This window comes from Amblyomma mixtum, chromosome 2, assembly GCF_055824585.1.
Source record: "Amblyomma mixtum isolate Tamu chromosome 2, ASM5582458v1, whole genome shotgun sequence".
NCBI lineage: Eukaryota > Metazoa > Arthropoda > Arachnida > Ixodida > Ixodidae > Amblyomma > Amblyomma mixtum.
Genome location: NC_143013.1, coordinates 45,688,159 through 45,760,003, shown reverse-complemented (window position 1 = coordinate 45,760,003; position 71,845 = coordinate 45,688,159). Strand labels below are relative to the sequence as shown.

Here is a 71,845-nt window from a genome sequence, read left to right as displayed (position 1 = left end):
ATGAAACGATAATAATCAGCCAAGCATATGATTCCTATACCTGCAGCCATTACCTTCTCTGAGGCGTCAGAGCTTGCGAGGCTTTAACTATAACCGTTATACCTAACCATGCAAACCAAGGTGCCAAATTGGCGCGATGGAGGCACATGCGCTCACAAAATGCACAGCTTCATAAAAAATCTATCTCGGTTTTTATTGTCCTCGCCACAGCCACCTCCTCACAAAACGTGCCGTGTCACGAAAAAAGTAATAATACCCCCCCCCCCCTCCCCCTCTTCTTGTTCTTTGACATCTTAATCGAAAAAAAACACGCCGGATCGATCTTCGGACATAGTTCGCATTTCATGGGAATACGTGTCACAACGTCACGGACATGGGCGCAAAATGATACTCTCATTGGCGTCCAATCGCGCGTCACACCACACCGCATTGGCGCTTCCTCTCCTTGCGCACGGCAGCCTGTTTCTGCATCGTGCGCATATAAAGAAAAGCAGAGCGGGGAAGAAAATGGCGGCCCGTGACGTGCGCGCTTTGTGCGACCGAGGCGCGAGACCGGCAGCCGTCGCTGCGTCCGCTTTCCGGAAATTGGCTGCCACACGTGACGCCGCACGCACCTGCAGCGGCCCCGACAATGGCAGGGGACGGAGATTGCAAGACGCCGCCGCCGCCGCGGTCGCCTCGCGCGATGGAAGGAGGCGGCGATTTCGCTGAAGCATTCTTATCTCGTCGTTTCGCGCATCAGAACGGTGTTCTCTTTATATTGTCACGTAGTGGTGACTGCAGTCCGGTGAACAGGAAAACAGCGAGAATCGCTTCCAAACGAATCTCTTTATTTGGGCTGACTTAATCACTCGGCGGCGGCGTAGCAACAAGCGCGCTCGGCGGTCGTCGAACAGAATGCCCGCCACTGTCGGCCGTGCTGTTTTTAAAGCTGATAGCGAACTTTCTAGAGAAAGGTTGGAAAGTTACTAGGACACTCTCGAACAACGTAGAGTCCGCTCCGCTTGGATGCGATCAATCGAGATAAATCTAGGCGCGTCTTGCATCACAAACAAAGCGATAAAGCTGCGTGCCGGCAGCTTTGAAGAATGAACAAACAAACACTCGCCCGCGGGAATATTTGATTCCTTGCCATCTTCAGGCCTGCCTTCTCTTCCTTAATTTATTCTCGCTTGTTTTCAATTATAACAATCGCCGACTGAAAGTTGCATCTTGCTCCACCTCTAGCGACAACTTTCGAATTAGTGGCTTTGTCTGGTATTTTCCCAATCAGTGCCAACAAAATGTTATGTAATTAACCACCGCTGTGTTGTATGTCCGTATATAGCGTTAAATGAGCCATTGAGCACACAAGGGAAGCGAAACGAGGAGCAGCTATGGCGTGCAGTCGCGACGAAAAAGGATTTCCACTGTGACGTGCCACCCAGTGATGCCACGGCTGCTGATTTATCAGTAGATCTACTGATTTTTTAAATTTTCTGCTGATTCAGTGATAAAGCGTTTGAATCTACTAATTTTCTTGCTTTTCTACTAAAACGAAAGCAAAAGCAGCTACTTTCTCCAGTTGGTTATATTAACTCTGACTTTTTCAGTACAGAACTTGTATTAATGTGATGCCACCTAGAGAGCGAAAAAAAAATGCGGTTGGCTTCGTGGTTAACATCATTCTTTCCTTCCTCCATGGTTAACATACATTCTTGCGTTTCCAGACTCTCAAACGTGGCGCTACCTCTGTCTTTGAGCAAAGTGGGGAAAAGGTGAGGCGGTGAATTTGTGAAAGTGGGTGCACTACCGTACCACACAACTATGAAGCCACAAGTCCACAACAATGAAACCAAAACTATCGAACCAGAACTAATGGCGCAGTACATACCGAGTGTGGCAGGTCACGCATTAAGTTCAGCGTGCGCGCTCATTAAGTAATATCTGTATGTCTTGAGTTCTCGATATGTTAGTGCTAATAATTTAGTGATTCACCCGTCGAGGTTATATTTATGTCCACTGCAGCACGGAGGCCTCTCCCAGCGATCTCCCAATCACCCCTGTCTGGAAGATACTATACTCTAAAGATTTCAGGTACTAACTACCATCTGACGCCTTTGAATATGCCATCAGAGGGCTTGACTGTTTTTCACTTCGTGCTTGACAATGGCTATCTGGATCCCCGGGTTTTTCGAAAGTATCGCCAAGAATCTCGTGGCCAATTTTTGTACTATTTCTTACAAGCTACAATACAGCAGAGTACTAATATAAGCGCTGAATTCGTGGGCTCATAAACTGAGTACAAAAATTGAAATTAAAAATCTACTGATTTCTACTGATTTTTCGCGAAAAAATCTACTACTATTTTTTTTATGTGTCGTGGCAACACTGCCACCAGAGCGGCAGATAGCAACGCTCGGCGCTGCGGTTACGAACTCGCCGGTAATAAAAGTGTCAGGCGTGTTCGCGAAGTACGGCGCTGCGCCAGCTGCACGGTGCGATTTTCGTAGCTCCGGTGATGTCATTAATTGCTGATGTTTTTTTTCGTCCCGACTGTGCATATGTAGGAAACCACCAGTCACTGAGACCACGGAGCATATATAGGTGTTTTTTTGTAATTTATCTTTTAAAAACAACTGATTAGAAAGCAACATAAAAATCGACCACCTTTAGCCGGTGGGAGCCGAACCCCCGATCTCCGAACTTCACGTCCGGTGCTCTACCAACTGAGCCTCAACGACGGCTGTACAAATACCAGCGCCAACTTCGTCCATATAGGGGCGGACGTCCACTAGAGTTGTCCATATTTGGTTCATGTGATGTGCAGTTCTAGCACAGGACCAGGTAAATGTGTTTTCTGGTATACAATCCCGATAAAAATGCGAACAGCGCGGCGCCTACATGCCCAGCTTTTGGAACTTGGTTTCACCGCACTTGTATCAGAATGACAAAAGAACTACGCTAGAATCGATATCAGCCCTCTATCTTCTTTTTGTCACCATTCAGGTGCTAGAGTGATGACAGGAAGCTCCAAAAGAGGAGCATGCAGGCGCTGTGCTGTTACAATTTCTTTCAATCGTCCGTGTAGTTAATCGACATTTTCTCCAGAAAAAAATGATTGGCTGCACAGATCCACGCCTTTGTATTACATACGTCGCACAGTCTCGCAGGTACGCAGGCCTACGACGTGTCTTGTGGGCTCGGCGTTTTCTGCAGGCGACGACGTTTGGTTAAATTTCGAGAAACGCTACAGTTTATCCGTTCCGAAACATGGGCTAGGCAGTCTGAAGGTCCGCTACTTTCGACGGCGTCTTCCAGGTGGCAACTACATCCCTATTCCGCACCTCGCTAGAAAAGTATACAGGGCAGATGCTAAACCAATCATCAGAGTGAAGGCCTGATATACCCGATGTATTCAGTCGTCCAGAAGAAACGCACCGCGTGTTAGCGGGTAATCACATTTCCGACCTCCTGGGTGGCTCGCTGGAACGCGACATGGACGAGTGCATGCTTGACGGGACAGCTGCGAAATATCCCTCTTGTGCCTGTCAATGGCCTCGCGCAGTTTTTTCGGAAGCTGACTAAAAGAGGCGCTAACGATGTACTCGGGACACCTTCGGCACATGCTAGAGAGTGTTCTTCTTCGATTTTTTTTTTAGTGTGTGTGTGTGTGTGGGGGGGGGGGGGGGGGGGTATTTCTTTACGCACGGACGCATACTGACACTTTTCAGTGTTGTGATACGAGTACGAATGGTTGGAGACCTGCAATGCCGAGAACCAGCATTTATGTGTGAACCATTTAACCGCGCGTCCTGTTCTATGGCTGAGTGGCCTGACTACTGGCGCTATCGTCAATTTACGAGAGCTTGATAATCATTACCGCATGAATGCCTGCGGCAACGCGCTTGCTATAGAAGACCACATGCGATGAGGTGACAGTACCGCAAGCTTCTTCTTTAGACCTGTCACACGTGTTCACAAGAAATGTAATTAGTTCGTTGCTCTTTTTCTTTCCTCGTGAAGCGCTGGCGTCAAGTAGTCGGTGTATCGCGAATTTCCGCGTCCACCGCCAGCATATCGCGCTGAGCGGATGAGTTCACACGCACGCTGCATTAGCTCACCGCAGTGGTACGCAGGCACCGCACACGTGATTATTCGACGACGAGGGAGGGTGCGGGGCAGGATCACTCGGCCCCTGACCGAACGAGCACGTCCCTTTTTGTCGTAGCCCATTGCATCCGCTTTCCTCGGAATACACAATTCGCCATCGGTGTGGCCGACAGTGCTTTTCGGTTTCTTTCAATGCGTTAGCATTATAACGGAAACAGCGACCGCAGTCACGCGTGGCTCTTGGTATAAACGAACCTTTGTATGCCAACTCGAACATGAGGAACTTGAGTGTGTTAACCTAGGGTATTGTCATCTGGTGTGGGGTACAACAACATGGTCAAATGCATATAGTTTACAGAAAATACAGAAAAACGTCATTCGTATCATTGCAAATTCCCCGTTTACTCCTCACACTCAACCTCTTTTCGCATCATTTAAATTAACTCCATTTAATGACCCATATGATTTATTGCTAAGTAAACGATATGAAAGAAAACGGAAAAATCATGACGCATTCTTTGATGGCACAGCTAACATACGGCCCAAAGCTAATTACTACCCAACACTTAACAACGACGTCTGGTATGTGCCATCCTTTCGTACTAATTGCGGTCGTCAAATGCTGCGACATATAATTCCAACTCTTCTTAATCTGCCGCCGCGGTGGCTCAGTGGCTATGGTGCTCGGCTGCTGACCCAAAAGACGTGGGTTCGATCCCGGCCGCGGCGGCTAGAATTTCTTTGGAGGAGAAATTCTAGAGGCCCGTGTACTGTGCGATGTCAGTGCACGTTAAAGAACCCCAGGTGGTCGAAATTTCCGGAGCCCTCCACTACGGCGTCTCTCATAGCCTTAGTCGCTTTGGGACGTTAAACCCCACAAAACCAAACCAATCTTCCTAATCTTCTTAATGAGCCCTGATGACCTAACGATACGGTTGTTTTTTCTTACTGCAAGTTTTCTCCTCTTTCTCTCTTTTTCTTTTCTGATTGTTATTCTTCGTTTTGCATTTTTCAGAGTTTTTGAGCGTTTCGCGTTAATCTTGCCGACTTCACTTATTTATTATTATTGCAAGAGGATGTTCATTAATTTTTATTGAATATGATGTTCACCTATGGACTGTAGTCTTTTATTGTTCTGTCCGTGTTCTGTTGCTGCCCGTTTTTATGTACGGGAGCATGCGCCCCTATGTCAAGCCAGTTGTAGGCTTTTTGGGTGCCCCCCTAACATCCCTGGTGTTGAAATAAAGGTATTTGTATTTGTACTACGAGGCTAAGCATGCCACCTTGGACATAACAAACTTTCGTGCGCTATCCATGGCTACAACGAACTTTAGTGAGCTGACTTCGGATACAAAGAACTTTGTGTGTGGACCTCGGATACAACGAACCCAAGTGCATCATCTCGGATATGTGTGTCAACCACGGATATGCAAACGCATTCAGATGATCCGCCGAGGATCGCCTAAGAGTTCTATATGATTTTCCGATAGTGGACAGCGAATTCAGTAGTTGCACGTGCCGGCAGCCTCTACATCGGACCGTTTACATCAACTGCACTCTCACTTTGATGCGACAGCGCAACACAATGCGAGAGTCCAGGGCGACACAGCCGGCAAGCAAAGAAGAGTCGCATATAGGAACTTGAGGATAATCCCAGAAAAGCTGACCCTCCGCTTGAGGGAGGCAGGGGCGGCGGCGATATGACAACGCATCCAAAAAGAGAGCGAGTAGTCTATATAATGTCTCGAGATGGGGCGCAGAATCGGGGAGGCTATCTGGGACACCACCAGCCTCATCCGCGTCTCGTAGACACCGTCGCACGGCGGTTCTCCCAGTCACGACGGCCGTTCGCTCCACAGGCAAGCTTCGGCTCTATGCCTCCCATAGCTTCACTTCTCTTGTCTCCTCGTTTCTGCTGCTCTCTCTCTCTCTGCACTTGAAGTCAACAGCGTTGCTTGCGACGCTTAGGTTGACAGCCGCATCCTCTCTTGACCTCCCGTTTGGACACCGCCGACTGCGAACGGGGCTTCTTGTCGGAAGCGCAGAGGGCATGCGGTGACATGTACGGTGGCCAATGGAGCACTGCACGTGGCCGTCATGCACGGGATACAGCAACTACAATCCCACCAGACACAATCGCAGGCCAAATGTTATTTGCATGTGGCCAGCTAAGCCCTCCTCCCGCACCCCTGCTTTTACTGCGCTGCATCTTTTTGTCTTCTCGTCCCATCCGGGCATGGTCCCCGTAATTGACCCACGAAAGAGGCCGTGCAGGTTTTTCTTTGGGCGCACGGAGCGGCACGTGTTTGGCGACCCCATGAGGCTCCATTTTGTACCTAAGCCGTCATTCAACTGGTCATTTTAGTTTGGTTTTTAGGATCAGTTCACTGTTGTCCCTTAGCGTTCGTTGAAGCCGGCCAGCCACGCCTGTAAGAGGCTGAGTCAAGGTGGAGGGAAGAAAAGCCTTTTCGACTTCCAAAGCGACCAGCTGCAATCAGGTTCTCGTCAACGTGGACACAGACTCCGGCCGCGGTTGTGTCCGCTGCTCTCGATTAGGCAATGACGTGGACCATTACTTTCTGCCTCAGCATCGGTAAAACAGCATTATTTCCGCAACTTTTCTCCCATGAGACGCCCGCAACAACAACACTGGCGCTCTTGGGTCCGACCGATCGAACGGTGCCCTCATCGCAGGAGGCCAAACATTGCGTGCGCTCTTCTTTGGAGTGCCGTGCATGCGCCGGGGCGCCGTTTGTTGACACGCGCTCGGGACGAGCATTGTTACGCACGTGCCGCCGCCTTCAGATGGACACATGTCAGGCCCAAGAGGTTCTTTCCATTCAGGTCAACAGCAGCTCTAGGCTCCAAGCTACCGCACGTGGAGGCACAAGAATAGCCACGTGGAAAAGAAATGTAGACGTGGCAGGCGTCGGCCTCCGCGCACAGAATTCCTCCACGACGAAAACGTAGTCCGTTCTTGAAACTTTTCTTCTATACTAAATAAGAAGCTTATCACAAGAAAAAATGATAAGTTCTTGAGTTTTGTTACCTGGCTTGTTTGATATAGTCCAACATTAAAAAGATGACTTCGTTTACTGTTCTGATAGACCAGCGGAGTAATACAAAACGCCGCGGACCGCGGCCCAGTGTTAGCAACTGCTGTTTTTTTTTTTAGTTGTATCCCACTATAGCTGCATGGGCTGTTTATGAATGTACTCTGCCACATCGCACTGCACAACGCCGCGTGCACCCGCGGACACAATTCGTGACGTCCTTGCCTTGATCTCCCGTTCTTGATGCGCATTGTCAAGGAGGAAACTGGCGGCTTAATTTCCACGTCTGCTCGGTGGCCTAACTGGAGATGCACACTGTCTTTGATTTCAGTATTAACGTTTATCTTTTCATCATCATCATCAGCCTGACTACGACCACTGCAGGGAAAATGCTTCTCCCATGTCTTTCCAATTAACCCTGTCTTTTGCCAGTTGTGGCCACCCTATCCCCGCAGACTTATTAATCTCATCCGCCCACCTAACTTTCTGCCGCCCCCTGCTACGCTTGCCTTTCTCTTTGAATCCACTTGGAATCTTTTAGACCGCTGATTCTGCGCCTCGCATTTCGGAAAAAATAATACGTCGCATAGCGAGGAATGCTGCCTTATGTGCAACTTGAGCGCATCAACAAGGTATCGCTAGGCGCTGTTCGTGCCGAACGGTACTACATGCTGTAACTTGCTTACCCTGTTGTCTATGCTGTGCTGATGCTCTTTTAAACGTATTTGCAAAGTTAAAGCTAATAATGTCTGTTTATGTCAGCACCAGAAATATGACATGCTGTTCTGGCTCCGCTATCCCTTCTGATGCGGCCATAGGACGACCAGAGCTTTACCGGCTAATTACCAAACCCGAAAGGTGCAACACAAGAGTTCTTCACGAACTCGCTCCCGAGGAGCAGCTCTTTGTGGAGTGGCCGATCCCAGCATGCGCCAGTGTGTCCGGGCGCAAGTACATGGGAGCAGCATGTGGAAACAACACGAAATGCACTCGGGCCGCGTGAACTTCCGCACTCTGGGCGTGGACTGGGCCAACGCGTCATTTGATCTCATGTATGCGGGACTTCGTTTTAAGCGGGCAGGACTTATTACTGAGCAATGTTCCGGAAGCATTCCGGAAGCACACAAAATGAGTAAGTGTAAACTCGACTTACAACGCAAAAATCGCCGACGCACACAAGCACGGATGCACATTCGCAACGGCGAGCCAGCCACTCGAGAGTGCGCACAACTCACAGCCGGCTTCCCCTCCATCGGCTCGCTGCTACTTCTCAGAAGAGGAGAAGGTAGGTGCGGTAGAAGAGGGCTATCATGCCTCACTGCATGCAGGCACGACCATCTGGAGGGGAGAGAGCACGCCCAAAGAGGGTGGCGTCCCGGAGGTGGTCGCCGTCTGCTAAGAGGCCGGTCGCCAGAGTGGCGCCGACCTTCGAGGCCTGCGGCGGCGGTGTTCCTCCCTGCGTTGCCGGAGGTTGATGACGCTCTACCAGCTCCTTCCGTGTCACAGCGCGGCCGATGCAGCACCCGAGGTAAACGAGCGGCAAAACATAGCCCTCGAGGGTATGACACGCATTGCAACCAATTCGGCATTAAAGCTTTTTAATTGCACGTGCAACCCCACCCCGAGACAAACACACACACTCACGAGCTGAATGAACCGTTCGCTCGTAGGGTGGCAGCCAGCCCGGTGCCGTGGCCTCGCGGCGGCGAGGCTTGCGCGCGTGCGAGCAAACGCGTGTGGTTGCGTGCGCGGCACAGGCAGCCGTTTTCTTCGCGCGTCCTGGCGCCATTCGATTCGGCTTCGAGCCTTTCCCAGCCGGTGTCCGTCGACAATCACCCATTGTTGTCGGGGGCGAATTTAAAGCGGGCGACGGCCGCGTGACCCCAAAACAGGCTGCGCCCTTTTTCGCCTGCCAGCCCAATCAATCACCTCGCATTTGGGCCCTTAATAATCTGCTTGTCATTCCCAGCGCGTGCGGCGTATTTGAGTTTGAGGGCACAGTGCCCTCTCGCGGGGCTGTCGGCTGCAGGGGTGCTCCGCGGCTGGCTGTCTGGAGGCCAGAGGCCCCCAGATGAATAATGCGTGCTTGGCAGGAAAGAAAAACAAAAGAGCAAGCAATGATTGCTCAGGTTATGCCCGGCGGACGAGCGGCACCTCGAAGTTCTTATCCGCCCATTAAGCACATCGGGACCGGAAACCAGCTCCACTCTCGAAGATCTGTTTTATTTCTTTTGTTTAAATTTGTTATTGTTATCAGGGTCAGTGTTACGCGTAGCACTAACGGTCGATAAACACATATCTCCGGAGTAACTTCAGGCCCGGCCACGTAAAGTGGGAGCTTCCGCTCAGCTGAAAACTCGACTTCGTCCCGTCGTCGTTGTGTTTCGAAACTCTGGGTTGGTCGAAAAGTTTTCACGTCACACGTGGAGCGACAGAATTGTCAAATGATTAAAACATTGCATAAATTGTGATTACGAGGTTGCAACATGGCTAAAACATCATTAAGACATGTAAGTATATAAAGCAAATCAACTTGCCTTCGAAGAGAGTCGGAGCAGTTAGCGGGGAATCGAACCCCTGACCCTCGGACTGCGAGTCAGACAAGCTACAGCTACCGCTAGACCACGCAGACATCTTCGTATACGTCTCAATTAAAGCAGGGTTTTTACTTACGTCGTGCGGCGTTTCACATAATGTGGTACTTCCACCTGTATGCAGAGCAGTGTGTGTGATTAGAGAGGCACTAATTAAGAAAGTAGTAATTAAGCGAGAAGCAAAGTGCATGTCGGTGAGGGGTAAGTGCACGCGAACGACTATATATGCTTGTGTCGCGTGACACTTGTGTGTCATGTTATCTGGCAGCATTAGAAGAGCACGTGATCGGGTAATATGCAAATGAGATCAAGAGGAGGCACCGACGAGACCCATTATCACTATCGCGACATATTCTTAAAGGCGGAGCTTAAGTGCTCCAAATTTTTGCCAACATCGCCTAGAGCGCGCCGCGAGCGACTTTGCGCTGCGCTCTGCGCATCAAACGGCACTTCGGGACAGTCCTGTATGCGCGCACAAGCGCTTATCCCAGCTGCAGCCTCGTTTCGAGCCATCGATTTTCAAATGGCGGTTTCCGACTGCGCGCGCGACGTCTTGAAGCTGCAAGGAGCAATTCCACCACACGGTCATTGCCGTACCACGGAGTGGTCCAAGAACAGCGCGATCGAAAATGACGGAAGGGGTAGTAATCACGGCGCATTACGAAGGCCGCATTGTCGTGGGTCTTTGCGTCACGGGGCCCGGTTCAGACCGGCGCCAGTCGGTGGAATGAGATGTCAGGGGAGCAAGTGGACCGCGAGCTCTGTCGAAATGGCCGCCGATGCGAGCGCTTCGACCTACTGCCACGCTGGGAGCAACAAGAAAGCCGCCAGCACGGTTTGGTCAGGCTAGATAGAAAAAAAAAAGGAGACAAAAAGGAAAACTGCCCACATCCTGTCGCGAGCTGACGTGGTCGCCGTTCTGGAGCGGAGGGCGCGAGGAGAGGCGCAAAAACGAACAAGAACGGGGCACACACTGCAAAAGCAAAGAAAAGCGGCCAACGCCACTGGGTGGCAGTTTCCCCCTTTGGCTTGTTACCGCGAGCGCAGCTAAGAAGCGGAGTTTGTGTTTACACCGGGTTTACGGAACCGGTCTAGTAAAGCCTGCATCTCGGCGAACCATTTGTCTCCTCTTTTTTCCCCAAGGTACGCGTGAGAGGCGCGTTTTCTCTCTCTCTCTTTTATAGCGTGAACTGCGCTTTATCTCTTGTTTGTTCCCTTCCTTTCGGAATTCTGTCAACAGCCCCGGCGCTTTCGGTCGCCTTTCGACGCTGTTTCGTTACTCACAAGTTCGCCAACTCCAGGGCTGTCGTGCGAAATATATGGAGTATTCAACTAGCTGCGGGGCTCGTCGGTGCATTTCTTGGGATTGAGTTAGGGCTAGACGACAAACCCGAGAAAGATTCGCGTCAGCCTTTTCGTACGAACACCAATCCTGCTTTTTAGAAGCCCTCTGCTGTAGTAAAGGTCATGTGCGCATAACTTTGCATCGCCTGCTTGACGCATTTGCGACACTATATATTCTCGTGATGTTTTCGAAAGTAAGCGGGTTGGTAGAGGCGCCTTGGCCTTGCTCCTTTCTTGCGTTTTCCTTGTGTGAAGCAAACGTAATCCTACGCAATATACCATGCACACTCACTTGCTCCAATGCACAGATCATAATAGCTATACATGCATATCGATTTCCAAGCCGTACATAATGCGCAGCAACCATAATGTTTGGTGTATTCATAAACTCGACTTCTGAGCATTCAGAGCTTGCCTGCACGCACTCTGTACTAAACTATCCGCCTCTAGTTTGGTCTTCGTTATTTCGCTGTGCATCTCAACACCCTGCTACACTTTCAATAGGGGCGACCTGGGCGGCATCGCTCAAAGTAGCTATGGTCGCATTGCAGGGAAGCAGAGGCATGACAATTTAGTAACAATTTAACTCGAGTGTGGGGGCCTGATGCGTCGCCTTCCCCTCTTGGGGAAGGCCTCTGTTAAACACCACGACATGTCGCCTCAACTGAAGAACCTTGCAAGAATTCGGCAGCGCTTGCTTCGTGGGTCGGGAACAGCAGAATCGACTTTGCCCGTCCAGTTCAATACCCCTGTTACATGGACGTTTTCAACGGCAGTTCAGTTGACTGTCAGTTGAACTGAACGGCAGTTAGCAGTGTTACACGGCAGCGCTAACTGTCGTTCATATCTCAGCGGCAGTTGAGTTCGACTGAGATCGTGGGCCCAATTTGAACGGCCAACTGGCAAGCTGGCGTCCAATGGATAAAAAAATTTCCCATTGTGGATTGTCTTGGCTCAGTGTACTGCGGCATGCGCAAAGCAGCAAACTAAGAAAACACTCCAAATAAAACTGGTGACGCATTAAACGCACGCATAAAAATAACACAAAACTACATGGAGATTTACTTAGTTATTATTAAGTATTCTGTCCCGTAATCACGTGACCGCGTGGCCGAAACCAAAGCCTGCTGCTGAACAAAAAGAAGCAGCAGCTCATCCAGTTTTTTTTTTTCCTCCATGAGCTCGTCGCGGCGATCACGATCGCGCTGGTATGCCAACCGACTCAAAGAGATAGCGCGAGCGTCGAGCAGTCGAAGTGAGAAAACACAAAAAACGACGACGACCAGCGAACCGACCCACATCGGATAGTCTTGGCTACGAACCGATATCGCCACGCAAATTCTTACCCAAAAGCAAGAAAAAAATACACAAAATTTGTCGCTATAGGAAAGAATGTGTACACGACGATCATTTACTACAAAAAAAAAAAGTATACGCTGTTTTTCTTTATTTTCACTTCGCTCTAGATGCGACGTCACGTGGTTAGTGTGCTAACTGAACTGAACGCGAAGTGCTCGTGTAACAGCAAGCGAATGCAGTTGAGTTCATCGACAGTAGAAATACTCAACTGAGGGTTAACTGAACTGCCATTGAATTTGAGGATTTCGAACGTGGTGGGAGAGCAACCACCCTGCTACTGCTGCTGCTCCCAGTGACACCTCAGCTCCGGGGATGTTGCGCGCCCCTTGGGACGATTACCTGTTTTGAAGCTTTACCTTGTATGTTTTGACCTAGTCAAATGATGTCTCGTACCGGCCTACGGGCAGTCAACCAATTCTACTCAACGACGCCAGCTGATTAGCATCTTCGCCCCGGCGAGCGCTCACAACTCCGCCCAGAACTTTGAGTGTGCTCAGGTTGCGCGGCAAAGTACTGACGAGGGAGCAATTGGCGAAAAAAAAAGGAGCCGATGTGAATGCGCTGGTTGCCTCTCCTACTAAAAAGTTTCGCAAAGTTCGCCTCCGGTTCACCGCGGCTCCCGCAGCATGACTTTGACGAAAACTGGAGCCATTTCATGCTTAATAACGCTTACCTACTTGCGCGAAAAACACGCCATCTCCTCTTTGATTCTCCTCGGCGTTTCGGGATAAGCAATAAACTACCTTACAGATGCCCCAGTTGGTTTCCTCTTGCCAGTGCACAGCCTCGAGAAACATAAGCGTAGGTGTTGGAGACTGATGTGAGAGTAAAATTTATAGTCAGCCTCATTAGCACACACTGAAGTAATGTGACATGTCGTTTACCTGTTATGCATTTCACTGACTGTGCTTCTCTCTGGCGAAGTGTCATAGTTTTTGTTTTCAAATCACTATGAGATCTGAACAAACTGATGAACGGGGATTAATTTTGCTTGTGCTTCAACCTGTCAGTTTCGTAGCGTCATGCTAAGTGGCCACCTTCGATTCCGGGCTCAATTTTACTTTCTGGTTCGGGGGTGACTTGATCGGGTTGCAAAGTGAAAGCAGCCATTTTCTGTGACCGTCATCGCGCGTCTCACTGCCAGCCTTATTCGAAGACACGAAGCACCACCACAGGGCGTGCGCCTCTACAGTTTCTGGGGTCCCTGCCGAAGCGAACCAGCGGTGACATGGCCACCTCTCCTGACTTCCCCTATTGAGACGTATGAGCCCTACGGGTCTCTGAACCTACGTCTGTCGGATTGCTGGCGTGTACCTGCTTCGAGCCCACATGGTTGGCTTTGCTGAAGAAGCCGGACGGCAACAGCGAACTCAGAGCCCGCACTGATGGCCGCCAGCGCCTGTTCATGCGGGCCCCGTGGAGCAGTATGAAATTCCACTCGAGGGTTGTCGTTTTAATCCCAGCCCACGTTGGGCGCCAAATATAGCGCCGTCTTCTGGCCGGGACCGAAGCCTATGAATAGCAGACTTCGCGAGCACCAGAAGGACTTCGGGGGCTCTCTGCACCGACGTATGCGTACGCTGGGATGCAGGCAGCGTTCTTCTTGTCCAAATGTGAACAAAGCACAGAACTTGTCTCTTATGTAAGATACTTTTTCTCTTGACTGTTTGTGCAGACAAGAGTGCTGAAATATTTTTAATAGGAGCAGCAAGTTTAGTTACGCTTTTCAACGCACAGCGGAAAACGACGCAAGGATAGACGCAACAGTATGTTTCTGACCGAGTAGCTGTCGCTTTCCTGAAACACCTGCGACCGAAGACTGCTCCGGGCGAACTTTGTTCGCTTGTCCCATGTATTGTTTTTTTTGTTTATTGTAGACGTAAGCAATGGTTCTAATTAAGCGCGCAATAGCTGCAGGCGCAGTGATCCTTGAATCAGCGAAACTGTCGCAGTCTCGCCCATTCCCTGCCATTTTCCCAGATGTTCCTGCAATCTTTGTGGATCCAAAACTCGCTCCAACACTCTCCGTCGTGTCTGAATACATCCACTCAAAGCATGCGCAGTTGCGTGAGGCGTGATTTCGAAATCTACTTGCAGTTCGCAAGACAACACAGTTACTCCGGTAACGAGTACACCAGTTATCGTCTCGAAAGGCTGTCGGACATCGCGGTGAACGCGCCTTGCATGAGCTGATGGGATAGGGATGCCCCCCCCCCCCCCCCCCCTTTTCTTTTTCTTGCTCACTCTAAAGGCGTACACGTGAATTTCACAGGAAAAGACAGCAGTGAAATAATCGATAACAAAATAAACGCAGATTAATATATTACAGCAAACAGAACGAAATAAAAAAAACACTGCTTATTAAACTAGGCTGCGGCTTAGTTAACATTCGGCGAGAGCCATCACATGCCCTTCGATTTTCCCAGCTTCCTTTCACTTAATTCACTGAATGATTGATTTTCTCCTCTTTCTTCTTCCTCGCTCTCTCTCTTGACTTTGTTCCTCTCTTATTTTCTCTATCTGTTTGGTTTCGTTCTTCGCTTGGCTTGCACTGGCTTGCGGATTTCTATAGCTACAACGGGTTTCAGTTACACGAAGACTGAGTCGGAATACGATTGTACAAAGATGCTTCGCGTTATACGTGCATGCATAAATGTTCTATGCGTCGCTTCCAATTCCTTTCTTTTTGTTTGTATCTATGCGCGAACACGCACAAAAATGGTCACCGGTATCGACCGCTACGAAAAAGTATTTGCGTACTTGTAAATAAGCATTAGTGCCAAAGAATTTCAATCGGCGTTACGCTACTTCCATGCTAGAGGCACTGACCCTTTCCTCAAACTTCTATAGTGTATGATCGGGACAGAATCAACCGTGATCAGCGCCAGGGAACAGAACGCAGTCTTCAGCCGTTTGCATCTACCTCTAGCAACTAGACAGGTGATTATATGTGCGTGAGAGGCCGTGCAAAGGGTATCGCCCAGTTATACGTGACGTCAGGTTCAATACGGATGACGCACAGCGCTGTTCATGCTTGAATCTGGCCCGACAGTACACTCCTATAAATTTGTGTACATTTAGTAGCTTTAAACGAAAACTCGGGAGCGATGCAGGCTTCTAAATCGACACCCTTCCTTCATTTCCCTTCACGAAGTAGGGAGAAATTCTGGTCGAGTACCTAAACTCCGTTTAATATATAGCAGCCAACGCTGCCAAAGCTAGCGCGCCTGTTCGCGCAGGCTAAGTCCGCACTCAAAAAGTAGTTCGCCCTACAACCAGAGCGAACACAAGCATATTTCGTCGCGACAAATCTTAATTGCCGCGAATGGCACCTCCTGAACTTCGTTTTACCTCTTGCCACATTTTCGTCCTGCGACTCGTCGAGATTTCGAGAAGCAAAAAGTACACTTGACGGTATGATACGCGGTTGGTAGGGCGAATCGCTTCTACTAAATCCGCGCCCAAAAAATAGTTCACAGTCCGTGAAAATTACGGCCAGAGAGCCCGAACACTGAGCGCCTTACAGCTTCGACCGTGATTTTCAATGCTACTACATCTTTCTATACCGCTCTTTGTATTCGTCGCAACACTTATCGGAGTTTCGAGAAGAACGAATGATACGTGGCGGAGTAATATAGTTTCGCAGACGCACTACTTCAGCAACCTCCGCCGCGTTGCCTGCTATGTATGAAACGGTGTATAGGCTACGATGAGCCACCGGAGAATACCACTTGCCTTCCACAACGACAGCAAGAGGGGCAACTGTCGCGGTTGTGCGCTACGCTCATTTGTTAGCGTGCAGTGACGCCAACGATGACGTTACTGCAACACGCTACGCTGTGTGGCCCTCGAATGTTGTGGCGTCACAAGTGACTGCATGGTGCCGTCACCAGCAATCCACCAGAATATGACATAAAAAAATATAATCATCAAAACTGTCGCTAAGTCTCTGTCTCGAGAGTACTTTTTCCTTTTTTTTTCTGGAAAATGGCAGGACAGGCGAAATGCCGACGCCACAGCGCATTGCAGCTCCACTGAGTGCGGAAAGTCCGTCTTCTGGTGCGTGTGCTTGGCTTCGAAGCACCTCCGCAGGACGCGGAGCAAAGCGCTGCAGGGATTAGCGGGTCCGCCGCAGCAGCGTACGGCGGCCGCGCCGCTTCATCAGGCCGCAGCTCGTTCTCCCTAATTGCCTCCATTCATCACTGCGCCAAGCACAAAGAGAGATTAATGAACTTCGGGCGAAATGACGCGCGAATAAGCGTTCTCCAGAAGGCAAACGAGAGGGGAGGTGTGTTGCGAGATAAGCGGTTGTAAGGGCGTGCAAGCGATTAATATGACCGGCCAAAGTTCTGATCTACTATATACGCAATACGGAAACAATCGCTAATTCGCAGTGCACCACGGGTGAGGAAAAAAGTAAGCCTGTTTTTGCGACCCTTGCCGTGGCTAGTTTCTTGCTAACCTAACCTTATCTATTGCTGGTATACTGCTCTCTAATCCAAGCTACCTCTACGATATAGATGCCGCGGCTATGTACATCTTTTTCTTCCAATGTTATTTTATTAATAAAGAGCCACTAATAATAATAAAGAGCTGTGAGGAGTAAAATTCGTTACATGACGCACGCTGTCTCGATGACTTCATCTCTGAGCGCGATGATGACGGCCATGTGTACGTCCAAGACGACAACAGCAAGATCAGCGCACAAAAATACCGACATCTAATCCTCAAGGACCAATGAAAGCTTGGTGTCCCTAAGGCATGGATGAAGGCCGGAAACTTCGTTGCATATTGCTCCGCATCCCAGAACACATCAACAGGGAGACGCTATATCTTGAACTTCAGCCTCTTTTATAGAAAGTTTTTTGCACGCCTGTGGCACGAGTGCTTGTTTCACCACCTTGAACTTCACATCAGAGGAGGAGGAACAACTTTATTTTAAAAAAGCACAAAGTATCCTCAAGGGTGGGATCCTACTTGTCCAAGAGTCCACGGGATTGGGCCTCACAGAGAGCTCTGTCCACTAGCCATGTTTGGACAGCTGATTAAGCAGCTCGGCCTCCCATGAGGAGGGGGACGAGTATGGGGGGAACTGCCATCAGACTGCATGTCTGCGCACAGGCCGACGAACGGCACAACACCGAAGCGGACATAATACTGGCTAAATAAAAGTTTCCTGCGATTTCGTTTGTCTTTATCACGACCGCGGCATGCACTACCCGTTGCACATTCTTCCAACTTCCTGCTTAATGAAACAGCACCCGTAAAAGTGTAGACGCAGGCCTAATAGTCGATGGATTATAAGCACACGTAGTGGTTGTAGAAACCTAAAAGCTTTTAATCTGATCATCCTTGGCCGCATTATACGGCCCACTCCACATGTTACACACATTGCTGCACATTACACAAGCATATAATGAATACAGATCAAACTGCGCGTTCTAACGTCAGTGCGTGCGTATCTCATGTCTTCCAACCACCCTTGAATACTGCAGCGAGAATCACGCTTTCCGTCGCTAGAAATGCGGCAGTCCTCTGGGGCAATCTCATAATCTCTTGGGAGAATATTAAGTCGATCCACCTAACCCACGTTGTGGAAGCGTTCTCAAAGTGAAAACGGCGCAGTATTCTTCACCTTCTTGTCCTCTGCATAACAGATGGTGCTCGTGTCGAAAAGACTGCCAATCTAGATCGGCGCGCAAAAGTTTGCAAAACATACGACGAAATCGTCGATAACTACAGTTTAGAAAGACGTCTGATGCCACCACCGGATCCAAGCTTAAACATTAAGGAGGCAGTTGCCTGGCGACGATTGCAGGCCGAAAATTTTGCACACCCGGTCTGGTTGTTTCGCACCCAGGTAGACGATACGAAAGACGATAAATGTAAGACTTGCGGAGCGATGGGGACCATCGGTCACATAATTTGGGAATGCCCCGGATGCCTGCTGGCTGGGGACAATATGAAAGTAGAGAAAGAATCCTGGGAGGCCCTGCTGCAGAGCGAGCTGGTCCCCGCCGACCAGCAACGAGCTGTCCGCCTGGCGGCTGAAGCCGCGAAGAACCAATCTATCTTCGCCACTCTTTAGTCGCGGATGTCCCGGCCTCCGTCGCCTAGGCCTGCGTGCCACGGGCGGGGAGTAGGGGGCCTCCGACATCGGTGCAAGTAAAGTGTTAATCATCATCATCAGCTGGCCGTTCTTGGATGCACCTTTGTCGGTGCAGTTAATGTGCGCTTGCAGCGCTTGGTCGCACATAGTCATTCCCTGAGCAACCAACAGCGGAATCTCGCATTCCAAGGCACGGGCGACACAGTGTCGACGTCATATGTCCCTTTGCCACGCTCGTCCTTCCCCATGGATGAAGAGCACTGCTAACGAAAACGTACCAGCTCCGCGTCCTTCTGGGAGGAGCGCCTGAAAAGTGAAAATGCTCTGCCGTACTTGTACTCCCTATTCGCTGAAATGTTTACTCGTCAGAGGCAGTCTTAACATGTATTCACTCGGCTCATTTGCGTGCGTGGAGATTTCATCAGACGCGGCCTTCACAGTTCACTGCTTGTTTTTCTCCTTGTAACTATACCACCGGTAAAGGTCTCTATGATAAAGGTCTCTGTGCAGGTACTTTGAAAGGTCCCTCGTTTTTAATGCAAGAACAGTTCTTTCCGCACGTCGACACTTCCAGAGCACGAAACGCCGCACCACGGCCTCCCTGTTTTCGCTCAGCTGGCCAAAGAAGAAATGCCATCCTTTATACGAAGAACCCCTTTGAACGCGTGCACGTGTTCAACCTCGGCGCAGCGGCGGCCCCGCTCAGACGCCCACGCTGATCGCGACTCGAAGCTGAGCCCTTGCAGGGATTCGCGCCTCCTGTGGGCTTCGTCCCCTCTTCGCACGGGCGCAGTCGACGACTTCTGCGCCATTGAGAGCCACGTCCCACGGGTGTATACGCAAGCGCACTTTTTAGACAGCGCACGCAAACGAACGGGCGCCCTTCCATCGGCCGCCAAGGCGAGCGACGATGACGTCAGGCATGCCCCGAACGACGAACACGTTCGAGGCAGTTCGCGGAGGCGTCGCTCTGAGCGCATGCGACGTTCAGCGCAAGCGGGGAGGTAGGCGGGCGAAAGTTTATTCAAGAGCGACGTCGCGCAACAAGGTTGATTGCCAGGGGGTAAAGAAAGCGCCGAGAAAAGGCTTGCAGTCCTCTACTGCGCCATTACGGTGCTGCCAAGAATGCTTGCACTGAAGGAGACACAAAACCAACAGCTCAATGCTTTAACAAGCGTTGAAATCTGTTTAAAGAGAAATCTCATGCGGGGAGTGATTCCAAGCGGTACCATGGTGGCCGCCATAGGCAGCATTCCTTCTACTAAAATTCAAGATCAAGCTGCCGAAAAGGGCGAAAGTATTCTCTTTAAATAGATTTCAACGCTCGTTAAAGCATTGAGTTGCACGCCGATTAGAACGTCCTGCATTTTATCCGGTGAGTAACGGTTGCCTATGAAGAGGAATTGCCAAAATGGTTTCCAACACGGGGTGTGCGCAGTGCACGAGTGTGGTTTTCGGTGGCCTATGCCACCGTCCCTGCGACTACTCCTGTACGCGCACCTCAATGTCATTGGCGCACCCAAGTCGCCATTGGCACCCCCTCGTCCTCACGTTGCAGGTCAAACCACGTTTACTGATGTCAGCAGTAAACTCAGCCACGAACTGCTGCGAAAGCGTGAAAACGAAGTACGCGCGCCGGGCTAAGTAGACAAATTTAGTAAAAGTTCATTATGAATGCTATAGCGTTAAGGATCTCGTGTCGCAGAAAATCCGGCGTCGTCGTCAGCGTCGTACACCGTCAGCGAAACATCCACAAAAAATCCCCGCTGAAGCAACCTAAGAGGCAGGTGGGCCCGGGTGGGCCACCTATGTCATGTGGCTTTGTGGCGCCATCACAATCTGCCCACCGGATTGTGAGCAAACTCCGCACCGCGGCAGGTGGCAGTTAAATTGATGATTGGTCGCGAGAGGTTGCTCGGCAAGAGCAACCTTCGTCACACAAGCCCTACTGGTGGCAGCATCGGCCATCGAAGGGCAGTGGCGCAACGCTATAAACCGCTGCACCACGGAGCCAGGAGTGGTATCAGGACTCCCAGGAATCAATGACTGTTAAGTATAGAACGACCAACTCTGCATATGAAGCCCTTAACACATTGAAGCTATAAAGGCGGAACTTAAGTGTCCCCTCCAACTTTTCCTTCCTACCATCGTAAGCTTTCCCGATCTTTGTTCTAGAGAGACGCTCTAACCTTTCATTCGTGGTCGTCGCGATTAGCGCCCGCACAATCATGGCAAAATGGCCAAAAGGAGAGAAAAATATTTAAAAAAATATACAACCCACGTCCTTCACGGAACTCAAACTCACGACCTTTGCGGGACTCGAACTCACATCCTTTTTCGCTATCACTATACTATCATCATAATCATCATCACTACCGTCAACACCACTATAACCATCACTATCGCTAAATATCATCATCATCGTCGTCGCTCACCAACTATCACTATCACTGTCATCATCACTATCACTATCTATCTTTAACACTATCACTATCAGTAGCTGTCTTATCACTATCGCTATTTATTGCTATCTATTTACTAACCGTCACTACTATCACTGCATATAGGTCGCTTATCAAAGACGCGGGTCCGATCCCGGCCGCGGCGGCTGAATTTGGATGAAGGCGAAATTCAAGAGGCCCGTGTGCTTTGCGGTGTCAGTGCACGTTAAAGAACCCCAGGTGGTCGAAATTTCTGGAGCCTTTCACTACGGCGTCCCTCATAGCCTGAGTTGCTTTGGGACGTTAAGCCCCAACAAACAAACAAACAAACTGTTACTTAACCACTCCTACATTTTATTTTAATTACCATACACTTATGATTGACAGTTCGTGCGGACACTTGCGGACAACTTCCGTCTGCAACTTCCGTCCACGCCACTCATAAGCCAAGAAACCCCCATGCACAGCCACAAAAGCTCGTTATATACACGCACTCTTCTCAAACGCTGCCTGCACCACGAACGCTTACGTCCACAGCTGAAGCGGAGTCCATGCATATGCACGCACCGTTACCGCACTACGCTGACGCCCATGTCGTACGCGCTGCAGCTACATCCCATTCCTTACTTACCACGCTTACGGCCATCACTTGCAAGCAATTTTCAACGCACTGTTTAGAAACACTACGAAGGAAGAGAGCTGACCAAAAAAAGAGCGTTGAGGCCGTTATGCCCTGCTTCTTTAAGAGTTCGTTTTCTTCTTACGAATCCTTCCAGAGACCACTTACTCGCCCATGGGGGGCCGCGAACACAAAAGCAGGCATGCTGCGCGAGCCGCGTCACTTGCTATAAATACACGCGCAGAGATAAACACGGAAACCTGGAATTAGGATTACTGTTATTATCTCTCCAGTCCGCGCTCACAACAACTGGCGTGCACGCTCATCGCGCGCGGCTATTACGCACAGTGTATGCGGGTATTCACAACAGAAGCCAATCGGACGCCCCCAGCCCGACCCAAGGACGCTTGCGCCGTGGCTGCGTGCGCGCACTTTCTTGAGAGTTACATGCATGGCAGCCAATGCTGGCCGCGGTCGAAGGCCTTCCCACAGTGACTGCACAGTACTGCCTCATGGTGATCCTTGTGCAAGAGCAGGCTGCACGAGGTGCAGGTTCGAAGTACCACGTGACCACGCCCGCTCTGACATACCTGCTTTGGTAAACACACGGCAACATTTGGTCAAACGGGGCAAATTCCTAATTTCTCCGCATTTCTAGTCTGCCACCTCGTGACACGTAGCAGCCCAATGTTAGATATCTGTCTGACGCAGTTGCATTGTGTGCTGCTTGCGCCGCGAGACGGCACTTTCTCCTCCGCTGACTATATTTTTTCATATTCCAAAGCAGCAGTTAGTAACTATGCCAATCGAAAAATCCACTCCCCGGCTGCAAAAATCATAGCATCCCCCCCCCCCCCCCCCACCAAATCACCTCATCACCCTCATCTGGGTCCCTGCCCACAGGAAACATCCAGGCAACACGGCCGCTCACACCCAAGCCCGAGCACTCGTCAACCGGGCTGAGAGCCACCTGCTTCGTCTCGCAGTACCAGGCATCGGCTTTTCAACTATCACTACCTCATCCTCTATTATAGAATTTCCCGCCTAATCTACCCTCCACCGCACGAATCTCTTCCAAAAAGCGACCAGGCTTTCTGGCGCAGGGTTCAAACGGCCATAGACACGACCCTTTCCCTCTCTCAATTATAACCCGCGGTGAAACCTCTCCTCACTGACACTTGTGGCCCAGCACCAGAACCGGCTTTAATGACATATTTCTGAACTGCCTAAACAAACCCAAGCCCCCGTGGAAAGGGTCAGGACATCAGGAGCGATGCCAGGCTGCTCTGCGCAGCTCGCTGCCGGAGATACAGCTTCTGACAGTGGGCTGGGACCGAGGGGTCGCCGAAGCACAACAGTGCCCAGCCATCTAGAGCAGCCCGAAGGTCCATCGGCGTCCTACTTCCTCTACCCCCCCCCCCCCCCCCCCCCCCCTCCAAGCAATAAAGTTGTTTGCCTGCCTGCCTGTCTGCCCTCCCGGCCGCCTGCCCAAGGGCTCTTGGAGGCGGCTCCTGTAGTGTCGCCTCGTGCTGCAAGGTGCCATGAGCGGAACAACGGGGGTATACCGGAAATGCATTTTAAGGCCAGGCTGGTGCTTCAGTATCCGCCAACTCCAGCCGCCCATGGCCATATAGTATGTATATCCAACGGCCGCTTGATGACGCTTGCTAGTCCCACGGCCGCTTGATGACGTCACCTGATTTTTCTTGTCATCGCTGGGATTTTCGATAACATGTGCGAGCCCACGCACACTAACATACACACGCTGCCAGCTTTTCTCGCAATGGGCCTAGTAATTTGCGGCTTCATATAAACTTGAGGGGTCACTTTTGCCCTGCCTTAAGGGTATGACGAGATAGCGTAAAAGGGTCCCTATAGCGGCCTGGGGTCCTCATTTTGATTTCATTTATTTTATCCGACATCATTACAGAGGTCAGGAGCACAGAAAAAAAGCTGAAGCAGACACAGCTTGCCTGGTTTTTGCTCCTTTAACAAATCATATGTGTACATCGCTTTTTTGAGCGTATCGCTTCGCAGACACTTCTTTGTTTCACGATCACATAAAGCTTAACCTACCATTAAGAGTAGAGTGCGACAGCATTAGAGATAGCATTAGAGAGAGCCGCGGCGGTCGAATTTCGATGGAGGCGAAATTACAGTGGTCCATGTAATGTGCGGTGCCAGCGCACGTTAAAGAACCCCAAGTGGTCGAAATTTCTGGAGCCTTTCACTATGCCATCCCTCATAGCCTGAGTCGCTATGGGACGTTAAACCCCATAAACCACAAACCAGAAAATTGTAAAAATGGTTTTTGAATAAAGGAAATGACGCAGCAACTTTCACATATCTCGGCGGACACCTGAACTGCGCCGTTGGGGAAGGGATAAAAGAGGGAGTGAAAGAAGAAGGGAAGAAAGAGGTGCCGTAGAGGAAGGCTCCGGAACAATTTCTACCACATGCGGATGCATCTTTAACGTGCACTGACATCGCACAGCACACCGTCGCCTTTTGCGTTTCGCCTCCATCGGAACGAGGCCGCCGCGGTTGCGTTCGAATCCGGGTACTCCGGGCTCAGCCGGATACTCCGGGTTCAGCCGGGTACTCCGGCTGAGTGCACGAGCGCCTTAACACGAACTTGGAACCCAACACCAAATAGAGCCGCTGAAACTTGGGTGCCTTCCTGACTGGCCAGCCTGCCTGCTCCCTATGAGCACTGCATTGTTTGTGCGCGCTGTGCGGATCAGGAAGTCCCGGGTTCGCGTCCCCACTCGATCACCCAAGAGGCGTCGTGCGGAAAGAGGCGGGCGTTGTCTCCAGTCCTGAGGACGAGCGGCTACGACGAACGGACGGGGAACGCCAATGCGTGGCCCGCGAGACCTTCACGCGCCAAGGAAAGCCACGGGGATTTAAACGCAGCGCTTTCGGCGCCTTCGCCCCAGCGGCCTGCGTGAGACCGACGCTTTCCGAGGTTGTCTTCGCTTCCGATCGTAGTCTCGGCTTTTGGAATGCATTAGCATACGAGGCTCACCGGGCGCTGCTCGACGGCGGCGTCTGTGCGGACAGCAGCCCGGAACGACTCTTGGGCAACTGCCAGTGCTCCTCGCCGATCGCGCGTTCTCGATGGGGTGCCAGTGGCCAAATCATGGCCTACAGCGTTATTACAGCCCATCAAGGGTGGCGTCTAAACTCCTCGGTTTGTAACGAATGGGCGCAACGACTCAGCTCCCTACGGCAAGGACTCCAATGCGGTTTTGACAGCTCGTGAAGTGTTTGGCATCCTTATAGTTTTCCCATAGCTTCAGTCGCATTCGGCATGCGTCGTTTTCTTTTTTTCAACGGAGTATCAATTTTCAGAGGGTGTTCGTTGCCACCAAAGTCGGGTATTTTTCATACCACCTGCACACGTTCCAATCGATGATGAGGGCTTCAGACAGAGTGCGTCAGCGTCCAAGTTTTGCGAGACCGTGTAAAGGCGAGGAAGAACAACGAGCAGCGCTCGTCCTGTTCCCTTACTCGTCCGTGTTGCCAGTTTTGCGCGCTCATGTCTTTCAAGAACAACACACGCGCTGCTTTTGAAAGCCTGCCAACGAGCTGGGGATCGAAATTAGTAAATTGGTTTTACAGAAAAGGAAATGATATCTGTCTCACATATATCGGTGGACACCTGAACCGAGCCGTAAGGGAAGGGATAAAAGAGGGAGTGAGATAAGAAAGTGGTGGTGAAAACATTTATCAGAAAGGGACTGGAGGTATGCTGTGCCGTAGCGGAGGGCTCCGGAATAATTTCGACCACCTGGGGATCTTTAATGTGCACTGACCGCACAGCATACGGGCGCCTTTTGCGTTTCGCCTCCATCGAAACGCTGTTGGATCGACATTAAGAACTGGTTTTTGAGGAAAGGCGCAGTAATTTCTCACATCTTGGTGGACACCTGAGCCGCCCCGTAAGGGAAGCTGGGAGTGAAAGAAGAGAGCGGAGGGTTCCTGAACAATTTCGACCACCTGGGGATGTTTAATGTGCACTCAAGGGAGCGTTTTGCGTTTAGTCTCCATCGAAACGCGGCCGCCGCGATCGGGTTCGAACCCGAGAACTCTGGCTAAGTAACCGAGCGCTCTAACCACTGAGCCACCACGGCGGGTCAGCGGGGGATCGAGCAGTTGTTTTTTTGCACGCTTTACTTCTTGACTGCCAAAGTAAATACAGTGCTTGCGTCCTCACGTCGTCCCCGCATTTTCGCAAATTACCAGGAGTTGAAATCACGTCGTTTCCTAGGTTTTCGCTCTGGTCAAGCCGTTTACAATGCTACAAACACTTACTGAGGAAAGTCGCAATGATGATCAAAGTGTACCCGTATCTTTGAAACGACGATTATGCAGGCCAAACAGCGTGTATACAGTGGAGTTCACCGTTACCGGGAACATGTGAGCATGCATTTCTCAGTACTACAGCGATTATCGCGAACTGCAAGAAACCTTCGATGATGTCAAGAAAGATCTCATAGCAGATAGCGCAGTATACCAAAACAGACAACGCAACAGCGGTTCAATGACCCGGACAGACCACAGACAAGTGCATCCGTGTTCACAGTAAAGATGATCACCACTGTACTACGTGAGCCATGATGGGACCGGTTTGTCCCTGCATTTCCGTGCGCCTCTCCAAACTGCGAAGGCTCAGAATAATGCTACGCAGCTTCCACTGAGAGCATTTTCGTGCGCTTACTTCTGGGTTAGATAAGGCCTGCCTTCACAAACTATGTGTATCACGGCTACTCACGATCAAGCTCGCCTGCCGCACTTTCTCAAAAAAAGTTCCGCGAAAACATCGGCGCTGATTTTGCTGTTCCCCATCTGCGGCGTGTGTCTTTTAGATATACGCACAAGCGTGAGAGACGCCCTCTTGTGGCAAGTATACGCAAAGTGCACCCCCGCACGCTTCGCTCCACGAATCCTATCTCTTTTCCCCTTAATTGTACGACGCATATTCCGCGTCTGTCACGGCCGGTAAGCAAGGTGAGGCGATTGAAATTCAGAGCCGAAGTCTTGCATTAACGCGCTTTTCTGAAACCTTGGCGAAGGCCTTGCCTCGCACACTGTGGTTTCCTTGAACGTGACCGACGCCGCGATGGCTGCGCACTGAGACGAGAGAAAGGCTAGGCGAAAGAGGCCTCGGAGGATAACTGCTTTCCTCGCAAGGTTCTATATTGCTTATAGCTGGAGGCCCGGCTGGTGCGCTGGCTAACGCTACGCTGAGAAAAAAATCACATGCTTTCCTCTAACCACCGACAACTTAGTCGCTGTTCTCGGCAACGGTCAGTGATGTAATATCAAGTGCCTTCTCTCATCCATTCTGCTCACGTACCATCTCTGCAGTCCCGGACTTTCTGAGGCGGCGTGATGGACGATCGATAAGTGTGTAGCTTAGAATTTTATTAGGCCAGAGTGCATTGAAACGGCTGGATAAAAAAAAAAAAACATTACAGCCCAAAGAAAATATAAGAGCAGGGTTCGCGGAAACGGCGGACATACGCATCACCTCCACGGGGACTTTTAAAACTTGCGCATGCAGATGTGAAGTCAACAGTGCCAAGGACATAATTCAGGGGGCACTTTGGCTCTCTAAAGTGCTGCAAGGCGAAAGCGTTTCCTGGCCACTGTTTGTTTTTATTTACTTTTTTATTTTTCATATTTTGTTTTTTTATTTATTTTTGCTCGTTTTCGTAACTTTATTGTTTTTTATTTTTGTTTATTTTCGTATTTTTATTTTTTATTTTCCTTTTCTTGACTTTACTCCTTTTAATTCATTTATTAAGCCCATGCATTCACTAGATGCGCCTTTATTCATGCTGGAACCTTGAGCCTTTTAAGCAGTGACGCCGAAAGGCGGACGAATCTGCCGACGCGTCTGTCGACACGGCTGCCGACGCATCTGTCGACACTCCTGCCGACGCGTCTGTCGACACTCCTGCCGACGCGTCTGCTAACGACAGTATGAGGCATTAAAGGCTTTCGCCTTAAAATGCGGCGGTATAGTTGCTCGTTAGCGAAGCTCCTCAGCTTCAACGCTCATCTTACGCGTTCGCGTAACCTCCCAGCAAGCGAGCGTAAAAGCATCGCCCGTACCGCGCCGCATACGAGCAAGCAGACCGGCCACGCGACGTAAATTAGAACGCGGGCAAGTGGGAAGGAAAGCGGCGCCAAATTGGGTCACGTATGCAATCTGGTCGCACTCATCGATGCTCGCGACTCGAGCCTCAACGGAGGAAAATGCCAAGAGGAGTCGGCGTCAAGGAGCTGCGCGTCCTTGCCCCACATAACCTCGCTTCCATTCCCCCCTTCCCCTGCTGCCGCTGCTTCCAGAGTGCATTCCCAGGCCTGCTGCTGACATTAAAAGATCTAGGCCAAGTGCGTTGGCATTCGCAGGAGGGGAAGAGGAGGCGATAAAGAGGGTGCATCGGATCGACCGCGAACGTTGCCGCCAGCGTCCTTAGACGAAAGGGACAGTACCGGCTTCTGTTGTATCCGCATCACGTAGTGCACATCACTCGTACGAAGCGGTGCTGCTCGGGTGCAAATGGATCGTTCGACATTTAGACGAGCGTCGCCATATCGGTTAGTTGGGGCGTTGAGTAAACTAAATAATTGTTTGATATGTAGTAAAGCAGCCATGGGTGGCAATGAAGCGGACCGCAGTGAAAATTTGGGCCCCTCTTTAACGTGCATTGACATCGCACAACATAAGGGCGTCTTCGCCGGGGTTCAATCCCACGACCTCTATCCTGCTCGGCCACCAAACAGAGAACGGCGTGGTGATTTGTAGCCTCGCAAGTCTGCCTGCTCGACAGATCGAAACCATGTATACTGAGACCTTAATCGAAGCGCCGCGGGGCTTCAATCTAGTGACGTCGATTAAGGCCGACCAAACAAGAACGGAAAGGAACGAAGAATAAAAAAAAAATGTCGGCGAAATACCAGTTATTGGAAGAGCGCAGGACGTTGTGTAAGTTTTTAAGTATATTTGGTGAGCGATTGGCTGAAACATAATTGGTAATGGGAAACTGCTTGAATTTTTTTTCTGGAGGAAGTATCCGCACTTCACCTCGAAACGCATTCCGTAACTGGTATAACCTTTAGTCTAATTAATCAAAATCTGTTCCCATACATGTTCACTCTTGAAGTACCGATACCCACGTAAGTTTTTGGAACGCCAAAATCAGGAAAAACCTGATCTGACCTGCCGCCTATAAAGGCCCAGCCAGGCATTGAGGGGAACATTTTTTGGGTCGCGCAGGACAGTTTCAAAGCACACCATTCTATTCGTGGCTGCTTGTTTACACTGTCCAGCAATTAGGCTTTATTGCAATTTGCGTGTTCCAAAACTTTGTAGGTTCTTGTGTATAGCAGCTGGAAGCGACGCGAGCATCTTCAGTAGGTCATCACACTGCTGTTGCCAAGTCAGCAGCCGCCGCAGTGGCTCACTGCTTATGGCGCTCGACTGCTGACCCGAAAGACGCGGGTTCGATCCCGGCCGCGGGGGTCAAATTTCGATGAACGCGAAATTCTAGAGGCCCGTGCAGTGTGCGATGTGGTCGAAATTTCCAGAGCCCTTCACTGCTACGTCAACCAAACCAAAACCAAACCCAACACAAACCCAACCCAAAAACCAACCAACCAACTAGCCAACCGACCCACCAACACCAAAAGTCAGAGCGGTTTAATGCCACGTGCACTGGAGGCAAACCAGTGACGTATCCACTTGGCGGGTAAGTTTAAAGCACGGAGCTCATAACCCTCGGTAAAGTCAGCATTCCCCACACTACGTCAATTCTCAGCGTTGTGCTTATATTTTCAAGGTAAACAACAAAACCCGACTGCGTGCTCGTTCAGCAAGCAAAGAAAACCCCTCTGGCGTACGCGCTGGCAGTGCAGGTTTACAAACGCGGCTAAAAAGGCCCTCTTTGTTGACTGGCGTTTAAAAGTTAAGCCCAGAGAGCAAGCAGCAAAAGTTTCTGTTTCGCTCACGCAGCCATTTGCGGGCGGTATGGATCCCATTAAACCTTGTCATCGTCGTTACTAAAACGCTCATTAGTGCCTATTTTTTCTGTACTTTGACGTCCTAATCCCCCCCCCCCCCCCCCCTTCGACGCTAACTTCTGCTGACATGTAAGTGTGCGGGTGTACAGCTCAGCCCCGGCTGTGACGCACTGCCTGCCGCGCATGATGTCGCCGACGGCTCGCGGCGACCGAATCGGCGACAAAGAAAGAGGAGGAGCGGGGGCCCGTAAACGCCAGCCAGCCGGCGGAATAGGAGGAAAATGGAAATGAGCTGGCCACTCGACGGAGGGGCCCATTAGCAGTCTGGAGGACGGCGCGCTCGTCTCTCTCCTCTCCGCCGCTGGCGCGGTGAGGCACGAGCCAAAAAACAGCGTCGCCGTCGCAAGGCCAAACAAGGCGGGCCACGTCCGCCGCCGCGCTGTGCACGCTTCTCGACTGCCGCTGCGCGTTGGCTGATGAGGAGGGAGCAGCCGGGTCAGCGCAGTGGCGCGATGCAAAAGCTCACGACAAAGACGGACGCTGTTTAGAAGCGACATCGGCAGAGAAGCCGCCTCGAGACCGACCTGAGGCTGGGCCATTTGCTCGCTGGCTGTTGACACTTGTACATCGCGCGGACGGTACGTGGATGCGCGCGAAATTCAACGCGCCGAACCTTTGAACGGAAAACTCTTCTTGGAGCCCGCACTCCACCAAAGTCTATTCGAAATATATCCAAATAGCCTCTGTCATGCACGAAAAGAAGCTGCCTCCAGAAACTGAAAAGCGTGGTCTTAGTGACTCAGCTTTTCTAGTTATGGAGGAGACCCAACCTAGCTAGGATGTAAGTACGTTAGCTAAGACGCGCTAAATGCTCTTAAAGCTATTAAGAGCAGCGCAGGCATTCGTATCTGTCCGCTCTGAAAATGCACGCGTAAAGTACAGAGCACGTGACACTTCCAGCGACTGCGAAAAAGAACACTACCTGTGACAAGAAACAACCAAAAAATAAAATAAACAGAAGCAAGAAAGGAGGTGCAGTGCTTCAATCGCCTATAATCATGGTGCTGTTCCGTAACACAGAACAAAAGAAACGAACAAACCACCACGCAAAACACGACAGAAGCCCGAGGCGCGCCAGCTACTCGAAGACCACGTTCAAGTCGAAGCGAAGCCACGCCACTCTCAAGCACGTCGGGAAGGTCAACACAACTCGGTCACAAATGGCCCAACAGCCGAACACATTTGCACGCTGTGCATTTCAACTTTGCGTATACTTGAGAAGCTGACGGAATCTCAGATGCAGTATCCTGGTAAAAGCCAAGGAAAACCCGCTTTGCTGGACAACTCTGACGCGGCGCAGTCCAGCCAAGGAACCGTTCGCTGATGGAGCCACTGTCGCTGTGCATAATAAATTCCGGTGGCCATCACGGACACGTGGTCTCCACCCACAGCGTCGAGTTTCGAGGGGCGTATGAGCGATCCTGTCGAGGCTCCACGACAGCTGTCTCGTCCCCGAGGACAGTCGCTTGAAGCAGACCTCCCGCGGTTAACGCTCTAACCGAACGCTGCTCCAGCAAAGGTCAGTTCAAACGGAGGGCAGGAAAAGCCGATGCGAAAGGACGGAAGCAAATTGACGTCTCCAGTGCACTGCGCCGCTTGCTATGCGGGCCATGAAGTGAATCACGTAGTGACGCATGTATTTACTGGTAAAGGGTTTTCTCCTTTTTCTCAAGAAATAAAAGGTACAAATGTGAGTCCAGCCTTCAGCAAAATCATCGCAGCTAAAGTGCGCGCTGTTTGGGATTGTAGCTCACATTCACACTATTCTTACTTGCCCAAACTCGAGAGCGGTTGTCTGTCTTCGACTTCTAAATGTCTGAACTACCGTTAAACATCCTTCTGCGGCTTAATATTATTATAAAAACAAAAAGTCCGAACGGGACAGGGTCAGAAAAAAAACAAACTCAAAGTGAAACGCCACCTGTCGCCGAGCAGAAGAGAGTGGCACCCAAAGAGAATTATTTTTCGCGTGGTCTAACGCGCCAAGTGCAAATGCTGTGCAGCATCCTACAGTAACTTAATCGTATAAGACATGGTGAGGACTGCTTTCCAATTCGTAATATGGGCCTCTTTCAGTTTCAGGCTATCTTACAGTGCTGTTTATCGTTGTTAACGGTGAACTCTTAATGCAAGTTTATTGATGAGACAGCATTTAGGGTGTCGTCCCAGAAAAGAATTTCTGGCTTCTCTGTCACGAAATTCCCTGATTGGTGGAGAGAGGTCGCGTGACATTATGACGTCATCACAACCTGCCCACCGGATTGTGAACAAACTGCCCACTGTGGCGGATGCTAGTTAAACTAATGATTGGTCGACAGCGGTCATGTGGCCTCGCAACGTCATCACAACCTGCTCACCGGGTTGTGAGCAAACTGCCCCCCATGAAACGCAGCAATGAAGTTAATTCAAATAAATTCCATGCAGTCTCAACCTGCCAATTTTGCGCTGCGCGTGAGTATTAAGCAGGGTGCCTGCATATATGTAGGCTCCCTAGCCATACGGGAGCTCAGGAAGAGTAACCTAGGCCTCACAAGCCCCACCGGTGGCTTGTGAGACCCCACCGCCAGGTATGAATGCGACTGAGAGGGTTGTGACGTCATCAACACCACGTGACCACCAGTGGACCAATGATAGGGCGCCGTCAAATTTGAAAATCTGAGGACCCCCAAAATTTGGAGATTGTCCCACTCCAAAAAATTCTAACGGACCCTGAATATTTTGGAAGTAGTGCTACCCGAGAAAATGGATTAAGGTGGGTTATTGGGTCGGATTAGCATAATCACACAGGAAAATCTATTGGAAGGTACTCGAATATTGTAGACGGTGATGACTCGTGAATACCATATAAGGGAAAGGGAACTGGTTCCAGTCAATGTTTCGGCGGGAAAATGGTAAGGAGAACATTAGACGCTCATTGTAGACGCCGCAATCTAAACGCTATCGCATTTTCTTCAAGAATGTGGTTAAGAAGGTCGCCAAGTTTCTATTCACTGTAATCCCGCCCCTTTTCTATGACAAGCCCATCCAGTCCTTTAGGGTATTTACATAAAATGCCACAAGAATGCCATGGCGCATTTTGAAGCCACCGCGGAAAATTTGAACGAACTTCTGAGCTGCACTGTAATCGAGCAGTCCGCGCGTTTACAGAAGAGTATATGCACGCTACTCCTGGTCCCATTCTAGGGCAGCCATATTTTGAAGGGAAAAGAGTGCATTCCGCATCGCCTCAACTAGTTCGAACATCAGCAAGCGGTTCTTTTTTACCTGTCAGTACACACATGAAAACCCTATCGCAGCTCTGATGCTGTACAGCTCGTTTGCACGGAGTAATGACCTTGATCCTCGGGGCCTGCAGGACACGAAATAAGAGCGCCCGTAGAAGTAGCATCCCGCCGCCGAGATCCCGGACTTGTAACATGTGCCGTATATCGAATGACAGAGGCGCAGACTGACCTAAAGCGCTTACTCACTTCAGCTGGTTCGAATCTGCAAAGATCCGCGTTCACAGAGCATTCGTGAACGCACGTAAAAAAAAAAAAAAAAAACTAGAAAGGACGAAGAAATGATGAGCTGGAGGGGCTGTCGCGGCTGGCAGTGTGGGTCATCGACAGCCGCGTGGTCCTGTGACCGAAAGTCAAGAGGCTGTTTACGCTTCATGCCGTGATCATGCGGCCCATGGCCTTCCGTCGCATCGCAACTGCTATGCGCTGAGTCGTAACGGCTCTGTGGTATACAGCGGACTGAAAGCTGCTGCGAAGGGTGATCCTATCGGACGAACAAAACATGTCCCAATATCGCGCCGCCATTGGCCGCGTGTGTATCGGCCTTTACTCGATCTGCCCGGATGTGCGTGTGCTGTCGAGGGAGCGTTCGGCTATCGTGAATCTCAGTTATGTTAATAGGTAAATGGCGCTCGGCCGCGCAGGACTGTTGTTTATCGACATTGCTGCCGGCTTATTTTCGCGACCAGCTTGCGGACCGTGCCTCCGCTCAGTTGATCGTTTAACGGATATCGTATCTTGAGCTATCGGATTTACTACGAATCATTAAGAGCACAGCAGTGCTCGAAACTCGACATTTCATTGGTCTATGCGGCAGCAAGAGCAGCCGACGACAGAAATTTTCAACATTTTTCAACAAGTTCCAACCCTAGCGAGACAAGCGCTCGAACAAGCGCCGCTCTGACGGCCTTGGGAGTATTATGCACATACTGAATAACGCTTCGACGCGAGGAACAAAAAGAAAGCAGAAGATTTCATTTATGCCACTCCTATAGGAAGCACAGAGGAACGCATGTGTTTGAAAATGCAGCCAGAATCACTCCGCTGTCAACGCAACCTATCAAGACGCTGTTGCCAAATGCTTGGATACGTCTAAACTTGACTCCAGCCATTTAATCCGAATGCCAGATGGCCGGCGGGTCCCCGAGACTGCTTCCTGCTCCCTCTTTCAGGCTTTCCTTCTTTGCCCTGCTGCTTGTAACTTCACAGACTGAAAGGTTTTATGACAAGCAAGGCAGTGTGGCTCCGCGCGTAGTTAAGTGCATTCGCGCGAAAAAGAGAAAATAAAGATTGAGATTATTCCAACTACTCTAGAGTGACTGTCCCATAGCAGCAAAAAAGTAGCCATCCTACCCAGCAGGTATGGCGCAGCAGTCAGGTGCTAGCACGGTCTGCTTTAAAGAAGGAAAACGGCTCCTAAAAAGTCAGTGGCCTTAAAGGGCAACATGCATGCAGCGTGTTCTACGCAGACGAACTCGGTCTCGCGAGCTGTAGACACGGCGGCATAAAATGCCGCATCTGGAATACCGGGAACGAGCGCTTTACACCCGAGTGTCACGTGACACCGAAGCCGACACGCAAACGCAAACAAGTGGGAGCGGTGCAGTCTGGCAGGCAGTCGCGGGGGTGACAGTCAAGAAGACAATTTATCGCGTGAGCGAGGAGCGCCGCCGTCGACGCGCTGCTGCCGCCAGGGGCAGGTCACGTGCACAGCCCAGCTGCTGCTGCTGCTGCTGCTGCCGGGAGTCTCCAGCCGAGAGGAGTATTTCTATCTCACACAGTTGTTGTTGTCGCCTTAGTGGTACCGCACATACCCACGGCCAGTTGCCCCGGTGACGCTTTTAAACGAGCTCGAGCTGCATGCGTCGATCGTTGTAAAAGGGCTCCCTTTCGTCCGTATGCCGTGATGAAGCTTGGACGTATTCTTCTTCGCTTGGGTAGCTTTGACGGACGATCCACGCCACCCGAAAGACGGAAATGATAAAGAAGAGGCCATTGAGACACAGAGATGAGCGTTAGCTGCTGGCGGACCGGCTAGCGCCACTTTTTGTCGCTCATCTGTTCCTTTTTTTGTTTCTTTTTTGTTTTGTTGAAGCAAAACGCCAAATACGGTCGCCAGCATGCTAAAATGTGGGTTTAACGTCCCGAAGTGACGCATACTGGCAATCAGGGACGCCGTTGTGGAGGGCTCCAGATTATTTTAGACCTCCTGAGGAACGCGCGATGACATCGCATAGCACGCGGGCGTGTTTTGCATTCCGCCTCAAATCCCGCCGCCATGGGTTCAGCGAGGAATGCAAGGCGTTTTGTCACAAAGAGCCATTTACTTCTGCCGAAACTTCTAGGGCAACTTTGTTTTGCCTTCTTTTTAATTTCGGCCTTAAAACTGATCCCAAACTGCTCGCTTGGATCGAACGCTTTCTTTCTAACCATTCGCTATTTGTTTCTGCTAATGACTCAACCTCGCAGCCAAGTCAAGTACAGTCCGGCATACCTCAAGGGTCGGTACTTGGTCCCCTCCTTTTTTTTTTTTTTTAATTTACATTAATGATCTACCCTCTTGTGTTTCCTCTAACATTCATTTATTCGCAGATGATTGCGTCATCTTCAGAGAAATAATGTGTGACAATGACATATCTTCTCTTCAAGCAGACCCTAACGCTATCTCTATTTGGTGTCAATCATGGTCAATGGAACTAAACATCATAAATGTAAATTTCTGCGTGTGTCAAGAACTTCAGGCCAGCTACCTTCCTATCTCCTTAATAATGTCCCTCTAGATCCTGTTTCGTCTTGCAAATATCTTGGTATCCAAATTACTAGCAAACTGACTTGGTTCATTCACACTTCTTACGTAATTAATAATTCTAATCGCATGCTGGGATATCTAACACGTAATTTCTCTAAGGCACCTTCTTCCCTGAAACTACTGTTATATAAGTCTCACAGCTAGAGTATGCTGCAGCAGTTCGGGATCCCTTTCAAAAAAACTTAATTCACTCATTAGAAATGGTCCAGAACGATTCTGCTCGTTTTATTCTGTGCAATTATAACCGAACTGCCAGAATTTCTGCATTGAAATTAAATCTTAGCCTGCCATCTTTAGCATCTCGCCGTAAAGCCATTAGACTTTCACTTTTTCACAAGATATTTCATCACCCTTCCCTTCGCGACGAACTGATCTCCCCTCCCCAATACAATTCATCAAGGCTAGATCACAATAACAAAGTCGGAATTCCATTTTGCAAAACCAATGCCATGTTTCAGTCATTTCTTCTGCGCACAGCTGCTGAGTGGAATCACTTTCCTGCATCAACCGCTACAACTACTGACAACCAACGCTTCAAGACAGCATTAGAAAACACTGTATAAGTAGGAGCATCTTTTTTCTAAATTTTGTTGTTTTTTGTACGAGCATTTTGTTTGTTTGTCTTTCACTGCATTGCTGCGCTGTATGTTGTGTATTATATTCTATTAATCAGCACACCAAGAACCCAACAGTTAATATTGTATAGCTAGGAGCCATCATTTCTGTATTACTAATTAGTTTGCTGCACTGTACATTTTTTTTCTTGAATTTTATGTAACCACTCCCCTCTATAATGCCTCTGGCCCTGAGGGTACACGAAATAAATAAAAATAAATAAACAGCGTCGAGGATGTGCCCTTCGCTGTTTCAACGTGATAGTTTTCAGGTCTCCATGTCGCAGAAAAGCCACGCCGTCGTCGGCATCAGTGGCTGTGAACGAAAAAAGCCTGAAAAATCCCAGAGGACATTCCTAGGGGGAAGATGGGCTGCTTAGGCTACGTGAACCTGTGGCGTCATCACAGCCTGCCCACTGGATTGTGAGCAAACTGCTCATTGTGGCAGGTGGCACTTAATGATTGGTCGCGGGTGCAAGCTGTGCATACCAAACGCCCCACCGGAGGCAGTGCCTGGCACCACAGGGCCGAGGCGCGTCGCCTAAAAGCTGCACCACTGTGTCAGGATTGGTATGAGGACTCCCAGGGATCGATGAAGTCGAGGATGACCAATTCCGCATATATGCATGGGCACTAACCCATCAACGCTACTGCGTCGTACCCTTAAGGCGGAGCTTAAATGCCCCCTACAGTTTATTTATTATTATTTTGCTTAGCATTTACAAGACTGCACGCACGCAGCGATGCAAGGGAAGGGAGACAGTCTCCTTTCGCGTGTTTTGGCCACAGCGACGCAAACGATGCGACTACGACCGGCGCTCCAACTTACCCAACACGTGCAGGCTGATACTTCTTGGAATGGCTCATTGGCATTTGCTTTTTATTCCTGACGCCGCGCTGTTCGCCGACGAGCGGGGACGGCGACAGGTGGTCTGAACAACGCAGATCACAATGGTGGGGTCGTTATCACTCCAAGCGAAGTGGAAAAAAGAATGCCTAGTTGCAGCTATGACATGCAAAACACTAGTCGCGGGAACACTTGCGAAGATGAAAGAAACAGCGGCGCGCGCAGGCTACTCATGTTGCTACGCGGGAAGCCAGCACATGCCCTTGTGTGACCGGCAGGGCTTGGCAACTTAAAGAAGGCGGCGACTCGCGGGCCTGCCCGTGACGAGGCTTTTCTTTTTTTCCTTTCGTGAGCCCTTTTAACCATTTGCCACAGACCGGTAGACGTTTCGGCTGACGCAAAGTCACAACTGAAAGCCGAAGTAGCAACGCGAACTAACCACAAAATGGAACGAACCTAATTCGCCCATTTCGCACAGGTAAAAGACTATTCTCAGCATCATCTAAATGTCGTGCCCTGTCTGCATTAACTGGAGTTCACAGTTTTAAAACCTCATTCCACATTTAAAGCCTTGGTACGCGTGCATGCGTCAAGCAAAACGTTGCACGCCCCGTAGTGTTCAATGTTTGTTCACTCAGCTTTTCTTTATCTAATATGCATAAACATTCACTGCGCTACGCAGTAAACTTTGCTGTATGTTTCCCATTTTAACTGATCCTGGCGGGTATAGTGAAAGTCCATTGAAAATTTCATCATCTTGTGCAGTTGACAATATCAACTTCAAGTTCGTACAGCAAACCACAGTGTGCCATTCATCTCTCTTCTTAGCAAACATTTTTCGGCAGTCAGAGGCCTAGGCGCTGCTCTCAGACTGGAAATTAGGAAGGTAGTTCCATTAGATAAATCAGGTAACAGATAACCACCTTCGAAGTACCGACCCACCTCATTAACAATGATGCATAATTGGGCGAGTTCGAGTTGTCACATTATTGGAAAAATAGCGCAAAAAAAAAAAAGACGACGATACGTGCGTGTCCCCATTCTTTCGTCGTCGTCTTTTGTGCGCTATTTTTCCAACATGCATTAACAAGCATTGCTTGTAAACTAATGGAACCTGATTTCTAATCAAACATATTGAACTTCCAAGAATGAAATGCATTATTTACTATTGCCCGGCATGGTTTCCGTCCATCTTTTTCTTCTAAAACACAGCTGCTTTATTTTACACATCCACTGCATGTAATAATTGCTAAAAATTCACAGACCTACTGCATTATTTTAGATTTTTCAGAAGCCTTAATTCGATCAAGTGAATCCTAAACTACTTACGTTTGAAATTTTCGCCCTAAACCTGGATAGTGATGTTTTATCCTGGCCTGAATATTTTCTTTCTAACCGCTCGCAGCACGTCACTACTAATGACAACGATCCCCCTTATTGAAGTAACATCATGCGTCCCCATCGCGTCCGGTACTGGACCCACTTCTCTCTGTAATTCTTCTCTGGTTCACTTGGCGGCAGTGGCGTGAGCAGCGCGACCGACACAGAGGCTAACCCAACTCTTTGCTTTTGCTGCAGCCACGCCGGTACCGTCCACGTGCAGACAGACGCCCATATCTTTCTGGAAGAAGCCGAAGCGTAGCATCGTACCTGAAGATATCTGCGCGCCGCCGATTGGACCAGGCGCTGTGACGTCGGTGGGCTTCGGCTACAAAAGCTCGGGGGCGACGTGGACTGCTCTTCACTTGGCGGCAGTGGCGTGAGCAGCGCGACCGACACAGAGGCTAACCCAACTCTTTGCTTTTGCTGCAGGTTGGTCATTTTGCTTTACATATTTCTGTAGATTGCAAACTGCCACGCCGCTGCTGCCATTTGTAAAGTGCTACCATTGTGATTTTTGCTGCAGCTTGCCTCGCAGTATCATGTCCAAAATCAGCAAGGAACTAGCGCTAGCACTAGATGAAATGAAGAAAGAAATCAGGGCTGAATTTAAGGCTTTCAGGGAATCCCTTGAACGCGATGTTCGCAATGAGCTCAGAGAAATAAAAACCAGCATGTCATTCATTAGTGAGAAATATGACGAGATGAAGGATGACCTCAAGAGCACAGTCGAGGAGAATAAGGAATTGCGCGAACAAAACGCAATTCTAAGAGATCGCTGTGATTCTCTTGCTTCCCAGATCAAATTGTGTGAAGCACGGCTGGTACACTGTGAACAGTACTCGCGGAATGCAAATGTAGAAATCAAAGGGATACCTGTGAGCACAGATGAAAACTTGCTTGAAATTTTGGGAGAACTTGGTGAAAAAGTGGGCGAAAGTGTTTCGCCTTCCGACATTGACGTATGTCATAGGGTAGCTGTTCATGGAAGCAAAACAGAAAAGTACATAGTCGCATAATTTGTGCATCGAAGGAAGCGAGACGCTTTTCTTGAAAAGGCGCGAAAAACGAGGCTGTCATGTACAGACCTTGGTTTCCAGGAGACGGACTCTGTGTACGTGAATGAGCACTTGTGCCCAGATCGCAAGCTCTTGCTGGGGCTTGCTGTCAGTAAGAAGCGTGAGTCACACTGGAAGTTTGTCTGGGTGCGCGGAGGCCAGATCTACGCACGGAAATCTGAGAACAGCACGCTGCTAAAGATAACTAATAGCAGTGACGTGGCCAAGATGACCTAGGAAGTTATCTTTCATCATGGATTCCTATCACTTGCTTGCTCCAGAACAGTTAAATAAGCTAGCTAGCACAAACGCCTTAAAACTTTTTCACTTGAACTGCCGTTCGATAAATAACAAAGCTGAAGAAATAGAAGCCTTGTTATCTGTTTTTAAATTTTCTTTTGATGTAATTATGTTCACCGAGACCTGGTATCAAGATGACGCAAACTATTTAGTTCTAAGTAACTATACACATTTTGTTCTTAATAGACCTGGGCGCCGGGGTGGCGGTGTGTCGTTGCAGATATTGAACACACAACCTGCAAAAGAAAACAAACAATTCACAGTTTCTACCGCAGATATTGAAATCCTGACAGTTGAAGGTGGGAATGATGTATTTGCCGTTCTGTACCGTCCTCCTGATGGAAATTTGAGAGGGTGCCTAGACGTTCTCGAAAGCCTGTTTGATTACGTAACAACAAACCAGCAAGTATTATTTTTATCGGGTGATTTGAATGTTGATACGCGATGTCATTCAGCAGCACAACAAGAATTCATAAGCCTACTAGATGCATATGGCTTTTTAAATCTTATCGAAGTACCTACACGCATCACGTGCTCCACATCTTCCTGTATCGATATTGTAATCACGAACACCGAAAAATGCGAAACAAAAGCTGGCACAGTACTATCCGACTTAAGTGACCATCTCCCTGTTTTTGCCTTCGTCCCAGCCGAACGCCCTTATCAAGTTCCCGCAGCGCCCTCTCCACATTTTCGACGCGTTGATATCACCACACTTGACCGTTTTCGTTCGATGTTATATGACACTAGTTGGGACGATGTGCTGTCTTTAAAAGACGTGAATGAGGCGTATGATGCATTTTTGTTCAAAGTTAAAACTGTCTATGATAAATGTTTTCCACTAGTCCGTCCGCGCAAACGCAATCCAAAGAAGCCGTGGGTTACGCAAGAACTGCTGCGCAAAATAAGGACCAAAGAAAAAATGTTTGCGCAATTCATGAAATCACGGGAGCCTTCCAAGCTTGAGAAATATAAGAAATACCGAAACCAGCTGAATAGAGAATTGCGAACTGCTAAGCTAAGCTATTTTAGTAATGCATTTTCGGTGGGGTCCAATAGAAGTGTTCACAACCAGTGGGACCAACTGAACAAATTACTAAATCGCACCTCAAAAACAACTATTACGACAATAATGAAAGATGGTATACCAATAGGTGGGGAGGAACTGTGTAATGAATTTAATAATTACTTTGTTAACATAACCAAAAGGTTATGCTGTCCCTCCGACACACCTGTGGGTTACGCGTATAATACACCATGTATTCCGGAATCCTTGTACATGTATCCCACTGATGAAGGTGAAATAGTGACAGTGTTTAGGAATCTAAGAAATAGCAGAGCTGAAGATAAAGATGGCTTTCAGATCAAACCCTTCAAATTTGCAGTTGACATACTAGCTCCAATACTAATGCATATCTATAATCTAGCCATAGAATCTGGCGTGTTTCCAAAAGAAATGCAGGTAGCAAAAGTGGCTGTCATTCACAAAGGTGGTGCTACCTCAGATATGGCTAACTACAGGCCTATTTCCATTTTTCCGATATTATCCAAAGGTCTGGAAAAGATTATTTATGTGAGAATAAATACTTTTCTAGTCAAACATTCAGTTTTATCAGAGAGTCAGTTTGGTTTCAGAAAACTAAGGTCCACGGAAACGGCACTAATTAAGCAAAAAGAAATAATAATAAATGCGTTTGAGGAAAAGCTCCTTGTACTAGGAATATTTGTTGATTTTTCCAAAGCATTTGACCTGCTTAATCATGCTTTACTGGTACATAAACTCAATAACTATGGAATTAGAGGTAACAGCTTATCTTTAATTCAATCATATCTGAAATACCGTAAACAAATGGTCTCCCTTAATAACACTATATCAACCTCGCAAGCTATCCTCTCTGGTGTACCACAAGGCAGCATTCTGGGCCCCCTATTATTTAATATTTACATTAATGATATATTTTCTGCTCCCCTTCCTGTCAACATAATAGCGTATGCAGACGACCTCACAATGCTTTCCTCAGGTAACACAGAAAGAGAGCTGCTAGAACACGGCAATAAGTTCTTAGAATTCCTGCGTCAATGGTCCTTTAAGAACTACCTAAGAGTAAACATCACGAAGACCAAAGCAATAATATTCCGAGCTAAAAACAGAATGGTGCGTGCAAATTTTGACCTTTGGTTAGGAAACAAAAAAATTGATGTCGTGCCAGCTGTGAAATGTCTTGGTGTTGTTTGGACCGAATCACTTAATTGGGATAAACATACTGAGAATATCTGCGCTAAAATAAACAAGATTAATGGCATCCTATGCCGCCAGAGGCACACACTTCCGCCTAGAGTTAAATTATTAATTTACAATGCATTTATATTGCCACATATAACTTATTGTCTCATGGTCTGGGGGACAACAACCAAGCAAAACCAAATGAAAATTCTAATGGCGCAAAAACGAGCAATTAGATTAATAGCTAATGTGCCATGGTGTACTCATACGGCTTCCTACTTTGCAAGGTTCAGTATCATGAAACTCTCAGAGTTATTCCCATTCAAGTTAATCTCTATGTATAAAAATGCTGTTTCAACTAAGAATGATCTCCTCTTATCAAGTTTCAACCTCATTCGTTCGATTCCATCTTATAACACACGGAACAAAATGTCATGGTCCGTACCTTTCTGCCGCACTACATACGGTAAGCAGTCAGTGACATATAGTCTACCACACTACCTCAATATTCTGCACAAGAACAACATCATACTTGAAAAGACTTCACGGCATAAATTAATAGCACTTATTCCTTTGTTTGAATGTGTTTGAATGTGTTCCTTTGTTTGAATGTGCATCATTTTGACATCATGATTAGAACATATATATATGTATATATAGCTTTGTGTATCTTCTTTCTACTTGATTTGTATCTCGGTTGATTATAAATGCGTTTCCTGTACATAAAAATTTTGAGCAGTTTCTTTTGTCCAATAATGTCGAGTGATAACAGAGGCATAACGTCATGCAAATGTTGATGTATATATTTTGTGGCTGTATTTTCTTTTGTGCTTGTGAGTGCGCTCTTCCACTGCTGTTGTGATTAGCTGCCAGGCGATACCGCCGGCAGGGGGCGCAGGGTGGCCCTCAAGCTGCACCAACGCAGCTTTTTGCCTTGCGTCCTCTCTCCTCTGTTACTGATGTAACCTTGTGAGAGTTAATAAAGATATATGTATATATATGTATAAATACACACAGGAGTTGATCACTTATTTCACTACCACAACTACTTATCGAACTTTTGACGTTGACCACCAGCACAAGGTTGGATTCATTCTTTGCAACGCGAAAACTTCTATTCATTTATCTTTTACGATTATTTTTTTGTTTTCTATTCGCGGCTCAGTGGTTATGGCGCTCGGCTGCTGACTCGATCACGATTGAGCATCGATGCGGACGGCCAGACGTATCACGTACCCAGCCGAGATAATCCTGAGCAACGGAAGTGCAACAGCGAGCACCACGAATTTGACGCAAGCAACGCCTCCGCTTTTCGTGAAGGGACTCTGACGTCAGACGGCATGGCACCTATATAACGTCGAACAATCCTGAGGGGGATCATCACTTTGGAGCAGACCAGGCGGCCGCAGGGTTGCGCAGCGACATCCTGCTGTCCACCTTTTGTGCAGGTATGTTGGTATTTCATCCACTGATTATCTCGCTTCCTGTCTGCTCCAACTGTGTTTGGTTTTCTGTGTGTTTTTGTGTGTTTTTGTACTTCGCTAACGAAATGGGTGAAAAACCACTTACCGCTATAAAAGAGTTGGCAAGAGCATTTGCAGATATTGAGGCTCGATTCAATGACAAGGAAGAAAGGTTGAAGGAGGCTCTGACAGGTGTGACAGATGAAATAGTCTATGGAACTCATAAACGAAAAGTTCGAAAAATTCAAGAGTGAGATGGTGACGCTTAAGACACCTTGCATCTCTAAAAGATGAAAACCAACACCTTAAACAGGAGAACAATCGCCTTGCAAAAGAATTCAAGGAAATAACGCGAGAGGCTATTGATCTCATGAAGTACAGTCGAGAGACAAATCTGGAAATAAAGGGCCGCCCATAGCACAAGACGAGAACCTGTTTTGTGTCTCAGTGGCTATGGCGCTCGGCTGCTGTCCCGAAAGACGCAGGTTCAATCTCAGCCGCGGTGGTCGAATTTTCATGGAGGCGCAATTCTAGAGGCCCGTGCACTGTGCGATGTCAGTGCCCGTTAAAGAACCCCAGGTGGTCGAAATTTCCGGAGCCCTTCACTATGTCATCCCTGATAGCCTGAGTCGTTTTGGGACGTTATACCCCACAAACCACTACATAAACCACTACATTTGCTCTTTCCCTAAATTGAATAGACAAGAAACAGACAGATTTTATGCACAGTGTCCCAACGAAAGACGAGAACACATCAAATACCATAGCGAAGTTTGCCTCCCTGAAGGTTCGGGACCGGTTCCTGAAAGCAGCTAAGAAAAGCCGGTTAATTAAATACATTTTTACTCGGGCCTTGAGGAAGAGGATCCTACCTTCATTAATGAGCACCTTTGTACGGCGAATAACCTACTGGGGAAGGCCTTGGCAGCAAAACTAGAAAAAGACTGGAAATTTACATGGGTTTCCGGTGGTAAAATTGTAATGCGGAAAGCAGACAGAAGAAATGTACTCCAAGTGACATGCGTAGAAGATCGGAGCAGAGTTGTCTGATCTCCGGCTGAACTACAAGTATTTTTGTGTTGGACCAGCCACTAGCCTTTGTTGCCATCGGTCCAAACAGTGTTTGTGCATATCTCTTGTTATCGCGGTAAAGTTTAAAAAAAAAAAAGACGCAGTTTTGATCCCGGCCGCGGCGAATTACGCTGGAGGCGAAGTGCTGGTGGCCAGTGTACATACTGTGTGATGTCAGTGTATGTAAAAGAACCCCAGGTGGTGAAAATTATGCGGAGCCTACCAATACAGGTCCCTCTTGGCAATAATAATAATAATAATAATAATAATAATAATAATAATAATAATAATAATAATAATAATAATAATAATAATAATAATAATAATAATTTATTTCCGACCAAGTGTACATGATCACCAGCCCGCTTAAGCATTGGTGCCTGCGTGCTTGTGAGCGGGGCAGTACAGCATGACTGCATCAAGACAAAGCCATGCACAAAAAAAAAACATAATATTGAAAGCACATAAATGTTCAAACAGAAATAACAATTTAACATCTGGAACGCATGTATGTCGCAAAGCGGTGAGGCTTAAAACCCATTAAAACAATGGGCTTGTCTTTTCATTTCGCAAAATTACAGTTATCACTGCAGTGTAACTCAACTAAAGATCGAGCTTTCGCTCCATCCGTTGAATGTTCGTCGCGATATTGCCCTTTTATCTGTCTTTCATAAATACGTCCATGCCAGTGATTCACCGCCAGCACATGTACAACGTCCCTTCTACTTATCACATAGATTACATAATAACGACAGCTTTGCCCAGCACTCATGCTTTCAACTTCTCGCCACTCCCGCGCGCCATCCGCCTCTGGAACGATCTTCCGGACTGCATCGCCCTGCAGCGTAATCATGACACCTTTCGCGAACATCTACTCAAGCACTTCGTTGATAACGCTTAGCACGTCACTTATATAATCATGATTCATATAGCTTTTGCTTTTCTAACTGCTTGAGACTTTTGCCTCATTCGTTCTGTTCATGCGCAGCTACCCTTCTGTATATCTAAAGTGTTTTCTTTTGCTTTTGTGTAACTCTTTGTGCAACTGACCATATTTGTTCAATGACGCATAGCAGCCTTGTACCTTTACTAATTTTTGTGAACTGCGATATGTTATGTGAACTCACTTGCTTTTGTCTTCGTTGCTGCACTTTTACTAGGCTTTTTATTTCTAACCTGTTTTTTACACAAACTTCTGTATTTGACCCCCCCCCCCTTTACACAATGCCTCTCCGGAGGCCTGTTAGGTATTTGTAAATAAATAAATAAATATATTATTCCTCGCACATAAGAACAGTGGAACCATCTTTCCTCAGCCGTAGCTTGGATGCCTGACTATATGCAGCCTATCGTCAGTCTAGGCTGCTTTCATGCGACAGCACGACTGAGTTGTTGTTACCCGTCATTTCCTTCCTTTATTTTATTTTTGAAGTGCTGCTCTAGCTTTGCCGCTTTTGCAATGCTTCTGCTTCTTGTTGCGTCACACTGCATCTTTTTGCTTGAATTTTTTTAAATTTCGCTGTATACTGAGTTCCACGCGTCTCATAGTATGTTACTTTGTTGATTTCGTGTGTTATTTCTTCTGTTCTTGTATGATTATATTGCCTCATACGTGTTTACATTTCTTGTGGCTTTCTAACCGCTTTGCCTTTGAGTATGCATGTAAAGTTCTGTCACTTTCGTTTGTTTTTATTGTTTTCTGCATTGCGCTCTACAGTACCATGGCGCTTGAATGCACGAATGTAAATAAATGAATAGGAATCACTCCGAATTCAGAGAAGCAGAGCTTCGTAAAAAATTTCTCCCGTTCACACTCTGCTATAACAAAAATATAAAAAGTAAAACTGGAAACTGGATTCACTCCCTCTTCTTATAAAGTCGTCCAGCGTGCTCTTTCTAATGATGATGATGATGATGATGATGAAAACGTTTATTAAAGCCACAATGCCTTAGTTGAAGGGAAGGCTGATCGGGTCCCTAGTCGGGGACGCCATTGGTGAAAGCCGCTACCCGTGCTCTGGCGACGAGGGCTCGTAGTTCTTCGAAGTCCGAGCTGGACAGGGCCGCCTCCCAGCCCTCCCGCGTTGGCTGATTTATGATGTCAATGCTGTCATTTTTCTGACAAGCCCATACCATGTGGTACAAGTTTGCCTTCTAATGAAACCCTGGAGCTAGCAAGAGGAAAGATTTTTTTTTATTTTCCCCTGCTCTTCGTATTGTTGAGTGAATATGACCAGCAGACAGTAATCTGACATCTGAACCTGGCATCCAGCCACAGAACAGCGTGCAGATAAATGTCATTCGTTCCTCCGCCGCTGCCTATATAGAGTCAATAATTTTACCTCCAGCTCTGCTCGGCGCAAGTGCGCAGGCACGTGAGGAATTCGATGGAAAGTTCAGCGGCCTGTGTTCTACGTCATTAGTAGCTGTCACTAGAAGACATTGTCAGAACGGCGGACATCCACGCGTCCAGCTGCACAGCCTAGCGGTCGCTGTACGCCTCCATTGCAGCGGTAGGTGACTGGCGTCCGCTGATTCCTGCCTCCAGCCGCACGGTGAATGAGCAGACAGGTAAGACAGTGTCGCTGCTATCTGAACCAGAGCCCTAAATTTCTCAAGCCTGAGCCCGCACCCGGTGATAAGATGCAACGGTAGCGATATTACGGCGGTAACATAGCACCAATTATGGCAATAACGACCGTATGAACGATAACATATGTGCAAGCCCTTAGTAAGATCCAGTACAGATCAGGGGAAGAAGATTCCAAATTAGCTGACACCTGCGTGAGGAAGGCAAAGATCGCAGCAGGAAAACCGATAATAGAGTGCGGACCACAGCTGCGGCAATTCGATGCCAACAGGCAGCACAGCCTGCGCTATAGACAGACGACGAACTCGCAGAGCAGTGCTACATTTCGCTACAAACCCACAGTATACAACAGGCCAGAGACATCCAGGCTGCGTCAGTTAGACCATGTTATATTCAGCAGTAGCGACGGTATACCGATGCGATACATGGGCTGAGGGACGCCGCAGAAGAGGGCTCCGGATGGATTTAGACCACCTGGTGTTCTTTAACGTGCGCTAACATTGCACAGCAGACGGGCTTTTTTGTATTTCGCCTCTACCGGAATACGGCCGCTTCAGCTGGGATCTAACCCGAAAATCTGAGATCAGCAGCCTATTGCCAGAGATACTTGCGCAGCAGCGACAGTGTACAGACCATGTCCTTTTCAACTTCTCAGAGGCTGGTGGCTTTTAAGCGATCTGCGAGGCGATCCGACGACCGTTCGGCTGCCTGCTCCACAGTAGTTTTTATCCTCGGGACATCGTGGTTTTTCCCTCACAATTCTACTTCATCTTGATTGCGGCGACCAGCTACGCTAGTTAATAGCGACCAGGAACTTGTTTTCGCTACCACCTCAGGGGGCAGCACTCCTCGGAACATTTGATCGCCGCGGCAGCGACTTGGCAGGGCTGATGTCAAACCAGATCCACTGCGATTTTCCAGGTTTTTGAATTTTTTACGAAATGTTTCATGGGCGCAACGTGGTAATTTCGCCGCTGCTGCTGGCACAAGGGTCACTCTTCTATTTTGTGGGCTTTTTTTTTTCTTGCAATATTTTTCAAATGCCCTGCTTGCCGTCCTAGCTTTTCGCTTCCCTATTTGGTATATTATGCCGGACAGAAGTCACGAAGACCTAAGTGTTGTTGCCAAGGCTCTTGAGAAGTAACCGAATACCATGGAATAAGTTTTTAAGGTGCTTACGGTGCTCTTAGTAAAACTAGATGCATTTACAACAGAAATAAGAACGATATTGCTACCGAAACATATGCCGAGCTTAGTGGAATTCGTGACCCTATTATTCATAAAGGTTTTGAGCAGGTCGTTGAGCTATAGAGAGGGGAAGTTGCTAAACTAAATGGTGGAGCTACGCAGTGTCGCATGACAAATGAAATTTTGAAGAAGGAACTCAACCGGACAGCGAAGATGATAATGGGATCGAAACAGCATAGCAGGAAATTCAGGGACTTCTGGTAGCAAATAATGAAGGCTGCGGCAAGGCTGTTCAGGACATTGCCGATCTTCTGGGTACCAAAGTCACGGTGACAGTGACGTAATACGCCATGTGCTCTCAAAACAGGAGCAGAAGCCTATCGTTGTGGCAAAGTTAATTTCAAGAACTGCCCGTGACAAGTGACTCTCTGCTGAGAAAACGGGAAAATTTGATAGCGTATTCCAGTCGGCAATCCGGAGATTTTTTGCACCGTAGAAATAAAGGTGTCTCTATTTACATTAACCTGGGCTGCGGGCCATCCAGGCTGAATTATATTGCTCTAAAGGTGGCGTTACGAATTCCTTGCACTTTGGGGGCCACTTAACTACAGGCCCGATCCTCCCCTGATGCCTCGTTAAACCAGGAAAATCAAGTGCATCAGGTGACCATTTCTGTACACTCATATATTTTGCGCACAGGTATGGACCAGCAATCTCTGGTGGACAAGATACGAAGCGAGTTCTCGCCGGACAACTACCCGGCCCACTCGATCAAGATGCTGCCCGTTCTGGATTTCATCCGGAAAGAACTACACTCCGTCTTCAAGTCAGGTACTGCGTACCACGAATGGTCGCGCGTGCTAAGACTAAACACGTAACGCATGCTCTGCACGCAGATGTCAAAAAAAAAAAACAAAAAAAAACTGAGGGGACGGATACGCTCCGCCTTAATGGTATGACGCTCAGCGTTAACAGGTTAATGGCCATTCATGCCACATTGGTCATCCTCCTATTTACATTCATAGACCGCTAGGAGTCCTTATATTACCACTCCTGGAGCAGTGGTGCAGCGGTTAAGATGCCTCACTGCCTCGAGATGTCAGGTGCTGCCACCGGCGGGGCTTGCTATACCCGGGTTGCTCTTTCCGAGAAACCTCTCGTGACCAGTTATTACTTGAACTGCCACCTGCCAAGGTAGGCAGTTTACTCACAGTCCTGTGGGCAGGATCGAGAGGGTTGCCACCTAGGGGTAGGGTGGCCACGGGGGCCTCTTACCCCGGCCCATTATTCGTTCACAACGCCTTCGACGACGGCGGATTTGCTGCAGAACGAAAGCCTGAACGCTGTCGCCTTAAAGTCCTGTTTCGTAAGTTAATGGCCAGCACAAATTCTGGCGTCACACAAAATTTACGATTTATGCTGCGGACGGCTAACAGTATGCATACAGCGGCTTTGAGAGTGAAGCAACGGTTAAAGCAGGGTCTGTTGGAAGCACTGATACGTAAATCAGTTTTAGATCGACGCTGTACTAATTTTAAGAGACAGTATTTCCTCGCATTTCGCTTTGAACTTTATGTAAAACAAAGTAAAAGATGGCAGCGTGAACACACAACTCCATTGAGGAAGCCTGCGCCACTGTACTACAAAAGCCTGCGCCCAACAGAAGCAACAACACTGATGCCAGTCCCAGCGCCTGTTGATTTTGACATTTCACTGCGAAATTTAAGACGCGTATGTCACTGTGTTCGTGTGAGCCCCGTCCTTCTTCCACGATGGTCGCGTGACGTTGTGTCTGAAAGAATTCACCCGAGAGATGAGCTTTGTCGGCACAGCGGGAATTGAGAGGACATACGGAAATAACTGAGTGAGGCAGGATAACGTTGAGGCATGCGCACGATCTAGCGTGAGTGGTTCCGAAGGCCGCTTTGACATCGGCGTATCGCTTTCAGAGCACCTGCAATACCGGAAAGTCCCTTCATGAAGATTACCGCTCCAAAAAGCTCCTCATTACTGGGCCGTTCGTCAACACAAGTGCCACGAAAACAGGCACCGCGGACATTAATTCAAGGTTCAGAACAAGCTTTAATTACGTGCACGTTTCACTGTTCTGCTGCGTTGGTGTATAACACCACGCCACGGTGATTAGACAGCATGCTATGACGTCACTGCAACGCGAAATGCTCAGTGCTCCGAACGCACTGACGTCACACGCATTCTACAAGATGAAATAAGTATTAAATGGATAAAGAACACTGTACTGGTAATAAACCACAAACAGCTGATCTCGCGTTACACAGTGCCAGCAAAGTGTTCTTCGTCCTCAACCATCGCGTCACAAAAAACTGCTTTCGGGGCAATCTGTCTCAAGCGAGCATACGGGATGCCTTGCTTCTCGCTGCAGAGCTGTCGGCGGCGGGCGGCGATCTGCTGGAGGTTGGCTGTGGCCCCACCGTGTACACGGCAATGGCTGCCTCGCTGGCCTTCGAGCGCATAGTGATGGCCGACCTGGTGCCGGCCAACGTGCGCGAGGTGCGCAAGTGGGTCGACGCGGCGCCCGACGCCAAGGACTGGACGCTGTTCGCCGAGCGACAGGCCGCCCAAGAGGGAGCCCGGTACGACGCGCACCAGTTGTTGCGGTGGCTTACAACAGCTGCCATTGCCTACAAGTGGAGGGCCTGTCGGGACTTGACAGCTGTCATTAGTCACGCGCTACTTTAATGCGGTAACATTAGAGTTGTCACACTAAAACCCCGCCGATGACCTAGACGAAATTCCGTGATTGGTCGAGAATGATTATGTCTCCCGGAGTCATGTGTCCGCCAAGGATCAATCGCAGCACTCCGCGAAATTTGTGAATTCATCACCAGTGGAGAAGCTGGGAGTGAAACAGTGGACACCTTTAGCATAGCCATGTACTGCGTTACTGTGACCGGAGTACCAGCAGCCCCGCGCCGTCAGCGCTTATGCGAAGATAGCGTTGGAGGTGTCAGATGGCGCCAGGTACCTGGCATCTCCGCGCCTGTTGCATCGGGACCAATCAGCGTGTGCATGCGCACTGGGGGCTGGCGGGCTCCCGGTCTTGCAGTAGTGTTAGCGAAAACACAGGGTACACGGTATGCCAAAGGTGTCTACTATCCATATCGCTACCGGAGAGGGCAAGCGTAGCAGGAGGCGCCATAGGGTCAGGTGGACGCGTTACGTAATGAAGAGGTCGCGAGCGGAATTTGAAACCACGCGACGATAATTTATCAGCTTCGCTGGCCACTTCCTATGGCCACTACGTCATTGCTGTCTCTCGCGCTATACTTTAGATGACGTCTCTTTCATCAGCTTCCATCAGTGCGCAAGTCAGTCAAAAAGAGCACGCAGACACCTGCACGGGCAAGCCCGAATTCGCAAGCCTGGCCGCCGTGGACGGTACAATAGCTGAATGCAAACCAAGGCGCGGCGGTATCCCCGTCAGTTTCCAGCTGCTCCTTGTTGGGCATGGACGTGCGTCCGAGCGCTGCAGCCACAAGTGTTTTTAATGGATCAAGAACAGCCCTGCTATCCCCGTAATGTTTCCAGGGCTTTTGAAGGCCATACCTTCACTCGCTTTTCTCGATTGCGGCGAGCTCTCTCCTGGGCGCGAGCAGCTTCTTCTGGCCCCTAGAACCTCTTACCACGCACGCGTTTTCAACTATTGCGGGCCAGGTCAAGACTAGTGAAAGAGATGAGCCTTAAGTTATAGCCTCGGCTGTTTCGATAAAATGAACGGCGATGTTGGTTGTGGGCGCGCACGCCTTGTCATGGTGCAAGCCTGGACCCGATTTCCTGTTCTTAGGCGGCGTTCTACCAGCTTGTGGAACATTTCTGGCAGGCGCACTGTTGCTTACCGCTCATCAGCGACATTCCTTGGTTTCTGTTAAAAAACAGCTGCGAAATCCCGGTTTTGGGCGAAGAAGGGCGCTGCCATTATCTCGTCGACACTTCGGGGCTGGTTCGCCATAGCTGATGCACATATTTGTGGGAAAAAATTGGAGGGGAGACTCAAGCTCCTCTGTAAGAGTAAGACACTAAATCGTAATGGGCTAACTGCCATATATGCAGAAGGTCATTCGCTCCTTTACGTTCATGGAACCCTGGGATCCCTCATAGCCCTCCTGGCGCAGTGGTGCAGCGTTTAAGCGATGCGCCACTGCCCTGCGATGGCATGTGCTCCTAGCCGTGGTTCTTGTGAGGCTCAGGTTGCTCTCTGGGGGTCCCTGCCAGAGCCATGCCCCTGATTTTTCGCACACAGCGCTGACGCCGACAAGGCCGACACCGGATGTTCTGTACAGCAAGGCCTTTAACGCTATCGACTTAAAAATCCGCACCGACAGCTGGCGTTTATTCGTCGGATGAAACTGATAAATCCAGGTCTCTTAGCATGTACCGATTTCAGTTACTCCCGTCTTATGGGACCAGCTCCGTTCAAAAGGCATGCTAGTAGTAGCGGTGGCAAATTTATGCACAAGCGGGATTGGCCTCCCCTGTACCGTCGGCAATTGACCTGCCTCACAGAAGAAAGGGGCGCGGGGGCGGGGCGTGTCATCTAGATTGCTCATTTAGTGAGGCACCAATCGGGATGGAACCTTCCAAATTCGAATAAGCTCAGGAGGGCGTCCGACACTTAAGGCAATCATATCTCAAGCGTTGCTTAAATATCACGTACTTCACTCGAATGCCTGAGAGTGCAACTCTTTTTCACGGCGTCGACGTTTCCTTCCTCAATCGAACGCGGTGGTTGGGCGCCCACTCTTTTCCTTGTCTTTCAATATTTCCGCATCTCATTCCTTAAGGATATAGAAAAGCTGCTGCACGGTAAAGAGAAAGTAACTGCCCCAAAAAAGTAACTTCATGGTGAACAAGAGAGCCGTAGCGCTTCCGAAACGTCATTCTTTTTTGACCATGGTCAGTAACCAGTGAACTTCATCACTTTTGCTTAGAATACTTTCCATACCTCAGCTGTTCAGATTCTTTATTCCTGGAGGCTTGGCGGTGAGTATGTATACGCTTCTTTGCTGTCTGCCCGACCACGATAAACACTAGGCATTGCTGGTAAAATTCAGAGTTTCAGTAACCCGCTCTTGTGTGATCGTGGAAGGTATAACTATGGTGCCTGTGGCAGCCTTGACTGCTGTTCTCATCTCTTTGCCAACGCCAGAAACGTCAACGAGGGCGCCGACGCTGTCATCGCGAGGACGCGTAGAGCGGTCCGCGACGTGACCCTCTGCAACATCGCGGAGCCCGGCGTGTTCCTGGACGGGCGCCGCCGGCCGCAGTTCGACGCCGTGATCGCATGCCTCTGTCTGGACAGCGGGTCGGTGGACCAGGAGGCCCACCGGTGCGCCACCCGCAACCTAGCGGCGCTGCTCAAGCCCGGCGGGATGCTGGTGGCATGCGGCGTAACCGGGAACCCCTACTACACGCTGTCCGCCAGGCGCTTCCCTTCGCTGGTGTCCTGCGAGGACTCCATCAGGGACTCTCTGCTTCAGGCCGGTCTGACGGTGCGCCACTGGGCGGCCGAGAAGTCGCCCGCCTTCATAAAGCCGTACCTGGACTACGATTCGGCGTACGTCACGGTGGCCAGTAAGACCGCAGTGGACGGCACGGCGGTACAGTCATCGGGGATCACCTCCGGCGCCAACTGATTCTCTTTATGCGAGGCATCTTTGCTGCCTAGGAACGCGGATCGTCAAAGTTTGCGTTGGAAGAGTGCGACTACCCTTCCAACGCTGCTATGACGACGAGGGCCAGAGACGCTGGCATCCTGTTACATCGAGGCGCGTGGTAGCGGTCGGTAAATTGTCAGCCTACCAGCTTCTGTACTCTGGCTTGTATACGCACAGACTCGTCATTCATTTTTTATGCAATAAAGTTTGACCTGATTTGATTCGATTTTAAAATTTGTATGCTCATGCCAGCAAGTCAGGGTATGAGCTATCAAAGCACCTGGCACGCCAAAATAGCCCCCGACTGCTTTGCAATCTGCCCTCCGCCAACCATGACTGGTGTACGTTAGAAAAACTTGCCTTCATAGGCGCGCCGACAGAACTCGACGTTGAGAACTGCGATCGGGGATTTAACATTGCCAGTGGGAATTAAAATATCCTTCATAACTCCAGAACAGCGCGAAATGAGGACGGGACAAAAAACAGACACGACTTGCCAACTGTTAAGGCGGAGGCCTTTAATGCCTCATCGTTGTAAGCAGGAGTTGTCGACAGAAATGTCACGCTTTTCAATGGGTCGAAATGGTCGTGACGTCACAGTGTGCGAATTTCAAGCGGGGCCAATTCTGCTATGGCTAGTAACCATGCAACCAATTAAAGGGATGGTATAGAGATGCTCCAAGTGGGACTGAGTTCAGTTAATCAACCAATTAGCCTAATTAACCTTTCTAGTCAGACCACAAAAATAAATAAAACCGAGTAGGAAATTGGTCGAGTTGCGGAATCGAACCAGGGCTACCGGAGTGCGAGTCGAGCATGCTAACCACTATGCCATGCCAGCTTTTTTTTTTTCTTTATTGCCTGTCTTTGGCTCATGACATTGCACAACAAAAATACACATAACGCTATATACATACGACACTGTCGTGGTCAGCCAGCACGAGACTGGCTTCGTCAGCTTAAAATTCCCGCAACATACACAACGGCTCTAGTCTTGAGAGCCACTCGGGAGGCTCCGCAGCTGCTTTTTGGATTGCAAGAAACCAGTCCATGCTTTCCCGAAAATAAATTCGGGCCGGTCGTGCGTCTTTGTCACAATGGTAGCCTGCCATTCTGGAGCGCCATATACAGTGGAGGCCCAAGAGCATTATGAGATCAAAAGGTACCCCATCCTCATTATCAGTGCTTAAATAGCGAATTCCGTGCGCGTCAAGTGGTAGCTCTTTCTTTATGGTCCTTTGTAACACGTCCCAAAAATAAACGCCTTCCCAGCAGTGCAAAAAAACATGGTCTATTGTTTCAGGCTGTTTACAAATTAAGCAGTTCGATCCCCACGGTAAAAAGAAATCCTTTCCCTCTAGAAACTTTTAAACTGGTAACGTCCCGGTATGTAACTTAAAAAAGAAAGTCTTTACTCCTGGTGGCACCTGCATTTTCTTCACCCTTTTTAAAACATCCCCTCCCGGGCCTCCACTGTACAAGGCCCTGTACATGGGCTCTGGGAAAACAATATCACAAAGATCATTGTACAACTTTTTCCTTTTGCTTTTCCACAAATAATCGGTGGAAAAACGTGCCGAAAGAAACCGAACGCTTGCTACAATCTCTTTGTAGTAACCAAAAGTTCCACCAGAGAACTCTTCTGTGGATACCACAAACTCCGGCAGCAATCACCGCAGCTTCACTTGGCACACGGTGCGCAAGAACGGGTCTGTGACGTCGCGAAAAAACAAAAAACGGTTCACCAGCTGCCTTAAAAAGAGGTGCCCTAGCCCTAGCCCTCCATCTTTTACCCTCCGGAACAGGTTCGTTCTGCTACAACGTTCCCATTCGGACGCCCATATGAAAACTGCAAAAATCCTCTGTAGCTTCTGAACGTTCACACGCGATCAATGCAAAACCTGCATCACATACCAGAGTTTGCTAATAAAAAAAAGATTGCAGACTGTAGCTCTGGCGAAAATTGAAAGGCTGGTGCCTCAGATTGTGGCACCCACGGTACGTTGGTGCCACAATCCGGATGTTCTTGCGCCGGATGATACCGGCGGCCACAGTGGCGTCTAGCGGCGCGCTAGACGTGGAAGGTAAGCACCATGCTGTTGGTTCCTTCCTCTTGCGTAAAAATGGCTCCCGCCTCCGCCTTTAGAGTCGCTACATTGAATGTGAGGGGCCTGGCGGCAAGGAAAAAACAAGGTCAGGTGTACCGACTTATTACGGAGCGTGAGATAGATGTATTGGCCGTGCAGGAGACGAAAGTGGACGGCAACGAAGGAACCGACAGCATGGTGCGACGTTTCACGACTAGATTTTATGCTGTCGTCAGTCAAGCAGTGGGAACATCGGCTGGATGCGTGCTTTTTGTAAAGAAGATGCCGGGGCTAGAGGTGCAGGCTTATTTTTCGTGTGTGCACTATGCCATGCCAGCTCGATGGTTTGGAATGAACAGAGGCGCGTCTAGTGAATACGATGTCTTCGTTCACTCCCATCTTTCTCCCTTCCCTTACGGCGAGGTTCAGGTGTCCACCGAGATATGCGGCACAGATACATTTTCTTTCCTCAAAAATCAATTCACCGACGAGGAAGGCGTGGGCGATGGCGTTCTGTGGGCTCCCCGGAAGCGTTGCAAGACGCTGTCGCGTTCCACTCTTAGAGGCCAAGCTTAACGTCTTAACTACACATCAGTGACACAAGCAGCAACACCGCGCTTAAGGCTTCCGCCTCACCGCAATTTAGGTCAATAAAGTGCCCCCCTGATTTTTTTTCGTTGTATTTTAACCTCTCTCTAGTGTTACTTTGCATGTATTGCATTGTCTTAGAGAACAAAGTGCATGTGTTGTTATGAGTGCAGTGTAAATCCTCTGTATCGTCTCTTTGCTACATAATGCTTGTTTTGTTTGTGGCGTTTGGCTCCGACCCATTCTCTCGCTTCTGAATGGTGAAAGCTGGGCACCAAAAGACCACCCTCCTTGTTGCTTGATGTTTGTTCCTGGTTGAGCTTGCCACTTTGAGTCGAAGCCACCTCCTGAGAGGTCGGAAACACTACCTCCTCACGCTCTAAGGGTATCTGGGGGCTAACGCAACAAGAGCGCATTCGTTACAGTTGTGCACGGCGTCCATCTGGTCGATGGAAGAGGACAGGACCGTATAGAGATCTCGAAGACCTTTGAGTGTGCGGTGCCGGCTGCACGCTGCAGAATGACAATCGGAGCAGTACATTACCACCAACGGATAATTTACACAAGTTTCGGAGATAAAGAAAATAACCTGGTTACCAACACATGATGCTCTACAATCGGACATAACTCAAGAACGAAGCGGGAGATGCCCTCAAAGTAAGCCAGCCAATGGCGCTGAGCGATGTTTATGATGCCGCGGTCAATCCGATTAAGCCGTGGTCAATTCCTCCGTTATCCGCCGCGGTGGCTCAGTGCTTATGGTGCTCGGCTGCTGACCCGAAAGACGCGGGTTCGATCCCGGCCGCGGCGGTCGAATTTCGACGGAGGCGAAATTCTAGAGGCCCGTGTACTGTGCGATGTCAGCGCACGTTCAAGAACCCCAGTGGTTCTTCCCCAGAGCCCCAGAGCCCTTCCCCCCCAGAACCCCAGAGCCCTTCACACCATCCTTCTGCAGAAATACCTCCTGATTCGAACTAACAAAGGCCGATTTCAGATATAGAGACAATAAACTCAAAAACCCGTCAACAGACACACCTGATTCATTCTGAAAAGCGACAGCACCAAAACCATGAATGCAGCCTTCGATACATTCTAAAAGCTGCTGAAGTGGCAAATAGTAATATAGGTCCTTCACATCTACTGAAAAAAATTCCACATCTTGCTATTCGAGTTCATTTAGAAACCGAACTACTTGTTCTGAGCTTCTAATCAGAAAAGGATCATCAATGCTCAAAAGTTTGAGATGTCGTTGCAGAAATAGCCCTACTTCCTTCTGCCACGTGCCTCGTTCAGATATGATGACGCGGAACGGTGCTTCCGGCTTGTGCGTCTTGACCGAAAAAACATTTCGAGGCCAAGTTTATCCGCATTTTTAAAGCTATATTTAAAAAGTTAATTTATTTATCTCGACTAATTATTCAAATAGGAGGAGCGAAAAAAATGGTACCGCTATTTTAGACAAACCCTAACAACATCCACGCGGTTTCAGTTCTGAAGAACGCTTAGATTTTTGTTAAATCTTGGTCCAAGTCAGCTGTGACACCCTGTATGTAAACACGCAAAGTGAAGGTTCCCACCAGCAACGCAGCAGCGGCTGAGGTTGCTGTTTGCGTGTGCTTGTGCGCCGTGAAGCCCGTTCGCAGCCGCTCAAAGCAGACACAAGATATGTGCGAACACGTTATCGAAAGGATTTGGACGGCATCGGAGCCAGCAAGCAATAGAAGAATAAAAAAGATTAACTTGACCGTGGCGTAACACTGCTTCAGTGGTGTCTACAGAAGTTTTCTTCGAGATCCAGAATGGGAGACGGAGAGGGCGAGTGCAGAACCCGTTTTTCTTGTTTAACCCGCTCCACCTTGCTACGACCTTCCAGCGCGGCACTTTGCTTTATTTTGGCAAGCTCGTAGCCGTTGATGTTCTTGGGAACACGGTGGTCATTGCGCATCAAGTTCCAGTCCAGCCAGAACTCCAGTTTCGTTTTGCTGGCCATTAGCCTGTCGGTTTTCATCTCCCTTTATTCAGCTCCCGCAGTTCAGAGTGAAGAGAGGAGACGCTATCACATCTCTCAACAGAATGCCCCTCCGTTTATGATTCAAGAAGAAAGGAAACGCGAGCGCAACTCCCGCTCAACCCGCCAGGGGCGTCGGCCGGCGGTGTCGACGCTCTGCCGCCGAGAGCAGCACCCAAGTCGGGGCTCCCTTCCGTTCTCTCCGCCCGGCAAGAACGCAGCGCCCCAAGAAAAGCTCCCGGGAGAAGGCGACACGCACATCACGCTACGTTGAGCCAAGACGCAGAGAGAAAAGAAAGCGAACACAGGCGCGCAGATAGATCCTTCTTTGGACGGATGGTGGGGGAATGTCGAAAGGGGGTATAAATACAGCTCCGAAAAAGACAACGTTACACATTTTGATGGGTTCGGTCAAGAGTGCCTACAAGTGTCCTTCATATGTTAAGAAGTGAAAGGCACTGCTGGAATGAAAGGCATCGAATGAGCATATTTTCGAATAACTTTAATTGTGGAATACGGCCGCCGAGCCTTTCAACAGCGAAAAAAACAAAACAAAAAAGACCTGGCGGGCGATCTTACGCTATGGTGCGACAAATTTGCGTCAGCAGTATTAGTTGTTTGTTTTGTTCTTACATTCATCGCCTTGCGTCTGGTTGGGCGCTAGAGTGGAGGTGGGCTCCTTTCATCGGTTTCAGGTGGATGGAGCTGGGTATGTGCACTCTTAGTAGGTGGCTCGTGGGGAAACGAGGGTCCGTGGTACCGGCGCGACTTCACACGCCGGACCCACCGTTTTAAGGGATCCCCCTCTTACTGCTGACGCAAATAAAAAAAAAGCCAGCAGAAATATCGTGATAGGGACTGAGGGGAGGCAAAAGTGACACGGACAGAGGTATCGTCGTCTTAGTGATTCGGTGTTTCCGCATTGTTTCTGATCTGTTCCGGTTCTACTATAGCCTGAGAACTCGTTTTGGCGAAATCGTGAGAGACGTGCATCGTGCCCATAAGGTCAGAGGGGTTCATGCGCCCACACTCTGAACAGATAGGAGTAAAAAGAGGGTACGCTGTTCTCTAGCGCACACCCTTATGTAAAAGAAAGTGCGCTAGAGGACGGGTTACTACCGTTTTTACTCCAATATACGCGTATATGTGTTTATAGTGTGCTCTGGACATTAACAACCGCGGTTGAGTGCACTGCACACATTAGGCCGTGAACAGAGCGCAACCAACTCGCTGGCTTCAACGTTGGCCTCAACGCTTAAACGGTGACATCGTCAAAGTGTGGGGGTCTTGCTTCGCCTGGAGACCGCTTTGCACACAGCCCTGTGGAACACTACCACTGCGATATTCATACTGCACACAACCACAGCAAGACAGAGGTAATGACATTCCATCAGCTCCGCTGTTCGCCGATGGCCGAGGCCGTTTTAAAAACGTAGCGCTGTCAATAGACAATACTCCTTTCTTTTTTTTTTTTCTTACCAGAATGCCTTGATCTAGAATTAGGGCAGATTTGCACCATATTTCAGAGCAGCCCGCGACGCGGCCCAGTGCACATCGGCCCGAACTGAATCGGCGCCCAACACTTCCGGGCGCAGTGCAGAGTCCCTCCGAGCCCTCCCCTTTTCTTGCGAGGTTCTGCTGTTTTCCTTCCATTTCAGAGTTCGTCGTCCACGTCATTGCGTTCGCGTTACGACGGTATGAGGTAACGTCTCCTCTTCGGGGGGCCTCTCGGTGGAAAAATAAACACGCGCGGCGACTGAACGGAGCCGGCCGCCGTGACGACGACTTTTACACGCGTCGTGGCACGGCTCCAACAGAACAACGAGCCACGCTCGGGTTCCCTCCTCGGACAAGCGCCAGAGCGGAGAAGAGCCAAGGGCCTTTTGGGTGTACGAAGCAAGACTCTGAACTGGTTCGTCGGTGGCCCATTAGGATGGGAAGGCGAAGTTCCTCTCCGAATGCGTTTGCACAGCAGAGAGCCGAGTGCCTGTGCAACTGCCCGGCCGCGCGGCGCTGCGGAGGAGCCAAGTCATCCCTGGGGGCTTCAAGGGCACGACGAACTCGTGCATGAAAGGAGCTCACGGCGGTGTTTCCTCTCCCGTGTGATTCGCCCTTAGAAATGCACAGTGAGGACTGTGGTTGGAGTAAATAAATCAGTATACGAAAGGACTAAGTTACGGGACAAGGAAAGCGTAATTCGTACCACAAAATAATTGGCCGGACGTTTAACTTTGTGGTAACGCCAAATTCGGCGGCTTCATCGGAGTGTTTAACAACTCTGGGCAGGGCTGGGAGTGTAAGAGCGGAGCGCAGGCGCGAGTCGGTCACGCACGGTAGTTCATACAAGCCGGGCGTCCGGCGCAACAAGGGAAGGTGCCGGTGCGGCGTCGGCAGTCTTATAGTAACCGGGTGCATGGTTTACACGAAGGGTAGGGTGTGTCTTGTGCGGCCTACGACGATGACATGACTTTCCAACGACGCCACCTATACAGCTGTATCTGTAAAATAATCAACAGAAAGTAAGAGTCGCGATATGCCGTCACTTGTCGACTTCAGTCGTCGTCGGAAGGGTATACTTTCCGAGGAATGCTACAACATCATGCAAGTAATTATACGCCGTGCAAATGAAACGAGGTTCTTCCTCCCTTTATGTATTTGTCAACAGATCTTTGTGCAGAATGAGGATGGCCCAACATCTTTACATCTTACTTCCCGTGGAGTCCCACAGGGTAGAGTGCTAAACCCAAACACACGCAAAAGCTTGGTCTCGGTTAGCTTTTAGCGCATCCGCATGCGCATCACGCTATTGCTTTGCATATGTCTGCGTACACTGTACTAAAGCTGCCTAATCTTCATGGGGTATCCTACAGAGTCTAACCTTTTCACCTGAGCGCGGAAACTATTTTTGCTTGATGCGCACATAACCTCTTCCATGCGGCTTTTATGCATGCTTTTGCGATCCTACGCTTGACAATTACCAATTGACAATTGGTAATTGACAATTACCGGCGATCCTAAGCCGGAAATTACCAAGCGGCTTTTCACCGGACCGCTGTCATCGCCATATATAAAGACGAGACCTCGAGGCGTATTTCCGAGGGCTACAAAATGCACAGAACTAACGACACGTGCATCAGCAGCCCGTCGATGTATATATATCTATCTGTCTTCCCACAAGCTTATGCATGCTGAATAATTCCTCCCGGCTGTGTGCTTGTGTGAATTCTCTTGTTAATTTTGCTCTCCGAGTTTCCTTTGTACGCTCCCTCGCATGTTGCAATAAGTCATTTGGTTGCTAGTCAGCGCAAGTGTGTGTCTCGTTTCCTTTGTCCCGTCTTAAGCGCTGTTTCATCACCTCTGTCAAAACGCAGTCTGGAATAAGCAAAGTCTGCTCCTGTGCGTGCGACCATCGGGTTGTGCGTCTGTGCGAGGAAATCCGTGGTGTGCAGTCATTGCACTCCGGTATGGTGCGGCCATGGCAGCGTGCACCCAGGAACATTATCGGCTAGTGGCGCTCTTGAGGCTCCTCCGCCATAATGTGTGCATACAGTATACCTATATGCGCATCAAAATCGCGGCCTCTGAGTTCATAGCAGTCCTCAGGAGCGCCGTCCTGGAGGATTATGCGCCTGTGGATTGAGTGATCCTCGTTCTTGGCGCTTTTGCACCACTACACCAGCTTCGCAATTTTCAGCACCACAGCTTGTTTCCTTTGCGTAAACTTCTGTTGCCCAATTCTTGAATCAGACTGCAGCGCGTAAAACCTGAGCGAGGAAATGGAAAGGGGAGGAGAAGGGGGTGCTGCTAGCGACATGCTGTCGGCGCGGCAAACTCGGGCAACCCCCCCCCCCCCCCCCCCCCCCGGCACGCCGAGAACATTCCAGGAGAATGTTTTTTTTTTCTGCAGCAGCGGTGTCGGACAGCTGTCGAAACGTTCACTCGGCAGTAGCGCCGGTGCACATCGCGGTCTCCGAAGAGAAAGCCGCTCCCTACGATGGATCGAAGCCAAGTGCGAGCACAAAGGGGGAGCGTCGTAGATGGCGGTGCTCTCCGGAGTGCTTGCATATGCGGAGGAGGACGAAGAAGGACCCTGGTCGGAGAGAGCGGCTCTTCTTTCGAGGCCGCCGCCGTTGACTGATGGGACCGAAGTGCCCGGCGAGAACGTTCTCAGCGGCGCTGCTTGCTCAAGGCACCGAGGCTGCCAGCCGGGCCGGATCTTCAGACGGCCCAGCGAGGAGATATATGGGCTCTTAGGAGCCGCGCCCAACTATACACTGGTGGACGCGAACGAGCGCCTGCATGGTGTTGGCTCGGGAAGATTCAACTCCGGGGTCGAGTGATAAAACGGGTTCCCAGGAGAGTGCGAAAAGAACAAGGCTCTGTCGGAAGAGCGCACCCGCGTCGGAAGAATGTCTACACACGACCACAGTTTTGTCCTCTCGGCTTTGAGCCAGCAGTTGTTCGGAATTTATGCGCACTTGAAGAACGGCTCATATAGACCGGTTGGAGGCGAGGTGCCTGCAAGGAAGGCCCGCGAGGTGAAGTCAAGATAGCACGCGAGCCTGTCTGCGTATTTCTCCTGCGGAAACTGGTGCACTGACTCACTGAAGAAGGCGCGACACGGACTGCCTCCGTTTGTGCCCATCGCTGTGGCACGTGGTATGCACGTGGGATCCAGCATTAGCTCAACGTGAATTGCGCGCACCGCAAAACGACCAGCAGACGCCGGACAGCAGCAGATATATATCGACAGCAGGTGGACTTCCGGAATTAACATGTGAGAAAGAGCTGCACACTTGAGGAAGAACACCCAGCCATGTCTCAATAACCGCGGCAGACTGCCACAATGTACAGAACGAGGCTATAATTAAAAGAAAAGGAAGCCTCTTCCAGCACCAGCATACTCTGTCGCTATGAACCAAATAATCTGATATACGTCACGACTAGCTGAAGAGCCTCTGTGCATGGCAAGAAGCCTAAATGGAAGAAAACCTGCACGCGCTACGAGAACGCTAGCTTACCGGAGTGGACTGCGCGTGTCATGAACACCTCGGTCACATGGATATACGATCGCTGGTAAGCGAGCAGCGCGGGGAAGCGCGTGGCCAGAGACACGGTTGGGAAGCTAGGCTTTATACAACCAAACCACGCAAGAACATATGCAAGAACGCCATCTTGCAAGCTGTCACTGCAGCGGCAGGGGGGGCAAGAAAACCATTGCAGCTGACGGAGGGGAAGCGCATATTCACCGTCGTGCGGTCCATTTCATTGCGCAGCCGCTTCGGGAGCCCCGGCCTGAGCGCAGTGAGGTACCGCAGTGGTGGAGCGAAGGGCGAACACCGCGTAAATAACAGCTGCGACCAAAACGGACACGGGCCAAGAGAAACTGGCGCTCCGCGGTGAGGAGAACAACCTCAGTTGGGGACCAGCGTGCTAATAGCGGCGCTGCTTACACAAGCTTGGCTATGGGAGGCTGCAGTAGGCGAGAACGACAGAGGCCTATTTTCGGGTCACTGCATTCTGACTGCGCCCGCATGGTCCAATTCAAGCGTATGTACGCCCAAGGAAAAGCACACTGCAGTCTTCGCTTCGCGCTCAAGTTCGTCAATATCGCTGCTGACCAAAAAAAAAAAAGAACGGTTTCGTGAGCTTAAAGAAACGCTTCTATATAATTATAACCTCGTGGAGAGTCCCGAAACTCTGTGCGAAGCGAGGGTGCCGCATCACGAGATAGCTTGGAGCTTTCTCTCAGACGCGGTGTTCCGACCTAATTATACAATGCATTCCTTCCGCAGCTGTCCAGAAGTTACCTTTTCATTCAAAATGCACTTATCATTGGTGCCCTGCAAGTAAGCACAACCGTGTCGTGGTGCCTATTCAGAGTATTCTGCACCGCACTCACTGGCACACTGTGCAAATCGGCCAGAAACGAGAGCCACTGGCACAGCCCACGTGCGAAGCCCTACGGGCCGTATACGTGAATCGTGAACCGTCTTGCTGTTTGCTACTGCGAAGGATGCACGGGTTCTCGCTGGCTGTCTTCGCGGCCGGCGGTTGGGCCACTGCATGACTCGAATGGCGACCATTAAAAAGGTGCTACAGCTTGAGAAGGAATGACAGCTTCAAACCCACCCATTCGCAGAGTGGATATCTGCGATTACCAAGCATGCCCGATATTCCAAACCTGGTGCAGAAGTACAATGAAGTGGTGTAATTCCTCATCCCGGCTTATATGTCTCAAAAAAAAAAAGTGACGTCATACCCCACAGACCTTACCAGGACTGCTTCCATTTTTCGGAGCTTAGATGCGGCGTCCCAAAACTCGCAAAATTAAAGACATCCTTTCCGCCGAAATATGAAAGCCCAACGCTGACTGCATGGACTGAAGCCTTGACTTCACACTGACCACGGAAGAACCTGCCCAAGAAAAGTGGTTCAACGCGTAAGAAACAAAGCGTATAGCGGGCAACCTCGTGCTGCAAACGCTAACGAGTCTCGAATGCTGGAGATTCGATCGTGATCAATCTTCGTAGCAATGTCGGAATATATACAAACAATACTGGCCTCTTCAGGAGTGGGAAATATTGGCCCAACTGGTCGCAACTATGACACTTAAGAGCAACTTTCCCAGAATCATCTCTCTCCAGCTTTTTTTGTTATGTGAACGAGATGGAAAAGCAAGGAGCTATCATTCCATCGCTTAATCATTGCTAGCAGCAGGACGAGAAGGACGCTTTGGGCGCAGAAAAAGCGGAGTGGCAAGCCGGCCACAGCATCGACGGCCGTGTGTTCGCGTCATTTTCAGGGAGACTACTACTTTCTTTCATTTAGGGTTCGGTGTCATTATTGCTTTCTATCGAACGACTAAGGTGACAGTCATGGCCAGTCGTTGTAACTGCTGCCGCGATGCTACCGTAATGCACGCAACATGGTACCAATAACAGGAGCCTGCGTCTACTATAGGTATATCCGCGCAGTCGCGCCTCTGAAGGCGCGCTCCGACTCGATGGCGTCGAGTTCACGACACAACTTTAAAGACGTGAGCAGCTTGTATCGGAGCGGTCTTCTGCAGAGCAAATGAAACGAACATTTAGAGCATGTACCCCCCCCCCCCCCCCCCCCCCCCCCATGACTGGTTATACTGCACCGCGGTCTGTTCTAACCGTGCCTTTCAGCAAAACGCATTGTTTCGCATACGAGCGCTCGAATGCGAGTGCAGCGGCACAAACGCAGTGTAGATCCACACTCCCACATCGAGACACTCCAACAGGCAAACCATTGCAGAAAGTCGCATGTGCACAAAGGTAAAACCGTAAACTATCGTACAGAGAGAGGCCTTAAGGCTGTTTCACATGGTGCGACGCGTACGAAAACATATGGCCCAGTCGCTTTGTCGTTGCGACGCCAGCGCAGCTGCTATTTCACATGCTAACGATTTCAGTCAATGCGGCGTGTGCAGCTTTTCAAGGCAAGAAAGTCCATGTCAAATACAAAATGTCAAGCACTTTATTACGCGTTTGTTTTATACTCGTGACTAATGCTGTTGATCTGCCGTGCATTTTTATGCTCGATAAAACATTTTAGCGTTTTTTGCACTCGTCAACAGATACCCGAGCAGCCTGCCTCCCTTGAAATCCTCTGTTCGCACCGATCGCGCAGACGGCGCGCGACAGTGCGACCAACTCGTCGGAAGTCTGTCGCAAAATGTCGGACGTCACCTACGCGCCGTTCTGTCGCAAAATGTCGGAAATGGCGCAGCGCTGCAGCGGCTGCAACCGCATCATATGACACAGCCTCTAAAAGTGCGGGAAGCGGGACGTCTTTTCTCGCCTGGGTCTCCTCTGCGAATACGCAGCAGTAACGATGCCTATCCTTCTTCCACCTCCGATCCGTGGTAGTCGAAGCGTCACGGGAGCCCAAGGGGACCGTTCAAGGCGAGAAAGATCGCTGTTATTCGATAAAAACGCTCACTTTCTAAGAAAAACGAAGGCCGCGACCAATAGCCCGAGCACATCTTCGCCTACTCAGCGATGATACTCGTGGCCACTAGGTGGCGGCGCGTGTAGCGACTAACACCATTGCAGGATGCCACTCTTGCAGTACTGCCGTCCGGGATTTTTCTTCATCTGTATTCTTGAACTCAACTGTAAGCAAGAAAGAACAGCGGCCGAGGTGTGGCGGCCAAGAAACTGGTGTCATAGCCCCAGGTTTCTAATTCGATCCTGTGTCGAGTCAACAGGCTGATTTTTTAATCCCCGAAGGGTTTTTGTGACGACGTGAGCATTAAACAGAGGCTCCCAGAGGGGCACGCTGGGAGCCCCCGAAAAGTGCCTGGTCCGACGCTTTACCTTCGGGCCACGGTCCATGTCATGGTCCACCCGTTGCCTCTCTGCACAGACCCCGCGGGGCGGTGCTTCAGCGTCCGGAACCAAGGGCAATCTGTAGCCCCGTGCCAAAAAGTAAGGAAAAACCGAGAAACAAGTATGAAGGACCAGGCATTTTCGCTTCACTGAACATTCGCGGCTGTCGTGCGGGTAGAGGCCGCCGGTGTGCGGTCCTTAGCCCCGTTTGGGAACGGAAGCCGTGCAAAGCGCTGCAGAGCCTGACCCGACTTTTTACGCGGTAGCGTTAAAGGCCCCGTTCACCAGACGATCCTGTGTCGGCAATGTCGGTGTTGGTGTCGTTGAGCGAAAAATCACGAGCATGACTCTAGCAGGTGGTGCCCAGAGAGCAACCTAAAAGGCAGGTGGGCCACCTAAGCCACGTCACATTGCGGCGTCATCACAACCTGCCCATCGCATAGCGAGCGAACTGCCCACCATGGCAGGCGGCAGTTAAATTAATGGTTGGTCGCATGGGAAGAGCAACCTAGGCCGTACGATGCCCATCAGCTGGAGCAACTGCAGTCGCAGGGCAGCGGCGCATCGCTTAGCCGTTGCACCACTATTCAAGGGGGTATGAGGACTCCCGGAGATCTATGAATGTACAGTAGGGAAAGACCTTCTGCATATATGGCAATTAGCCCATTACGCTATCTTGTCATACCCTTAAGGCGGAGCTCAAGTGCTCCCTCCAATTTTTGTTGCGGCCGCAGCTGCCCATGCAGATCGCTCCGTGTATATGGGCTCCGGCCGCGGTACGTCTCATCACAAACCCTGCAAGCTACAGCCTGTGATTGGCCAAGGCGCTGGCCAGCTGCAACAGCTGGCGATATGCTATACCGAAGATTGTGTATCCTACACGCACAATAGCTTGTGGCCCCTCGTTTGGTGATGCATGGTTCGGGCAGCACATCACTGCTCGGCGGACTGAGAGGCCAAGCTCAAGTGGCGTGCTAAGCGGCTGCGTCATTCTGTTGACGTGTGCGCAGTGGCAGCGTGCTTGCGAAGAGCAAAGCACAAAAAGGCAAGTGTGCTGGGGTCACTGAGCGCACGCCATAGATGCGGCTCCTAGCTATCGGCGATCACGTGCAGTAGCTATCACTCAAATGAAAAGAAATGTTTCAGGGTAGGCATTGTCTTCGTTCAGCTGATTGCCGCGGCCTTTACATTTTCGTGGCGCTTGCCGGCCCAGCGATTGGCCGGATCGAACAGCGCTTAGAAAAAGTGACTTCTCAACTGCTGACTGCGAAGAGTGTTTCACCTTCAGGGGCGCAACCTTTTGCGTGCACCCATCGCTTACTCCTGTAAGACTTAATGAGCAGCGTATCCGTACGCTCAAGTCTCGATTTCGCAAAACAAAGACAGTTTGACGATGTTGCACTACCGCTATATTGCAAAGTGCTTCGTGTCTCCAACCAATCGAAACTTTCGAAGAACCACATGCTCATATTTCTGCCAAGCTTTCGCCGAGATACAGCTGCTTTAACACATGTGGGGAACTAATTCAGCTGCGTCGAACCTGCCCTGCAGCGAGTCCACATGGCCGCTCTTGCAAGATGTTCCGTAAACAACGACGAGCTTCTGGAGCGTCAATAAGCTTGTGAAACAAGTTCTTCTCTCTAATGCGAACAGACGCAAAGGTTGGAGCGAGGAGACAATGCTGCGTGGGTTCCCGCACAGAAGCTCTACACAAGCAGGGAAGAGGGAAGTGCGAAGGCATTGTCAGCAAAGGTGAGCGCTGCTCCTTCTTGGGCACGCTGCGAGTCGGACGATTACGCGGACTGCGGCCACCGTTCTTGGTGAGAACTCGTTAGCGGCCCTGCTGCCCGTGACGTGCGTCGCCGCAGGACAAAGGAAGGCCTTGCATCACGGAGGCCTGCTGTCGGAAGAGAGGATCCGGCCCGCTCAGCGGGACGGCCCACGTGCTCGCCTTATTTCCGAGCGCGTTCTTTATTCGGGGAGAGACACCGACGCCGCTGTTCCGGACAGCGCGTCAGATAAGCGCTTGTCGTTCGGGCCACATTTGCGGAACCGCCGCAGCCCCGTCAAAGCTGTCGAGCGTTTTTAGGAGCGACGGCTTCTCAGCTCGGGGAAGACACCGAAATAGCGACTGGTGTCGAGCGGCGTAGATGGCGGCGCGCCGGCGGCTCTCGCGCTGGAGTTTGTGCTCGTCAAACTACGCACGCACGGGCACAATCGTGCTTGCTTTCTTCGGCGCCGCTGAGATCACTTTACCGGCAGCAGCCTGTGCCAGATATGCGGCCGTCCTTGTTACTTCATTTCCTTTCTGCATCTCTTACATGTACGACTGCCGTTACTTTTGCTCAAAACGCTGATTATATTTCTAATGGGCACATCTTGTCTACTGATATCTGGGGAGCCAGCAAGGCATGCATTAGCTCATCCTAATCGCGCACTATGTCTTTCTCCTTTCGTTATTTAGCAGAAGACTCTACACACAAAAGTTTACAATATACGCAACGGGACCTCTAGCCGTGCTATTGAGCAATCTAATTCGCAGGAGCAAATCAGCGTAGGTTCGTACACATGGCTTGTGTACACACGCGGTGCGTGCTAAAAGATTACCGCTCGCCCGCGGCTGATCAACGCGGAACGCATCGCCGGAGTGGCTTCCGGCAGACGCCGCCGGTATAGGCGATCAGCAACGACCCTGTCCTCAAACGGCGGGACCTTGAGAGAGCGACCAGGTCTCAGTAAACAGGAGTATTAAGAGAGAAAATTTGCCGCGCGCAGCAAGAAGGGGGGGGGGGGGGGGGGGGGGGGAAGGGGGGGGGGTGCTCCGACCCGGCTGGTCAACGGTAGTACGCGTTTTGATGCTAACTAGTCCGCGCGCTCTCGGGAGGAAAACAAAGCGCCACACGTTCAACCCGGACCAAATGAAACGCGTGAGGAGGAGTATCACGAATGAAATGAAATCTTTATTTGCCATCAAAATACAAATGGGAGGACTGTAGAAAAACAGCTGTCCTTGGACAGCTTGACGGGTCCACAATCCCTTATTTCGGCAGAGTGGCGGCATCACATAACATATTCTTGATATCCAAACGTATGCATGCATATTTAATATGGTACAGATATAGTACTCATAGTAAATGAAAACCACAGAAAACAACAGCGGAACTCACTGCTACAAATCCAAAGGAAAACAACAACAAGGCTAGATAACATTACATAGAAACCAAATACATCTGCCGGAGGTCCTTGTAGGTTGCCGTGATGAGGTCAAAACGGACCGAATTATAATAATTCAAAAGCGTTGGTATTGTGTACTTAAGGCACTGTTTCCCGTAACTTGAACGTGACATCGGTACTGACCAATCCTCGAAGTGTCGTGTAAGGTATATAATTTGGAGTTCTGTCCTGTAATTGGGATAGGTTACGTGTATTGTTGATATTCCTGTGGATTTCCTGTTTATATACATGGCTCAAGCGATATCTATAGAGATATCGTGGCTGGCTTCCCAGGAAAAACGCGAATAAGAGTTTTTTTTTTTTATGTTACGAGTAGGGTATGCCAGCGCGACGCAGGCGCTGCAAATGCCAGCGGAAGCCGTGCAAGACTACAACTCTCTGTTAAGCTACAAATTATCTAAACACCTGATCGCCTTGTCCGCCGTGTTCATATGGTTTGCTTACTGTTTTGGCCAGCATCCTTGGGGGATACACACGTCGACTTGAATTTACAAATTACGCTTTGCTCCAGCGCCTTAATTGCGCCTAATGTCATACTTTACGGCGATACGCACGGCCGATTACGTTTCGAAAATAATACATCCACGCTTGGGTGATACGCGGTGGTATAACGTTGCATAGGGTATGCTAGAGAAAGCTCGGAACGGCCGCGCTATACCGGAGCGCCGCGACACGAACATGTAAACAGATCACGCAATGTGAAAGAAAAAGGAAATGTGAAAAGGACGCGCGGCGTTGATCCGGAGCAAACAGGCCTCGCTTCAAGGAGGCCTTCGGCGTCCGCACCAAGGTGAACATCGGGCGTTTCCCAAGGCTGTTGCTTCGGCGGCGCACTGCGCAGTTTGCGCGCTCAGATAACGTAGCGCTCTCGCGCGTCTGTAGGACAACTTCGTGGCTGCCCGCAGTGGCCGAGACAACGGGGAAACAGAAATGTAAAGTGACTGAATGCTGTAAAAGCGGAACGTAGAAAGAGCCCTGCGCGTTTTGCAACACCCTTTGAATTTTCCATTCCATTGCTACTCCCTCAAAAGTCGACTCCTCCCCATCAGCTAAAGATCTATCGAAATACGGCGTAGCGCCTAAAGGTTCTTCCGGTCACCATAGAATCAAGCACAATGCAATCTAAAGACTACAATCAGATACTACTTCATCATTTCATGCCGCTGGAGGGACGACAGCGTGCGGTCATGCAGTGCGTACGAAACGACGCCGACATTTGTCCGACGCAAATCAGGCCTGATAACGGGGAAAATGACGGGCGGGGGTATGCGTAGACCGCCGAGTGCACGAAACGCGTTATTCTCGCGCCGGCCATTCGGAGTGAATCCGCGAAGAACAGCTGCTC

At 49.7% G+C, this 71,845-nt stretch overlaps 1 protein-coding gene across 5 annotated transcripts; it reads left to right on the top strand.

The window, feature by feature from the left end:
* Positions 1-34,527: 34,527 nt before the first annotated feature.
* Positions 34,528-54,449, top strand: LOC149359209 (nicotinamide N-methyltransferase-like). 5 transcript variants are annotated; one of them, XM_089571482.1, is made up of 8 exons: positions 34,528-34,748; positions 36,273-36,358; positions 38,835-39,068; positions 43,384-43,666; positions 47,264-47,323; positions 49,230-49,361; positions 50,932-51,142; positions 53,716-54,449. In XM_089571482.1, the coding sequence occupies exons 6-8, from the start codon at positions 49,232-49,234 to the stop codon at positions 54,200-54,202; spliced, it is 828 nt and encodes a 275-aa protein (XP_089427608.1). In that variant the 5' UTR covers positions 34,528-34,748; positions 36,273-36,358; positions 38,835-39,068; positions 43,384-43,666; positions 47,264-47,323; positions 49,230-49,231; the 3' UTR covers positions 54,203-54,449. The 5 variants fall into 5 exon arrangements, with proteins under 5 accessions (XP_089427608.1, XP_089427605.1, XP_089427607.1 ...); XM_089571479.1 differs by lacking the exon at positions 47,264-47,323 and having other exon boundaries at positions 34,539-34,748; XM_089571481.1 differs by lacking the exons at positions 36,273-36,358; positions 47,264-47,323 and having other exon boundaries at positions 34,539-34,748.
* Positions 54,450-71,845: the final 17,396 nt, after the last annotated feature.

Excerpts from the sequence above, each read along its gene's own strand:
- LOC149359209 (XM_089571482.1), top strand. The coding sequence starts at position 49,232 with ATGGACCAGCAATCTCTGGTGGACAAGATACGAAGCGAGTTCTCGCCG. Across the intron at positions 49,362-50,931 it reads ACACTCCGTCTTCAAGTCAG|AGCTGTCGGCGGCGGGCGGC; the intron begins GTACTGCGTACC and ends TTCTCGCTGCAG. Across the intron at positions 51,143-53,715 it reads GCCGCCCAAGAGGGAGCCCG|AAACGTCAACGAGGGCGCCG; the intron begins GTACGACGCGCA and ends TGCCAACGCCAG.